The following is a 72,089-nucleotide window of genomic DNA, read 5'->3' as shown; positions in this document are numbered from 1 at the left end:
CTGGTGGGTGATTGTTATGGTAGATAGTGTATGAACAGTAGGTAACGTAGGAGATGCATTGAAAATCAAGTTGGTAGGAGGTGTAGAATTTGACACAACAGATGTTGGGACAGCAAGTGAAAAAGGAAGAGCAATTGGAATAGAGATAGTAGGCTAGAAATTATCTGACTTTTCAATAGTTGGTTGCAATTTATCCACCAAAATTTCAAACTCTTGTAGATGAACCAATACACCTCTATCAGACCCACTGATGTCAGATGTTGCAGGCAGAATATAAGGTCTTAACATGGATTCATCTACAACATTCTCAGAGACAAAGGTTTCAAATTTGTCCGGAACAGAGAATTTTCAAAAATCAAGTCAAACTCAAGATCTTCAATAATGAACAAATCCTTAGGCAGAGGGTAGGATCTAACGATAAGAAGTTTGGTAGCTTTAGTGTCCTCAATGATTTTCTTCTTTTTAAGTAACCTTTCAGGATTACTAATGATCTTTGGCGGATTAGGATCAGGATTTTGTCTGGTATGCCTCTTGGAAGCCAGATTTTCTCACACAAGTTTGCATGCAGTCGATCACAACACAGTTCAAGGTGACTTTCAAAGTTTCAGCCTATGAATGCCTAGCAACCTGTCACCCATAGGGCTAGGATGTAACTCTCAAAACAACACATCTTCCCAGGCAGAATATAACTCTCACTCCCCGACAACAACACTAGTATGTTAACACTTTGTAAATTTCTCCAGGCTGAGGAGAGTAATCCCATAGGTAACCACAAACCTCTTTTGGCTAGAAATGTGTCCTTTCTAATCGAAGGGGGATCCCTTACTAAAGTCTAGATATAAAGAACATTAAAGCTCACTCACTTGTGGAGATCATATCTGGAAAAGGATACTTGAAATTTAATGAAAATTGTTGGGAAGTTCTAGGAAAAGGAAAATCCATTGGGGTACGAAACCAGAAACATAGTTCAAATTGTTAACTCAACACATCAGTGCATATATTGGCCAGCTATAGAAACAGAGTCATGATAGGTACACCTTTCAAGTTGATATCAATTTTAGTATAGTGGAAAAAATAGAGAAACGCATAACTAAATCCATTTGAATCCAACATATCACATTAGAATTATGTTACACAATTTCTTGACTGAGTATTTAGAAGAATAATGATGATAGACAAATAAATAATTCCATCATACATGAAAAAGAATCCACAATCATCTAGAGCATTCAAGATGAATTCTAGAAAATTGTTTCAGTACACATTTAAAACAAGGTTGAAGTAAGATATTTAAGTTAATAATTGCACAGGAGAAAAACAATAGCTTGAAAGGAAATACCACAAGAATCGTTGAAACTAATGACAAAACCTTGCATTGAGTTTTTTATTATTCCAAAAAGATCACATACACCGGGCCTAGTTTTATTCCCAACCCCACCTATTCTTCATGGTTTCTCATGTACTTAAATACATTTACATATAATAATGTCACGTGACCAAATACAACGTATGATTCATCCATTCAGTGGATCAAAAAAAACTAAGATCATGAACATATTTTTTTTGAAACAAAAGTAAATAAAGCTAGGCATAAAAAAACTACAACATTTTCTTATTAAAAAAAGTATTAAGCACTATATTCTATCCAATTGACTCTATCTAGATAATGAACCTATCTAGATAATATCCTTATCCACTAATATCGTTCTCGATCATAATAATTTAGTTCCAGATCCAAGATAAAAGTAGAACAATAACAAGCTTGTGTTGCGTAGTGGTTGTGCAGCAGCTTCATGTTGGTACGCTCCCTTGTACGTTGGAGGACAGTTGGTTGATGACAGGGTGATGAGTAGGCATCTGATATGGAAATGAACCATTCCACACACTCTTTGACACTTTTCATCTTCAAAACACTCCATTTCACCTATGTGCATCACATGCACAGCAGTTGCGCAATGGATACGCAACAGTTGTGCAGCAGAAATTTAAAACTACGGTTGCACTATTCCTACCTAAATCAAACAAAATAGTTATAACCAAGTATTGGAAGCTTTGTTATATGCCAACAACCTCCAAAAAAAAAAAAACAAAGCAAAACTCCATACACCCTCCACAAAACCTTAAAATATCCCTGTTGTGCAATGATGAAAACTTTAGCAAAAATAAAAACTCCATAAGTTCATAGTCTAGAACATCACCTCCTTCTTCTCTTACTGGTTGAGGGTTTTCTAGATGATGCCTTGGTGTCCTTGCAGGAGGTTTCAACTTCTTTGACCAATGGTGGTTGGGGTTGTGGCTTTGATTATGGTTTAGACAGTGGTTTAGGAACACTTCCAGATCCAGACACTCCAGCTGCTTGCTTGTATTTTTCACCAACCTCCTAGATTTTGACAATTTATGTTTCATAAATCTGAGCCTCCCCCTTAAGATCAGGTTCCTGATGTAATATTGTTTCATATGTCTTCTTACAGGAAGGGAGCATTTGAGGAACTTTTTTTCTCTGTCAAGTGTCTTCACTATTAGGTGATTAACAAACCTCTTAAACTCTTCATTATCATCTGCCACCTGCATAACTTGTAGCTGACATGCTTCAAGCTCTTCCAGTAACCTTTGATATTCCTTCCACTGGTTGAATGTAGGTTTTTCTGGTAATTTAACTATCTTCTTCATCTATTCCATCCATCCTAGTTTAGGCTTTGTTTCCTTGGTCACAGGCCTCCTAGGTTTCATTCTAGTTTCCTCCACTTGCTCAACATCTATCACCTGTTTTCCTTTCTCTTGTGTAGTAGGTTTAGAAGGCTCGTTAGACCTCTCCATTTGTTGAGCTTCTTGTGAGGTTGTATGCCTAAGTTCATTGTTCTTCCTTTTCAAGAAAGCAATTTTAATATGTGCCTTGGTAAGCTCATCCTTCAATCTAGAAACCTCAGTATCTTCTTCTTCCATTTGGACAATTTGTCTTTCCTCTGTATCTCCCTCTTGTTTTTCTTCTAGAATAACAAAAACTTGCTAAGGAGTTGGCTTCTCAATGGCTTTCTCAATCCTCAACCTAGTTCTTGCTCTAATCATAAACTGTGTCTCTTCTTATGTTGTTGTCTTCACCACTAGCTCAGTTTTGGGCTCTTCCTTCTCTTCACAAGTATCCATAGGTGAGATGTATGCCTGAGGTAGCAGACCCACACCTGACAAGAAAATCTCCCACAACATTTTCCTCCTTTCAAGCTCATGCAACACTAACATTTTGATCAAGGAAAAATGAAACAAGTTGGGCATGTGATTGTCTTTCTTTTCTTGCACTTTCTCAACCATTCTACCCAGGATTTTGAACAAATAATAGGGCAGATTCAGAGTCTTTTTGGCAGTGAAGTGCATAAGGAGTCTAATGTGGTATTGGTAGACCTTGCTAAACCTGCACTCATAGGTAAAATGCCTCTAGATGACTTTGAGTAGCTGGTTGTAATAGCTCTGAAGGTAATTGTTGGGAAATGTTGTGTCAAAATTGTCTTTGAACTATGGTTTGAAAAACTCCTTGAAAAATGATACATCCTGCTCTTCTCCCTTAAACTATTTTTCTCCTTTTGAAGGGAAGGTTGTGTCATCAAAGGTAAATTGTTCCGAAATGACAAACTCCAAGTTTCCTAACTTAACCTTAGGGGATAATAATTTAAAACATATTTAATGACTCAAACTCGTGACCATCAGAAATTTAGACTGACACAACTTCATTTTGAATGGTTCTGATTGATGAATGACTGACACATAACCCATTTTTCCTTGACCGTATAAACATGTGTGACATCATGAATCCCACCTACTTGACAGTCTTTCATGCTTTGGATGAAATCTCTATGGAATAAATTCAAGGATGTCGGACAGTGATCTGGAAACTATGACAACAGCAGTAGTCATAGGCTCAACTACTTCAAAAATTGAAAATCAATACCTCAATGTATCTCAGGGGAGGATTTTACATTTGCACAAATCATTCCAGATTAGCACAATATATATAAATATATAATATAAATAGCATATCAACATCATGATTCATACATGATAATAATATAAAACTGTAACAGTAATTGAATGCATGATAACCATAACCCTATGCATGTACCCCGAGGTCCAATACTATAAACCTTGCTTTGATACAACTCTATAACATTGGTACCAAAGAAAGGTTTACAGGGAACGAAACTAATCTGAAACCACTCTGAAACACCCCACCCCAGATTTACCTATTTTTACAAGCTCACCAGGGTAAACATGAGTTGAGATTTACTGTACATGACTTGACATCCAAGTTCCAGTTATGGAAGTGGGGCCTACTAAACTAGCAACCTTCTACAACCTCCTAGGGACACCTGATCACCCGAATGTCAGACTCAAATTCACTGGTGATCTTTTCCCTTAGTTGGAACTACATTTTCAGTGACTTTATAGCCCACCCGCACTCATGCAGGCTTGTGTATGGATCCACTAGAAGGCTTCAGCTGCATGCACAAGCCTTCCTCCATGCATCCACAACCGCACTCACAAGCCATCTTCCCTGCGACCATGGACTTTTTCCTAGAAATTTAGGGCTATCCTCCAGGACAACTTCCCATAACTCTATCATCCAACTACAAGAGCCTCCAGAATCAATTTTCATACTCTAATCATGCCCAAACTTACAAAACACACAATATTAATTTATGCAAACAATTTGTAAACAAAGTACTTGTAACTCATGAATGACTATTTATTCACTGATTCATTAAATCATTTGAGGATCATTGAGAAGGCTCATTTCCCTCTCTTACTAGTTATAGAAATACATGTTAGATGATGCATTCAAATATATATAACCAAGATCTTGTCAAACCATGGAATAGAACCATAACAAGAGCAAATCACATAATGATAAATATACCATGCTTATAACCAGCATTTAACCATAAACAAACCTTGACAATCCAGTCATCTAATCATATACTAAACCAAAACTTCTATTCATTGATCTCATTAAATAATAACACATATTACCATATGAAAATGCAAACCAAGTCAAGTACTTCCATGTACCACTCGACGATATATTGGGGCTTAACCAAATATTTATTTCAGCCCAATCACCCTCGTTACATATTCCAATCATGAATGTGGGATCACATGGGATAAATCAAAACAAAATGACCAGGGTTTCAGAGGCTAAACTGCCTCAACCCTCAACCACAATTATTTCACCTAAATCGGTACAAAAATATCAAAAACAAAACAAGCTTGGATGCCTCATAATTTCTTCACCATACCCAGATGAATTTTCCTGTCTCAACCCACTTGTCAAGAGTTCCAAGAGAAACACCATCTACACTCTCGACCCTTGGGATTTTTCTTGAGACCACCTCAACAAGGATCTAAAATCTATTGGTCATCCATTGCTTAACCATAATAAGAAACTCTCTACATCATGGCTATCTAGGAAATTGAAAGGAAAAGTTGAAACCACTATCAATCTAGGAAAATACCATTCCAATGATAGCAAAGCAATCATGTAAACCAAATTCATGCACCATGCATTCAAATCCCAGGAGGGAAATCACACATGCAACCTATTACCTACAAAATATTCTTGTAGCTACTCTTGCAATCTTCTCCTTCTACTCTCTTTCTTTACTTTGTTTTTCCTTTTCTTTCTTGCTTGCTTGCTTGTACTCCCTCCTTTTGGAGTTCAATTTCTGAAATTGATCAAAAGTTGTCCCCCAAAAAATTTGCCAATTATTTCTCAGGTGCCTTTTTATCATTGATGTTTGATGTCTCTCCCCTTCCTTTTTCCTTTTTTCTTTCATTTTCCTTTATTTTCTCTCTAATTTCCCTTGCATGCATATTCTTGTCTCTTCATATTCCTTTTCTCGTAGTTTCCTTTATTTCTTATATTAAATTGTCATTTATTTCCTTTTGCCTTTGCCATTGCCAATGCCAATTTACATAGCTATTAATTAACCACAAGTGATACCCACTTTAATGTTCTTCCCTCCATTCAGCTTGGAATATGTGTCTCATGGCCTTGGTCATATTTTACCTTTATAATGTCCTTCCATTTACATAGAAAATCAACCTGGGGTTGTTACACAAACGCTAAGAGCATGAAATGCATGCTTGACCTAGTTGACTTATAAAATGGAGCATGAAACCCATGCTTAAAAATAATATTATTCTTTATTCTTTTTCTTGTAACATAAGATATACATAATGACAATTATGAAGACTGAAACTAGTTACATTTTCCAACACCCAATCCATCTAAAATTTAGAAGTACGGACCAACAACCAATAAGAAAGAGGGAAGTAATTCAAGGAAGAGGCATAGGAGTGCAAGAGAGGATATAGCTAGTGAGGATACTTCAGCAAACACCTCTGAGGGTGGAACTGGCAATTCTAATAAGTTGTTTAGTACAACAACTAAATCAGGGATGCACAAGAAAAAGAAGAAGAATGTTATAAGAAGATTATTACTGGAAGTATTCAATAAGGAAAATCCTCATATTCGATCAGGGTGTTAGAAAGAGTAAAGACGTTGAAACTTGGATTTTGAGCCTAAATAAGTATATCAAAGTGAATTACTCTGAGAATATGAAGGCATGGGTATCCATATTTCATCTGAGAGGAAAGGATGATATAAGGTGGGAATACCTCGAGAAGTTCAAAGGCAGGGAAGTTATTAAGGAATTTAGACTTCTGTGATCCATAACATTGTTAGATAATCTTCGGCAAAATCACATAACCAATCTTTTGTCGACGCGTTTCGAACCAACCAGTGTGGTTCATCGTCAGGACAAGTTGAAGAACAGATCCAGCTTAGCCTGTTTAAATAGCTAGAGCAGAGACACCAACCTTGCTCCTTGAGTCAACCTTTGGCCGGGTAACCGTTGGTGTCTCTGCTCTAGCTATTTAAACAGGCTAAGCTGGATCTGTTCTTCAACTTGTCCTGACGATGAACCACACTGGTTGGTTCGAAACGCGTCGACAAAAGATTGGTTATGTGATTTTGCCGAAGATTATCTAACAAAGTTCAAAGGCATTCAAGAAAAGAAGCTGACATGTAGTAAATTTGAGAAATACTTTAGGGATAAATATATGTTTGAGAATTATTATAACGGAAAATTTGAGTTCCATGAACATAAGTTGGGGCAACTCACTATAGAGGCATATGCAAATTGGTTTATAAAATTGTTGAGGTATGCACCTTACATCAAAGATGAAAAGGTGAAAATGCAAAGCATTCTCAATGGGTTGTCATGGTCTTATTAGGAAAAAATAGATTTTGATGGCCCAATGACACTTGAAGACACCATCAAAAAAGAAAAATGTTGATATGACCATTCAAAGCACAATATTGATCCCAAACCTAATGCAAAAGGAAGGGTCAAAATCCCCCTGTCATAGGCAACCTGAGAGGAGTGTTAAGTTTAGCATGCCCATCAAAAGTGAGTATCATCAAAATTATTCAACTCAAAGTGGGGATAGATCATCTAAATCGAAAAATTTAGGGGTGGAAACCAAATAAAAATTCATTCAAATGTTGGGTGTGGGAAATAAAACCTATTGATGGACTGCCCACATAGACAGCGAAGCATCCAAAGAGTGTACAACATATAAGAGGCTACAATTTTCAATGACATGGGCATAAGTATACCCTATATTTATGTAACTAAAAGAAATAGACAAGTATACCAACAAATTAAGTGGTGGAGATGGAAGGTATAATTTCCAAACAAGCTATTTCAATTTTAATTTACTCCAACTCTCACCTTAGTTATATTACACCACGAAGTCTCAAATCTTGTGTTTTACAGATAAAGAAACATGCAAAGTCATGGTTAGTTCAATTAGATATTAGAACCAAATGAAAATTAGCTGAGGTTGTTAAATCATGTTAGATTGAGATGGGTGTGATGCTTACATGTGCCACTTTAAACGATTTTCCTTTGGGGTTGCATGACTTATTGATTGGCAAGGATTGGTTGACAATACACGGGACCAAGTTGGACTACTATAATAAAAATTTGGAATGCAAATATGATGAAGGAAAACAAACGCTATTGTATGGAGTACAAAATATTGTGTCCATAAGATAGAGTTCATCTCTACAATCGAAGTGTTGCAGAAATGGATGTCCATTGTATTTCATACAAGTGACAAGTTTAGTTGAGGACAGTAAGCTAAAGGTATAATCTCATCCCATACTACAAGAATACATAGATGTATTTCCTAAAAAGATACCCATATTACCTCCTAAGATGGACATCGATTTCTCCATAGAACTCACTCCAGGGGTCGTGTTTATGTCTAGAGCATCATAAATAATGAGCATTCTCAAACTAGTAGAACTAAAAATTTAGTTGAAGGAAATGTTGCAAAAATGGTACATTAGACCCACTGTATCTCATTAGGGAGCTCTATTGCTATTTGTCAAGAAGGAGGACAACACCCTCAGGCTACGTATAAATTACAGACATCTTAATAGCATGACTATTAAACACAAGTATATGTTGCCGAGGATTAATTATATGTTTCATTAGCTAAGAGGAGCCATGGTGCTCTTAAAAACAGATTTGAGATCTAGATATCGCCAAGTCTGAATCAAGGATGAGAATATCTACATTATTGTGTTCAAAACTTGGTATGGGAACTATGAGTTCATTTTGGTTCCATTTGGGCTCACAAATGCACCATCCACTTTTATGTGCCTAATGAATAACATTCTTAGCAAGTATTTGAATAAATTTGTGCTATTTTTTATTAAAGGTATTTTAGTGTACTCAAAGACCAAGGAGGAGAATGAAGAGCACCTCAAGATTATGTTGCAAATATTGAAGGAGAACAAATTGTATGCTAAAATAAACAAATGTGACTTCTTCCAATCCCACCTACATGTTTTGGGTCATGTTATTTCAAAACAAGGAGTGGCAGTTGACCTTGAAAAGGTCAAGTAAATTATGGAATGGCTTGTTCCTGGAAATGTAGCATAAATAAGGTCATGTATGGGACTGGTAGGGTATTACATAAGGTTTATTCAAGGATCTAATCAAAGCACTTTAAAAGAAATGAGTAAAGTTTAATGGGACATTAGAGTGAGTAGTGAGCTTTAAATAGTTGAAACATCTCCAAACCAATGCCCCATATTGAAGATTCCAAACCTAGATAAAGATTTTTTGGTGTGTACATATGCTTGCAAGGAGGGGCTCAATGGAGTCCTCATGCAAGAGAGGCATGTAATTAGATATGAATCCAAGAATCTAAATTAGAATGAATAGAATTATGTAATGCATGATTTAGAGATAGAATCCATGATCGTGCATGCTTTAAAAATATGGAGACGCTACTTGCTTGGAAGGAAATTCATGTTGATGATATATTGTAGTGCTCTAAAATACTTGTTTGACTAGCCCAGATTGAATGCTAGGAAATCTAGATGGATGGTCCTTATTAGTGAGTTTGATTTTTAAATTAAGCACAATAAAGGTAAATAAAATTGAATGGAAATTGTGCTCAGCTAGAGCACACGAATGATACACATGGCAACCATCAGTGCATGTGAGATAAACCTAAAATAAATAATTACAATAGTGATGCAAGGTAATGAAATTTTCCATCATGTAAGTTGTTGCTTGAAGCATGAGCCCAAGGGGCTAAAGGGAGAAGGATATCAACTAATAAAAGATAACTTATTGATGTGCCAGGGAATAACATACATACCAAATTTGGAAAATTTGAAGAGGATAATAATGGATGAACTCCATAGGAGACATTATTCCAGTCACACAAGTTACCAAAAGATGATAACAATTGTTAGAAAAATGTATTATTGGTTGGGGATGGAGAGGGAAATAGTTGAAAATATTGCTAAATGTTTTGAATTCCAACAAATTAAGGTGAAAAAAAAACACCCGGCAAGGTTATTACATCCAAAACTTAGAAAGGAAGTGAGAAGTTGTTGACGGTGTTGGACCCGCCAACGTCAGGGAATCTCCCCAGTATGAAGTCCCAACTAGACCTCACACTATATGGTGTGGGAGTCCCATCCGGTATGATGGCTTGGTTGCGATTATCTTAAATGTTTGCCTTAGCTCTTGCTTGTCAACACAGGAGAGTGGTCTGCTTTGTCTTTGAGTAGTGAGGTTTTTGTGCCTATGGATTTCTAGTGTTACTTATGTCAATGGTTCTTTCACCACAGAGGGAGAGGATGAGAGTGAGTCCCAAGTTAGATGGGAGGAAGCCCCAACTCTGTTAGGAACACGCAACACAATAGGATGTGCACAGCTTCTGGAGCAGCAGCCCACACGGATGCGGAAGTCACAACACATAAGGAAAGATAACACGTACAACACACAACGGAGGAGTCCTCGCGAGTGTGACAGTCGTTATAGCAAGTTTACGTGAAAGGTTTGTCTAATGTCCAGGGAGGTAACCAACATGGGAAGGACAGCGTTAACAGCTCATACAACACATTTTCATTATTATATATGTATTACAACAATTGAATGAGTTAAAGTGTTAAACATAGGTTAAAGAAACATGTATTACAAGTGTTCAAGATTAGTCTTACAACAATTACAACACATGTGAAAACGTGATGGCCTATTAGCAAGCTTCTGAATTAAGCAAAAATTCCAAGACACGTCGTTACACCATACATCACTAACCCCTGTGGGTGGTGCGTTGGACCCGTTACTTACTCCTCAAAGAAAATATTATAGACTCTCAAGGCTATGTGGGGGGAGCCGAGGTGAATATTCATTTGCATGTACAAATGAGGGGGTATTTATAGCCAAGGGTGAAACTGACCCTTGTGGTTGTTCAACTTCCCTCGTGACTATTTGACTTCCATGACCTTTCAACCTTACATGACTCTTCATATGACAAGTGGGTCTCTTGTACTTCCACATTACATTACATTGATTAACAATATGGCCCACAGTGGAGATGTGGATAACACGACTCATGACAAGACTCAACATGACAATGCTAGTACATTCATGTTGTTGTTGGTGTGCATGTCGAGCTGCAGTGTTTCTGGGTGATGGATTTCCTCATGGTGTGTCACAACTTCACCTCCGCATGGCAAAGTGCGTGGAATATTTGATGGTTGTTGGGTTCGCTTGATTTTTCATTCGCACATTGCTCCTTGCTTGTATGTTGGCATGCTTTACAGGTTCGTCCGTTCGCAAAAAGTGCATGTTCGTATGTCCGTCTGTGTACGAACACATCCTCGCATGTTCTCTCATTTTTCCATCCGCGAACACATCTTTTCAAGATAGTCCGTTCACGAGCACATCTCTCTACATGCATCGTTTGTTCGCCCATTGGTGAAAATGTCCTTCTGCATGTACTCCCTTTGTTCATCCCATCCATCGTCACGCCATGTTTATTTGTATACCTATATCTGCATTCATTCATGACGAGACAACATCAAATCCATAAACCTCCTAGTCTACCATGATGCATGATCATTTCGGATGCAGGTGACCAGGATAGAACACAAGGTTATGAGCTTCGAGTTGGGATGGAGGCTTCGGGAACTACTGGTGAAAACTGTGTAGAAGTCACTGGCAGATGGTGACGGGCAATCCGGGTCGATAGTGACTTTCTGCAAGGTTTGGCTCAGCGGGAGGACAAAACTAGGCAATTATTGGCAGGAGTAGTACAGGCTGTGGGAAGGCTGTGCAGACAAAATATATGCAATTTTTGGAAGGAGAAGGCAGCGGGAACCTAGCAGCCAAAATTATGCAATTCCTGGAGGGAATTTACAGTTGTCTACTATGACCTTGGCAGCAAAAACTGTGTAATTCCTCAAGGGAACCGGCAATCGGTTGTTGGGAGCTTGATAGCCAAAACTACGCAATTCCTAGAGGGAACTAGCAACGGGCTGCTGGGAGTTGTTGGCCGGAAAAATTAGATTGATGTTGGGAGGCTAGCTTGTTGATCACCTCTACGCAGTTTCTAAGCTGAGCACGCTGCTATGCAGCAGAGGGCTTTCTAATGAAATTTGCGCAGATTTCCAAGTGAGTAGTTGGTTGGATTACTGGTGGGTTGGTTGGAAAAGTTGTGCAATTTTCTAAGGGAGACAAGGACAGGCACTGGTGTCTGTCTGGCCTGTCTACGCAATTTTCTCAGTCAGCGTAGCGGGAAAGGTCTGCAACCTCTGCACAATTTTTTAGGGGAGTCATTCCCCGGGTGACTATCGGGTCAAATTCTCTAATTGACCAACAGGAAGGTTGATTAATTAGCCTGCAGGTAGCACAACTTGAAATGGCCTTCTTAGTGCTTTTGCATAGTTCTGGGTGACATTCGATCGAGTCGACAGTGGGGCGAAGGTCCAACTGTCAAAAGGAAATTTGGTCGTCATAACTTCAGCAAAATGACTAAGTGTGTGAGTGAGTGAAAAGGTGCATACGTGATCTTGCAAACACACACTTACATGACTTGACGACGAGACGACTCAAACCATCCAGACATACATGATCAACATGACTGACCAACGGTGCGAGTCGACAAGCACAATGCTTGTGATTGATCGTTGGACAACCGCGACGACGCTTGTGTGACAATGCATACGACTTCATGTGTGAGCACAACGGATGCTTTCATAGTGAACATAACATGTACACATGAAGCAAAGACCTTGTGCACGACCAGAACATGGTCACAAGCATGACATAGCAATCAACATGCAGAAGATGATAGTTGGTCGAACAAGTGAAAAAGAAGCACAACATGTAGAAGCAACACATAAAGTGACTTTTCACGTTTGCGCACATGCATGTTACTAAGGACAGGATGATATGATAATGACAAGCAGTCCTGCAAACTCAACTAAGAGGTGTACTTCGAAAGATGTTCCATACATTCCATACCTACCCTCAAGATGATCATGCATACAACGGAGTTTGCATGTGGTCCTGATCTTTTCCATTACTTGGTTCCTTGGCCCTTCTCCTTGACTCCTTGGAAGTGATTTCAGCGTGTCACCTTTTCGTGTAGCCACTGAGAGGTAGGTTTGCGCAATTTCAGCGGATAGTGGTCGCTGCCGGGATGAGGCCCTGGGAGGTCCATCTGTGAAATTTCTGCATGCAAGGCTGACAAGACAACTTGGAAAACACCATGTATTTTTGAGGCTCAAAGCACTGTTGAGAGACAGGGGTCCCGAGAGGACACCTCTACGCAATTTCTGAGTGCAATGTTGTTGGATTTCTCTGCACATTTCTGAAGAGCAGTGTTGGTTGGGGCTTCTACGCACTGTGAGGTTTCAACAGGCAAGGGAGGAAGCTTGATGGTTGCAAAAACAAAGTTTATAGTTCCAGGAAGCTGGAGGAGGCTAGGTTACTTGGGAAAATGGCTAAGTGTGAGATCAGTGAAACATATGCAAATATTTATAGGACTCGACTGTGATCGCACACGGACACATAGACCATCCAGAATACATAATACATACTTTGCTTGATACAAAAACCTTTGTGACGTGAGTGTGTGAGGTGAGTGTGAAACATATCTATGTGATGACAACCACTCATACACACACAATTCCCTTGAAGCAAGACAACATTCCCTTTGCATGACAGAAAACAACCATTATGACCGAAAATGACATATGCTACAAAAAGATGAGAACGCGAACAACTCTTTAGGATCAAGGAGGGGAGCTTGAAATCATTAGCTTACCAACAAACGACCAAGGATGATCAATCACAAGATCCAAAGTAAGCTCCGAAATTTGCATGAAAACCAAAATTTTGGAGGGTAGTTGTAGTTGCTACAACACTTGGAGACACATTGGTAGAACTCCAACTTCTCTGTTTTGGTTCATTGACAGCACAGGACCTTGGTATTTTAGGTAGTATCGAATCGTTGTGCGGGTTACTTCGGCTTCCCCACTTACCCCATGGATAGACAGGATTCACCTTTTTCCAACTCATTCAAAACACAACAAAATTTCATCTTGATCACAGTGTTTTGAAATTGGGAAGGGTAGTTTGGCTCACAAGTTGAATATTTTCATAGTATAATTTTTCATCTCTGGTGTTGCTCCACTGCCAATAAGCTTGGACATTACCTCGGCGGAGTCACGCAAGAACACGTGCATTGCTCCACTGCCAACGAGCCTGGTCAGTACCCCGATGGAGTTGCATGCTTCACCTCCCTACAAAGGAAGCCTTTCTCTTCTTTCGCCTTTGTATTTTTTTTAAGAGGACTGTGCATTGGAACTTATTTGTTTTTGGGGCGGAATAGGGATCCTGACTTATTGAGAGCATAAGAGGTTATTCCTTCATAGAATCATGTAATATCTTTGACATAGGTTTTCTCATTTAGATTTTCCCTTTCTCCGTTTATACTAGTTGGATGAGCTTGAACACACAGAGCAAAAGGCTGAGTACAGGCATGGGGTTTCCCATTGTGCACACAAGTTCATGGTTGGACCAAAGTTCCCCTTACAGATGGATCTTATTTTCTGTCGAGACTTCATCGGCTAAAGGTTACAACCAAGCGCAGAGAAGACAAATGCAAGACTAGCCAAGTGTTGCAGTGTCACAAGTCTCGTAGATTTCAACCACATACTCATTCAAAAGCCAGAACTCAGTAGATGGTAGCACTTATTTCCGAAAAATAAAAATAGCAATGTATCAATCAAACAAAATAAAACGAAAAAAAAAAAAAAAAATAGTAAGCAAAGTCAACATAACAAAATCAAGCAAATAAATTAAACCAAGTCAGCAAGCAAACAAACATGCAAACCAGAAATCAAAGACAAGTGAGAAAGAAAACACTACTCCTACTCCTACACTAAACGGTCGGGGTTACATGAAATGAAATTTTGAGTGAAGCCACCATAGGTGTACCCGACCTGCAATCACGAATATACAAGCGATTAAAACAAATAAAAAACAGTGTGAAACAAAAAATGCAAAAACTTGACAAACTTGCACACGAGAGAGAAGGTCTCACCTGTGCGTAGAAGAATGTGTCACAACCACCCAACACACATGCTTACCTCTTCCATGACTACCGTTTTTCAACAAACCTCGAAGGCCTCTTGTGAGTGTGTGTTTTTCTGCACCAATTTTATTAGCAAGTGCAAGGAAGGATTGAAGCTTATTACCTGCAAAACGACTCGCCAAGTAAGATTGTTCCAGCCATTCAGCGATTGGATCATAAAATTTGTGATGGTTGTTTTTAAAGATTCGTGATCTTTTAGAATATGAATTCCTAATTTGAGAGAGGGGGATCACGATGGGAATCTGATATGGATAGATAGATCTGATCATTCTCAACAGTCATTTCAAGATAGTGAGGACCTGCCATAGCCATCAGTGCAGGTTGAATTGCCTCACTTGCTTGACATAAACCTAAGAATAAAGATGTTACACGGTGAAGATCGTAGTGTGTGAAGCAACTGGCATTGGATGTAATGTTGGGAAAATGATAAACTGCATTACAGCCACCCAAGATAGAAGAAAAATCATACCAGTCGGTCGAGATGGCAGATTCCCAGTTTAACATGAACAAAGAAAAAATTTGAACAATCGTGCGAACACTCTGAATGAGGGAATCAAGTTTGTTGTGCGCTAGACATGATAGAACACCCACCTGCAACTAGTGAAAAATTGCGCAGGAATCATGGTCATCGCAGAAATTTAGAAAGGATACCAGCTCTATGAATGTGTGAAACTAGTTGGGGGTGGTGAAATGAGAGTAACTTGATTAGCGCGATAGGTTGTGCGCTCTCCATCGCACAAGGAGATTGCTAGTGTGATGAGTGGGCAGATTTGACATGCAAAATTTGCAAAAAGACCAAGGAACTGATTACGAGAGAGAACATCCGACAAGTATGATTCCGGATAAAGATATTCTTTGATATGATCAACTTCGTTGTCCCATGATTGCATGAGGGACATACACTCCCAACCTAAATTGGTTGTAAGAGAGGTGCATTAAGATGGACATGTTGTAATGGACTCGTGGATTCGATCATTAGTGAAAATATGAAATTTTGAAATTTCACACCCAGAATAGTAGATATTCTTTACACGGGGATCAACGTCGTGTGCAACCATACAAATAGATGGATTGTGCATGAGAAATTAGATTTGATTTGGTTTGATGGGATTACTAGAGTTGCGAGGCCCTGACATAACCATTAACAAACGTTGAAGTGCCTCGACTCCATGGCACATCTCGAAACTTTCCAGAATTGAAAATTTTCATTTTGAGATCTGAACCAGATCATGCATGGCTTGAGGATGGTTGTTGTTACTGATTTCAAAACTACTCTTGGGATGACAGCCATCTCTGTCACAAGGTTCATCAAAAATTTTAGCAAGCTGACTTGATAAGATGTCTTCATGCAACACACAAAATGACGACAAGTGGGAAGAGTCCTGTGCATTGAGACTATTTTCATCATGGACAACCTCATTGCCTTAGGTCAATCGAGGAGATAGCTCATAAGATGAAGAAGCAAGATAACGTGGAGTATCTTCGAATCATGTTGATGTGATGTGAATGATAGAACACACGGGCAAGTGAGGTGCAAAGGAAGATTTGATATGGACGTCTATTTTGACTGGTGCGCATTCCATATCTGAGTTAGAGTGTGCATCAGATGATAGTAGATCATATAATGTTCTTGGGCGTTCATCACAAAATACGGAAGCGTGGGAGTGATGACACCCCGAGACTGGAGGTTGATCAAAAGAATTGATTGTGCATGATGTTTGACCAAGATTCGCGGATCGAGAATCGATCAAGAATGGAAGCTCAATGTTTGGAGAGGAATTCATCATGTCTTCGCCATCTTGCTCCTCCACTTGTATGATGAGACTACATTGCACATGACCTCAACTTTAGCTAGCAGCTTGAGAATCAAGAGAGTGTGTGCAGCTAGCTTGTGAAGTAGATTGCTCAAACGAGTCATGGTTCGAGGAGTCATGGCTTGCAGATGATGGAGGATGGCAGAGATGCAGATTAGATTTGAGACTTGGGTTATGAACGGTGATGTCCTCTTGCAGAATGGAGAGATGATTTTTTTCCATAAGCTTTCTTAACCATTCTGGAATTTCCTTCGTTGGGGTTGGAGACAGCCGAGGAGATGGATTGGGAGCGTGCTGCACATATTTCTCAACTTTACATTCACTGCGAGGAGGTACCTGCTACGCAGATTTCTTAGTTTTGTGGTCGCTGCGAGGGGCACCCTCTTCGAGACATGGGGTGTCTCATGATCCGCAAGAGTTGAGGAAGGAGGGAAATCAGGAGGTTCACCGTTTTAGGAGACATGAACCAAGCGTTTCAGCTCTTGGCTCATGAAGTCAAGGTCCACAAACCGCTTAAGAATTTCATGACAGAGGTGAAGGAAGTGGGTAGAAAATTCCTCAACTGATTCACTAGGATTCATTCATAAATGAGAGATTCTTTCATAGACATCTTGGTGGTCACACTCATCGAAGGCTTGATGGAGATCCTTAAGGAAAGTGAGAAGGGAATGGATGAAGCATGTGGGAGGGTATGACACCACCGATTAGCATGACCTTCAAGGGTGAGGAAGAAGAGTCCGCAAACAAGCTCATCACTATCGATTTCATGAGATTCACATAAATGTGCTCGGTTACGGACGTTCTATCCTCACTGTCATACTTTAACAAGGACAAGTGATTGAGAATCTCATCGGGGATTAATAGTTGATTAAGGGAGAAATGAGAGAAATACCCCGAGAACATGAATTGTGTATGATTCATTGGGTAAGAGATTCAACCCAGATGTATGGGCTCAGCTTGTCATTTGGCCCTCCTAGCGCCAAAATTTTGATGGTGCTAGACCCGCCAACATCAGGGGATCTCCCCGGTATGAAGTTCCAACTAGACCTCACACCGTTTGGTGTAGGAGTCCCATCCAGTACGATGGCCCAGTTACCATTATTTTAAATGTTTGCCTCAGCTCTTCCTTGTTAGCATAGGAGAGTGGTATGCTTTGTCTTCGAGTAGTGAGGTTCATGTGCTTGGTGATTGCTAGTGTTACTTGTATCAATTGTTCTTTCACCGCAAAGGGAGAGGGTGAGAGTGAGTCCCAAGTTGATGGGAGGAAGCCCCAACTCTATTAGGAACACACAAAACAATAGGACGTGCACAACTTCCAGAGGAGAAGTCCACACAGATGTGGCAGTCACAATAAACAAGGAAAGATAACACGTACAACACACAACAGAGGATTCTGAGTAAGTGCGACGGTTGTTATAGCAAGTTTACATGAAAGGTACGTCTGATGTTCGAGGCGGTAACCAACACGGGAAAGACAGCGTTAACAACTCATACAACACATTTTCATTAATATATATGTATTACAACAATTGAATGAGTTGAAGTGTTAAACACAGGTTAAAACAACATGTATTACAAGTGTTCAATATTAGTCTTAAAAAAACTACAACACGTGTGAAAATGTGATGGCCTGTTAGCAGGCTTCTAAATTAAGCGAAAGTTCTAAGACACATTGTTACACCATACATCACTAACCCTGTGGGTGGGGTGTTGGAGCCACTACTTACTCCTCAAAGAGAAGATTACAGGCTCTCAAGGCTATGTCAGAGGAGCCGATGTGAAAATTCCTTTACATGTACAATTGAGGGGGTATTTATAGCCAAGGGTGAAACTGACCCTTGTGGTTGTTCGACTTCCCTCGTGAATGTTTGACTTCCATGACCTTTCAACTTTACATGACTCTTCATATGACAAATGGGTCTCTTGGACTTCCAAGTTAGATTAGTTTGATTCACAATATGGCCCGTAGTGGAAATGTGGATGACAAGACTCAACATGACAGTGCTCGTACATTCGTGTTGTTGTTGGTGTGCATGTCGAGCTGCAATGTTGTTGGGTGATGGATGTCCTCATGGTGTGTCACAGCTTCACCTCTGCATGGAAAAGTGGGCAGAATCTTCGATGGTCGTTGGGTTCACTTGATGTTTCATTTGCACGTTGCTCCTTGCTTGTATGTTGGCATGATTGTCAGGTTCGTCCATTCACAAAAAATTCATGTTCGTCCGTCCATCCTTGCATGTTCTCTCATCTTTCCGTCCGTGAACACATCTTTACATGATCGTCCATTCGCGAGCACATCTCTTTGCATGCATCGTTGGTTCTTCCATTGGTGAACATGTCCTTCTACATGTACTCCCTTTGTTCATCCCATCCGTTGTCACACCATGTTTGTTTGTGTACTTGTATCTCCCTTCACTAATGATGAAACGACATCAAGTCCATAAACCTCCTAGTCTACCATGATGCATGATCGTTTCGGATGCAGGTGACCGGGATAGAAGACAAGGTTTCCAGCTTCAAGATGGGATGGAGGCTCCAGGTACTACTGGTGAAAATTGTGCAGAACTCACTTGGATATGGTGACCGGCAATCTAGATTGACAGTGATTGTCCGTGGGCTCTCGCTCAGCTGGAGGAAAAAACTGCGCAATTTTTGGGAGGAGAAATCTGGGTTGTGGGAAGGCTAGGAAGACAAAATCTGCGCAATTTTTGGAAGGAGCAGGCAGTGGGATCCTGGGAGCCAAAACAGCATAATTCCTGGAGGGAATTGGCAGCTAGATGCTAGGACGTTTGCAGCAAAAATTGTGCAATTCCTCGAGGGAGCCGGCAGTCTGTTGTTGGGAGCTTGATAGCCAAAACTGCACAATTCCTAGAGGGAACTGGTAGCAGGCTGCTGGGAGCTGCTGGCAGGAAAAACTGCACTGATGATGGGAGGTTGGCCTATTGATCACCTCTACGTAGTTTCTAAGTTAAGCGGACTATTGGGCAGCAAAGGGCTTTCTCATGAAATATGCACAGTTTTCCTAGTGAGCAGTTAGTCGGATGAATGGTAGGTTGACTGGAAAAACTGCGTAATTTTCTGAGGGAGACAGGGATGGGCACTGGTGTCTGTCTGGAATGTCTATGCAATTTTCTCAGTCAGCAGAGCGAGCAAGTTCTATAACCTTTGCACAATTTTTGAGGGGAGTCAGTCCTAGGGTGACTGTCGGGTCAAATGCTCCGGTTGACCAGCCCGAAGGTTGATTGTTCAGCCTGCAGGAAGCGTAGCTTGAAATGGCTTGCTTGGTGCTTTTGCATAGTTCTAGGCGAGAGTCGATCGAGTCGATGGAGGGGTGAAGGTCCGACTATTAGAGGGAGATCTGGTCGTCAGAAATTCAGCAAAACGACTAAGTGTGTGAGCAAGTGAAGAGGTGCATATGTGATCTTTCAAACACACACTTACATGACTTGACGACGAGACAACTCAAACCATCTAGACATACATGATCAACATCACTGACCAACGGTGCGAGTTGATAAGTGCGACACTTGTGATTGATCATTGGACGATCGCGACGACGCTTGCGCGATAGTGCATATGACTTCGTGTGTGAGCGCAACTGATGCTTTCATAGCGAACACAACATGTACACATGAAGCGAAGACCTTGTGCACGACCAGAACATGGTCACAAGCATGACATAGCAATAAACATGCAGAAGATGAAACTTGGTCGAACAAGTGAAAAAGAAGCACGACATGTAGAAGCAACACATAAAGTGTGTTTTCATGTTTACACACATGCATGTTACTAAGGACAGGATGATATGATAATGACAAGCAGTCCTGCAAACTCAACTAAGAGGTGTACTTCGAAAGGTGTTCCATACTTACCATACTTACCTTCATGATGATCATGCATCTAACGGAGTTTGCATGTGGTCCTGATCTTTTCCATTACTTGGTTCCTTGGTCCTTCTCCTCAACTCCTTGGAAGTTATTTCAGCATGTCACCTTTTCGTGTAGCCATTGAGAGGTAGTTCTGTGCAATTTCAGCGGACAGTGATTGTTGCCGAGATGAGCCCTTGGGAGGTTTGTCTGTGCAATTTCTACATGCAAGGCCGACTAGACAACTTGGACAAAACTGCACGGTTTTGAGGCTCAAAGAATTGTTGCGGGATAGGGGTCTCGGGAGGATACCTCTACATAATTTTTGAGTGCAGTGCTGCTGGACTGCTCTGTGCATTTCCGGAGAGCAGTGTTGGATGGGGCCTTTACGCACTGCGAGGTTTCAGCAGGCAAGGGAGGAAGCTTGATGGTTGCAAAAACAAAGCACATAGTTCCGAGAAGATGGATGAGGCTAGGTTGCTTGGTAAAATGGCTACGTGTGAGATCAGTGAAACATATGCAAACATTGATAGGACTTGAATGTGATCGCACACGGACATGTAGACCATCCAGAATACGTAATACATACTTTGCTTGAAGCAAACACCTTCGTGACGTGAGTGCATGAGGTGAGTGTGAAACATGGCTATGTGATGACAACCACTCGTACGCACACAATTCTCTTGAAGCAAGACAATTGTTGAGTCTTGAAAATGTCATTCATTTCCATTACACTTTCACTATTATGTCCATTATATCACCTCCATTTCACCTCCATTTCACTACTATGTCACCACATTCATCCCACTTTCATTATCATTGGGCCACATTTATGTTTTTCCAATCTTTATTAATTCTAAGCCTTTTAAGTGAATTTGTGGTTAAAAATTAGAAAATAATGTGCATATGCTTATACCTAACAAATGGGTTGAGATTGTTGACATGTGTAGGTTGAAAGGAGACTTCTAGAAGACCCTTATGTGGCACTCTAAGGCCAAACTCGAATTTGAGTGGAAAGAAACATGGGATCATGAGGATATGTGTCACATCTCCTAATTGTATTGTAACTCTAGGAAGACATGTGTCTTATCAGTTCCTATTTTGATTAGGACTCTAGAGGTAGAGGGAGAGATTCATGGACTCTCATTAATGAGATGGCTTCTCATCTTTTTGTATAAATAGGAGATCTCTCTCCTTCATTTGTTAGCTTAGAGCTTAGAGCTTAGAGTTTGGAGTTCTTAAGTCTTTTTAGCTTGTGAGTTTGTAGTTCTTCCTTGATGACTTTTGAAAGCTTTGGAGAGCTTTGTTGTACTTTGTAATTTTGAAGAATTTGAATAAAGCTTTGATGTTCTCAACATGGAAGGAGATGTGAAGTAGATGTCATGGAGCATATTAGAATGTAAGGTAGAGTAGATTTCATTTTGTAAATTTTGCTTTGATTTCATTATGTCATTTGATTGCTTTCAAGTTTGATAGATTAGATTTTTCATTCATGCAATTTTAATTCATGCAAGTGTGTTCAACCGGTTGATTGTAGGTTAGTAATGCACATAGCTTTTTAATGACTAATGAATCTTGTCCTTTTGCTGATTTATTTTCTGAGTTCTAATTCCAGCATTGTTATTTCTTTCAGCTTTGTTTTGCTCATTTACTTTCATGCAAATTTAGATATCATATTACTCCATTTGTTTATGATTACCCTCCTATAGACAGATTGAGTCAAAAGGTGAGGGGTCAGAATATGGGTTGATGTAATATGATTTAGATTACTTTTCTGCAAGTTAGTGATTAGATTACTCATGTCATTTTCGGTTACCTCCTATAGACAGAGTGATTCGAAAGGTAAGGGATTGAAGTATCAATGCGTAGTTTGATCTTAGTTTCCTTTTATGCAATTTAATTTCCTGCAATTTAGATATCATATTACTCAGCTTGTTTATGATTACTTCCTATAGACATATTGAGTTGAAAGGTGAAGGATCAGAACGGGGGTTGAAGTAGTGTGATTTAGTTGCTTTGCTTTCAGTCTTTGAGTTGCTTTAAGTTCAGTTTTTACTTTCTTCAGTTTTATTTTTATACAACAGCAAGGATACTGGGTTTCATAGTCACTAGCTCATTGATTGGTTGTTGCATTCTATTTTGATTGAAGTAGCTGCATATTTACACTTTTGTTTAAGTACTAATTCCATCAATAACATGTTTTAAGATCTTTTGAAGTGCTAAGTTTTGGAAGTTACCATTAGGGACATAGGCATTGTCTTGAAATCTCTATCCATACTTGTCCTTTAAAAGTATTCTTAAGACCTTAGAATAAGATTTCCATTTTCATTAGACACTTTAGGAAACCAACAAGAACAAAACCCCCAAAACAACATAAAATGTAAAACAACGAAGTAAGAAAAAGGTTAACTAAGCACATATGGTGCACCACACTTCATCAGTTTATGATACCCGGATTGATAATTTATGTAGAGAAATTTAAGACATTAAATTGACTAGACAACAACATTCCCTTTGCATGACAGACAACAACTGTTATGCCCGAAAATGACATATGCTACAAAAAGATGAAAACGTGGACAACTCTTTAGGATCAAGGAGGGGAGTTTGAAATCATCAACTTACCAACAAATAAACAAGGATGATCGATCATAGGATCCAAAGTAGGCTCTGAAATTCGCATGCGAGCCAAACTTTTGGAGGGTGGTTTTAGCCGCTACAATAGAAGTCAAATCTATGGAGTTCATCACTAGTTTACCAAGAACTCTTAAATAGCATAATGTAGTCATGTTGATGGTAGATAGTTTTAGCAAGGTATCTCATCTTATTCTTGCTAAGTCCACCCATAAAACAATTGACATTGCCCATATTTTTATGCAAGAAATTCCAAGTTACATGGCATTCCCAGGAAGGTTATATCTAATGGGATGCCAAGTTTACTTCAAAATCTTGGAAGGATTTATTTGCATATTTTTGGATGGAATTGGAATTTATTACAAGTTCCTATTACCCACAAACACATGGACAAATAGAACGAGTAACGTGATATTTGGAAGACATGTTAAGAATGTATGTCATGCACCATCCCAAAAGGTGGGAAGACTATTTACCTCTAGTGGATTTTTCTTACAACAATGGCTATCAAGAGTCACTAAATATAATCTGGGATAATCCAGTCGATAGAATCACACTTGATCCATACATGTTAAAATAAATGGAGTAGGATTCCACCAAAATAAAACAAAAATGTCTCAAAATAGATAGAAGAATTATGTAGACTAAAGAAAAAAAAAATGAGTTTTAAATAGGAATGCATGAGTACCTTTGGATCAAACCCAAGACAATTTCCTTGAAAGTGGGATCATGCATGAAGTTAGTACTTTATTGTGGACCCTTTGAGATCTTAGAGAGAGTGGGGCCAGTAGCATACAGGTTTTCCCTTTCTTCTACCATAAAAGAAAATGATGTATTTCATATATCCTTGCTTAAGAAGTATATACAACTTAACCATATCATTGATTGGGCTTTCATATAGATGGAACCAGAAGATTGAGTCTAGATAGAACCCTAATGCATACTTGACAAGAGGGAGAGTATTCTACGGAATCGAGCCATCATGCAGGTCAAGGTGTGATGGAAGCACTTAGGAGAAAATGAAGTGACATATGAGCTTCAAGATGCCATGAAAGGGAGTTCCATTTTCATTTATATGCATAACTAAATTCTACAAATAGTGGAACACCAAGGAAGATGTTCCTTTGAGGGGAATTGTAATGTCCCTTCTAATTACACATATTTTGTAAATGTAATTGAGACTACTATTGTTGGATAGTCAACAAACATACCAAACCAGACATTATCATGACGTAAATATTCTTTTAAATGTATATATTGTACTAGGGGAGAGGACAACCTGCATAGATTGTGGTGCTTGGGAGAGAAGTCTCTAAGTGAAAGTTGTGAGGGAATTGGGAAATTTCCTATCTCCCTGAAATTAATTTTCTTGTTTTTCTTGATTTGGTAGTTGGGCTACTAACTAATAGAAATGATGAGAGAATTGCGGGGCAGGGGTGTGGTACCAAGACAAAGTATGGGCTACGTACCCTTACATAAGCTTCCAAGATTTGGCCATGCAACCTAAGGAAAGCCCCAAGCTGTCCCACTGGCAAAATTGTTCACGGGGGTAAGTAGACAGAGAGGAAAATGGAAGAGAAGAGACATAATCTAGGGGATATTGCACATAGATTGCTTCTCCCTTCATCAATTCCCAACAAGACACTATGAATTAGATAAGTATATAAAATAAAATAAAAAATCATTAATAAAATTATGTTGATGTCCAGTGTTTTATAATTAGTGCTATGTAGGACTTTTATATTAGGTGTAAATGGTTGAATGTTGCCTATGGAAATGGTTACATGTAAATATATGAGTGCACTTATTATTTTTAATGTGGGTAATGCGTGGAATGTCCATGTTTTATAGTGAAAACTCTATTGGAAAAGTCTATAAAACATATTATAAATCAACAAAATAAAATAAAAAAATCATTGAAAAATTCATGAAGCTTGTAGGTCTGTTGTAAATTTAAAATGGGGCCTTTAGAGTCTTTGAAACTAGTATTTAGTGAGTATTTGTTGGTACAGCCATGAGGCATATTGCATGTTTAAAGTGGAGAGCTTAAAGAGCCTTTGAGTATCACAAAGTTTAAAAGTCCTTTTTAGACTGTTATAAACCTGAAAAATTATCTTTTGTGTAGGTACAAGATGTAACATGATGCTTGAATATCTCTTGAAATTCTAGTTGGTGTAACATGTACTCTCTTTCCCCAAGTAGAATCCTAAAATTTGTTGGGTTGAATGTCTTAAGGCCTTTCTAAGATATTGGGAGAAGTTAAGGCATAATATGGCTTGTGCTAAGAAATTAATAATTATCTTGGCTATATGATTTTCTTTAGTTTTAATTCCTTTGTAGGTAATATGGGAATAAATAGAGCTACTTATATGTATGCAAGACAAATATCAAGCTTAAAGTATATAATGAGGCTTAAATTCACATCAATTATCAAATTGGAAGAATTTATCAAATTTAATATTGGAAATCTTTTATATGGTAATTATGCCACTTTTAAGCATAAAAATATGATTTAGACCTTCTTCACATTTGGCGGAAAAATTGTTCTCTCTTTTATTTTTGGTGGGAAAGAGTTATCCACTACATAAAAGAAGGGAGTATGTCGAGATGTATTTTTCTTGTTTTACCCGTAAGAATTTGTGTGGATTTACACTTATGAAGTAAATTTCTAATTTTCTCTTTTTATAAGAATAATGTTGACTTATTTTGTGATGGAAAAATTATTCATATTATTGTTTTAATACTATGTTATTTATTGGATGATCCGTTCCAAGCTAAGCCTTTGCAGGGGAGGTTTCCATACCCACAACCCTCGTAGTAAGAAAATACTCTAAGCATAGGCGGTGCATTTTGCACGACGTGGAAATCATGGCCTTTGCAAGGGAGTTTTGCCTTGGCATTTTGCACGTGGAAATGAGGGTGCAAAATGGTTGATGCTAAAATGCAGTTACGGGTTACATGAAGTCTTTTAAAGTTTCCCTGTTGCATGCACAAGCCCATATCATTGAAAAATTGCTAATTGGCTAAGTTTAAATCATGCGGGTGAAAAGTGTTGAAAAGAGCCCTCCACACTAGCATAAGGGAGATACTATAATAGTTTGGAAGTGAGGACAAAAAAGAGTATTAAAATAATAATTGTTTGGAAAATTCAGTTATGTGTTTTGACTTAGATGTAAATAGTAAACGATAAAGTTTAGGGTGAATAAAGCGAAGAATATTGTAGTCTAACTAGGCTGTGGAATTGTCTGGAAAGTTATGGAAATTCCGGTCATATTTAGAGAAAATCCGGCAAGGATTTTTGTAAATCCAAGTTATAGTTGTTAAACTTCGAAATTTTAGGTGTCTTAGACATTTTTGATGGTGTTGAATCCATTTCCACCATTAAAAACACGATTCAAACACTGCCTCTACAAGATTTTTTGAAAAAAATTTGCTCGGATTCCGCCCACTTTTGACCGTCCGGGCAATTACGTCGCCTCGGTAGACGAGTCCATGAAGAAGTAGGTAATAAATTAATATTTATCCTCTTTATAATTTGGCTTGATTATTTAAAGTGGACATGAATTAATAAAACAATAGTTATGGGAAAAGCCCTCCAAATAAATAAATAAACAAACAGAAAGTAATTCATGAGGAAGATAAGGAATGACAAGGTATAGCCAGTTGACCCTCATGCCAACAAGGCACACCCTCAAGGTTACACATGGAATTAGTATCCATGTCATCTACCATGTGTCAAATGTATGGACATTCTAACATGGCTCTAGAACAAAATGTTTCTAAGGGTCATATCTTGGTGTCCTTGACTCGGAATGGGACAAATTGTATATCATCATAAAGCTCTTGATTAACTAAAGATGAAAATTCGGTACCCCACATCCTTAATTAGATATTAAGGGACCAGGCATGCTACAATTTTGTTCATGGATCTATAATAAATACACAATCTGGTATATCCCATCCTTCTTTTGAACCAACATAAATAGGCTCCTACAAGGTGAGGAGTTAGGTCAAGTGTTTCCTTTTTGTGTTAATTCTTGAATCTATCATTTGATCACTTCATTCTCTAGAAGAGAGTGTCTATATATCAAATCATTATGTAGAGGGAAACAATTTTCAAATCAATTTCTTATTTTACTGGATAGTGCAAAGATACCCACCATAGGTGAGATGAAGATATCTATGTATTCTTCCAATATCTTGTCCACTTACATTTTTTATCATGTAAGGATACCCCTTATAGAGGCCTTAGAAATGGAAATTATCTCTTAATCATTTTTTATCTAAACCGTGAAAAGGGCAAACCTCCCAATATAAGATATTACATACTTACATTGCTAAGCTATATAATCAAAGAGACTACGATAGTCAAATCAACCTCTACTATCCTACAAAGCTAGACTCTCAAAGTAACTATAAAATTGAGGCATAGCCTCATAAATAGCATGACGCTTCCACATATATGATTGTCCTAAATTAACATCACAAAATTCAAGTAAGACAACATCATACATTGCCTCATGTTCAAAGGGATGGATTTCATAGTGTAAGTGGCATTGTTGAGTAATGTGAATGTCTTATCCATGGCTTCACCAATTGATAATGTATGGTTGGATCTATGGCATCATTTTCAAATTTAACTTCTTGACAACCTTGAATGAGATCTAATACAACCTCAAATAAGATCAATTTCTTCTAGTTATCACTATCAACAGTGAAATGTAGTGGTCTTAATTTGCAAGTGGAAAATGTTCTCATATTCTTAAAGCTCCTTTGGTTGGACCTTTGCAATAGAAACAATAACATTGGATTCTGCATTGATGATCTATTTTTCTCTATATTACTCATAATCTAAGTTCAATCCAAAATCAGATTCTAAGACTCTTAACTATTGATTTGTGTAGCTTGGGAGGTACTCCAAGCCCTAGGGTTCAGGGTTTGGGGGACAAAGTGCCACAAGGGTAGCTTGTGGGCTTGGAACCCTTGGATATTTGGGAAAATGTTATGGATTTATGACATGTGATGGATGAGGATGATAGTACTTGGAAAGATGATTCCAATGCAATGAAAATCGTCTGAATCTGAGTTTTCATTAGAGAGATATGAATTTTTGAAGTTGACCAGTAATTATTGGTTGTCAAGTAGGCCGACTTGAAGAGCCAATGGATGTGTCACTTCAAATGTGACGTTGAGCCCTTCTTTATGGTATATATAGAAGGTGATATGAGGGTGATAAAAGCATCCAACAAGTGCAATACATGACTAAAAGACAACTCGTTGAGCTCTGAAATAAGACGCAGCTTGGAGGTCCAATTAGCAAGTAGGAACATATATGTTTTAGGGTCCAAAATCTTCAGCAAGAGGCCAAGTTTGTTGTGCATGGGTGTGGTTTGTTTTGGGTGAAAAACAGAGCCTAAAAGGTTGTTTGGAGAATCCACCACCCTGTTTGAAGAAGTCGTAGCCCTAAAGGGAGCAACGAAGGGAGTTGGAGCCGTTGTGAGGGTGGAGAGTCCTCCCAAGAAGTTGTTGCAGCCCTAGATTGGACTGGAAAGGAGTGTCGCAATCCTCTTAGGGAGTCTATCCCTAGTTTGGGGTTGAATCTACCCTAGGAGAGTAGCACAAACAAGCAGCAAACTTGGAGGAGTCGCAGCAAGAGAAGGTAATTTCTGGGTGTATTTGTGGGTGGTTGGGGACTGTGGTGTATGCCCTAACCAATCCCATAAATTGCAGAATTGCATGAGACACAACAGCAGTATTTGGTATGTATTGGGTCACAGTTTGGTGACCATAATTGGATCAGACTTGTTGTACCCTGTTGGAGTCAACTATATGACATTCTAAGATGAGGTAAAGTCATATTAGGTGCATATCTAGTAGTGACGAGATTGGATGCCATAGGATTGTTGGAGGGCAGCGTGTTGGCTACCTAAAGTAGCCCTAGATGAGCTATCTTGAAGGAGGAAGAGCATTTGAAGGTTGGGTGAAGGATGGTACTAAAGTGCAACACTCTGATGGACAAGATTTGTTGCTAGCCTGGCATATTAGAGCTTGGGAATCGGCCAACCCAGAGAGCAGTTGATGAGCTTGTGTTCATTGTAGCAGACATGACTTGCAGCAGTGATAGGAGGCATCCCTCTTGAAGTCTCGATGTGTATATGCCTTGATGGACTAAGGCACTACTAGTGAGCAGTACGAAAGCGAAGGGCTAGCAGAACAAGATATGACATAAAAGTTGCAGCGAAGATTGTCATTGTATCTTGTAAACCATTGACTGTTGTATTACTCAGTTTGTTTAATATAACGAAGATTGGGATTTTACATATTGTACACTTTTGTTTAAAACTGTGTATATTGTGCGTATGTGATTTACTGCTTTATATCTCCATTGTGAAAAGTAGTTTATGGTTTAGATTCTTGGTTTGGTAGCATCAGTGATTTTAAGACTCTAACCTAGACCCAAGGTCGTGGAAATTCAACATTAACTTGACCAACAATTATTATTTGGAACAATATTTGTTAGCATTGTGTGAAAGGTTTTTGTGGATCTCACAAATGTCCTTCAAATTCCAATCACTCTTTTTTACAAGCATCTTATACTAGTTGTCCCAAGATTGGTTATCCTTTATCTACCCTTTATTTTACTAGTTATGGTACGTTTTTTTGTCCTACTTCTATGGCACATTTGCAAACACAAATTATTTATTACCCTTCTATCAAACTTTTTCTCAATCTTGACAACATACCAATAAGTAACTCCCAATGAAGTGATGTCCAAAATTGCATTTATGTTTGGATGTGTGTAGGCAAAAATTGTCTTTTAGAACCAAGTGTCACTCTAAGTCCTTGGTACAAATTTTAAGCGTAGGCTACGAAAGATAGTGTACTCCAACACCACTGGTCTTTCGCTTGGTGCAACAATATCTATTCCATGTACTAGTCATTGTAGTTTCCAACTTAGTAGAATTCGTCCTTTAGGGCATCAACAAAAACCACGCAAGTGGACTTTTTCCCAAATGATTGAAATACATTTTTAGCATGTTGTGCATCATAAGTGTCCCATAAACATGGCATGGGGAATGCATTTAGGAGTACAAATTTGATCTCACTATTAGAATTTTTTTGCGTAACATAAACCTTCCAACAAACTTAACTATCTCTCCATAGAATACATCTCTATCATGCCTTCAAAAAAAGGAATGTCAAAGTTAATTTGTAGCTTGAAGGTAATCACATCTCTAGTAACTACTTGTCAAGTTTTTTTCATCAACATTGAGAGTTGTTAAAAGATTTGGGCAAAATTATCCATCATCTAATTCCTCTTTCACCTGAGAGCTTTCTCAAGCTACATCTAGATATGATCTACTACTTGGTCATCCTTCTTTTCCTCTGTAATGGGAAATCACTTGACCCAAGTCTTCATAAAGCTCAATTAGTTCAAGAACAAATTCCCCATACCTTAACTTTGTAAAGGACATGCATGAAAAAACAACAAATGACAAACTACGTTAATACTACTAATTCAAATTATCTTGAGAATGAAATGAAGATAACAATAACATGGGAAAACATCTAAATAATTTGCAAAAACATAATAATAGAATAAACCCAAATTCTATTAATAAATGAAGTTTTGAAAAAACTACAATATGTGAGATAATACAAACTAGCTAATTTCTCTAAAAGAAGCATCAACAATGTTCATTTGCAAAAAGCCCATAACAAAATGCTAAAAGTGCTTTTTAACAAAAGTATAAGACCTCAAGAGACAAATCCTTGAGATCCAAAACCCCACCCTTGGGGTATGAGGGGGGAAAAGGAATGCAAACCCCAAGAACCTAGTTGATACATCATGTCAATCTTCAGAAAAGCACGGGAAGTGCCTAAAATGTGTGCAAAGATCAATACAAAGCATTTTCCAACAAAATCTTCACATCTCTTGAACATTTCCCCTTAAACCTCTATGTTTGTTTCTTATTCATTCTTTTTATGCAGCTTACAAGTCATAGAATCCATATAAAATGTAAATTGGGGTTATCTCGGGTGGTTAGGAGGAATGCCTATTATCTTCCCCACCTAGGTTCGAATCTCTGCTAGTGACATCATGAGCTATAATGCCTTGATAATTATTGTTGTAATGGCTTCATGCTTGTTAATATTGTTGTATTGGCTTCAAGCCTTATGCCTTTTGAACTCTTAAGTGAGTATATATGTGGGCCGGTGGAAAATATGACCATTAAATTTTACTATAAAAAATACACTAAACTAGCAATATAGGTTAGGTTATAGCACTATACATATGGAAACTAAATATAATTTAAGTGTTCATCCATTTTTCAAAAACATACCCTACACAAAAATTAAACTTAATTGATCATATCATCCTAAATGAGGTGCTATGAAAAAAAAATTAACTGAAACGGGTATTTTTATTTATGGGTGGCCGAAGCCAGATCAAGCATTACAATTCATTGTTTCAAACAATACATTTCTCTGCTTTTACAAGAACGCCTTGCCCTTTTAGGGAATAGTTGCCATATTCGGTGCTCCTGCATTTATGTTGATCATGTTCTTTTCGAGAGTACATCATGTGTTTGCCAGTATGTCTACTTCTGTGTTTAATTCTCTGAGGATATGGAAGATTTGAACTGAGGAAAAGTCCTTCAGGAGTCTGTTCACTCTTGTAAGTTGTTTGTTTAGTGCTGGATCCTTGAGCCCTTTCTTGTTTATTAGAGATTTTATCAGCAATTCTGAGTCTCCAAAGACTATGATTTCCCTTGGGTTTCCTTTTTTGGCCAGTTGACAAGCTTTTAAAAGACTGAGAACTTCTGCCTGATTGTTGGTTTTAAGCCCAAGTCCCCAGCTGAAGTCCTCTTTTCTCCCATTCGGGAGGTAGATGACCCCCCCTGCTCCTGACCTGCCTGGATTGCCTTTCGAGGCTCCGTCAAAGAAGATAGTGCATTTTCCTTGTGATTTCCACCACTTCTGGAAACTATCCAAGGTGTCTCGAATCTGCCAATTTTCCTTATGAATTGGGCGAATGATTGTTGAAGGTCTCGGCATGGGGGAGAAGCCATCCAGCCATGCCCTTTCTTCATTTCGAAGGGAGCTATCTTTGACATTGGATTGTCTCAGAGTTTCTATTAGGAGTTTCTTGGCCTGCTCCGCTGCATTATCTGCAGTGATTTCTTTTTGGTTGAAGACAATTTCGTTCCGGGAAAGCCACAACTTCCAGCAAACATATTTTGGAGCTGCAATCCACACCTTATGCCAAAGAGATTTATCAATGATGTTGTAGGGGTATCGAGCTTTCCAAGACGAGAACATGTCTGTGATCGAACAATGTGCTGGGGGTCTCACATTCAGACCTGTCAAGAAGCTAGTCCAGGCCTTCTGTGCATACTCACATTCGATGAACATGTGAACTGAGGTTTCCAATGCATTTTTGCAGAACGCACATCGATGAGGACCAGCTATGTTTCTTCTGCACAGATTATCTCCAGTCAGGATTTTGTTGTGGAATAAAGTCCAAAAGAAGAAGTTGATCTTGGGGATGCTGAAGTTTTCCCAGATCTGATTCCACACTGTTTCCGGGTGTGGGGAATCCTTTTTACCTTGCATCTGTAAGTATCCTTGTTTGGCTGTGTACACCCCTGTTTTTCCCCATCCCCATGAATCTTCCTCATCCTTATGCACTGGTGTAAAGTCTGTAATTGCATCTGTGAAAGTATTTAACTGATTTTTTAAATGCGCTGGAATGTTAGGCAATGTCCAGCACTGCCAATTGCCTTTGTTATCCCACTCTACTATATCCTCGATTTTCCGGATTCCTTTTGAACTTAACCAAGCTCTTAAATCTGCAATTTCATTAATGGCTGAAAGTGGAGGGTGACCCATGATTCGATCTCTCCACAGCAATATATTTTTGTCGTTCCCTGGAATTTTATACAGATGAGTTCTAAAGAATTCGATCCCTTTACAGCAGAGCCTCCAAGCCTGCGTTCCTCTAGGAGAAAGCGCTGGATTGAAGGAGGTGATCGACTGATTTTTGAGGTACTTGAGTTTTAAGAGCTGGCTGATAGGGTGTGTAGGCTCGGTTAATAACTGCCACAGAAGTTTACAACCCAAGGCTAGATTTGCTTGCTGGGGGTCACGAATTTGGAGTCCGCCTTCGGCAATGGGACGCTTCACTGTTTCCCAGTTAATTAGATGAAATCGGTTGTTGTTTCCCTTCCCACCGTTCCACAGAAAATTCCGCATTAGACAGGAGATTTGATCTGCGATTTGTCTTGGAGCCATCAGCAGAGAGGCTTGGAATGTAGGCAAGGCTGAAAGCACAGAACGAATTAGAGTGAGCTTGCCGCCTGTGGTGAGCCAAACGCCACCCCACGCTGCAATCTTTTTTTTGAACTTTGAAATCACCTCCTCCCACAAGTGATTGCAGTTGGATCCCATCGTCAGAGGGAGACCGAGATACTTTATTTTATCCCACGCTGCATAGCCTTTGAACCCCAATTCGCTGGCAATCCTTTCAATTGTTTGTTGATCTGTATTCCATCCATAAACAGCACTTTTCCTCTCACTGACTAACGCTCCGGAGATGCTGCAATACTTTTGGAGAATGGTTTTGAAGGAGTTAGCAATTCTCATGGAAGCACCCCCAAGTAGGAGTGAATCATCAGCAAAGAGCACGTGATTCACTAGGGCTATGCCTTGCACAATTCTTATCCCAAGTATGGAACCGATTTGTTTCTCCTGTGTCAGATTTCTGCTTAGTGAATCAGCCATCAGAATGTAGAGAAAGGGAGAAAGAGGGCAGCCCTGCCTCAGTCCCCTGGTGGCTAAAAAGAACTCTGCTGGTCTACCATTCACTATTGGGGCGATCCAGATGTTTTCAGTGCAAGCTTTGATGAGGTTTATGAATTCCTGGTTGAATCCAAAGGCTGCAAGAACCCTGAACAGGAAAGAACAATTAACTCGATCAAAAGCATTACACATATCCAATTTGATAATCATACCTTGTTCTTTCCGTGTTTGACTGGAGTGGAGGGCTTCTTGGATCTGAATGACATTGTCCAGGATTTGTCTGCCTTTCACAAATCCTCCTTGGGCCGAAGAGATGAGCTTTTGGAGAAGGGGCTTAATTCTGTTAGCCAGCAGTTTGGCCACGATCTTGTAGGATGAATTGCAGAGTGAGATCGGCCTGTATCTGTCGAAGGAGCCTGGGTTTGTTTCCTTGGGGATTAAAGCGAGGAAGGTGGAGTTTATTCCTCCACCCACTTTTGCCTTCCTCAGGATTCCTCTTATCATTCTGAAGAGATCAGTTTTGATTATCTCCCAACAAATTCTATAAAAATGAACTGAGAATCCGTCAGGTCCTGGAGCTTTGTCTGGTTCCATGGACCAGACTATATTAGTTATCTCTTCTTCCGTGACTGGGCTCAACAGAGAATCATTATCTTCCACGCTGACTAGTTTTGGAATGGTTGTGAGAAACTCTTCTGCATCCTCCTCATTCCCATTTCTTTCCGCACTAAGGAGGTTCTGAAAATGGTTTACAGCTGCTTCTTTGATTTGAGAAAATCCTTTATACACCTGACCGCTAGTGCTGGTAATTTCTGCTATATGATTGCGTGAGAGGCGAGCCCTGCACTGTCTATGGAAGTATGTGGTATTTCTGTCCCCAGATTTGAGCCACAGGCTTCGAGACTTTAAGCGCCAATGTTCTTCTTCAATTCTAAAAGAACAGTATGCATTCCTTTGGGCAGATTTTTCATTGGCTAAGTCTGTGGGAGAGGGATCTTTCTCCTCCATTTCGAATTGTATTCTTTCCAACTGAAGAACTGCCTCCTTCCTCTGCCTAGTGGGGGTTTGCATAGATTTCTTTATCCAATCTTTAAGAGCTTTTTTTGTGTTTTTCATTTTTTGTTCCCACACAAAGCTTGGGGATCCGAATACATCTATCCTCCATGCTGTTTGGACTGTTTCAAAGAACCCTTCTTTACCTGCCCAGAGAGGGCTGAAACGAAATGGGAGGGGGCCAAGATCTTCTTCTTCTTTTAGGCATAAAAGGATTGGCTTATGGTCCGATGTGAGCTTTGGGAGAATCTTGGAAAAAACTATTATGTTGTCCATCATTAATGAGTTGTTGATGAGAAATCTATCCAACCTAGCAGAGATTTGATTTTCACCTGTTTTATTGTTAGTCCAGGTGTATTTGCCTTTCACGGGTTTGAAGTCAACTAGGTCCCACTGCAGTATCAAATTTCCCACTATATTGATGAAAGGATCCCTAGAGTAAATCCCTCCTCTTTTTTCTTTGGGATCTAGAATTATATTCAGATCACCGCCTATGACTATATTTGTGCGGTTGATCTGCTCTATATAATCCAAGAGTGTCCTCCAGCACTCTCTCTTTTCTTCATAATGAACAGGGACGTACAAGTTAAACAGAGCAAGGGGGAGATTGCTTATAGTGTGGCGCAGTTTTGTGAAGATCCAATGTTGGGTCTCAGAGAATCGTTATAATGAGAAGGAGTTTTTTGACCAAAATGTGCCTATTCCTCCGGTCGAGCCCCTTGCACTGACAGCCTTTCGTGAATCATATTTCCATTTCATAATGCTAGTGTTTAGAAGGGTTTCCCCTTCTATTTTAGTCTCTTGGAGCATAAGGATGTCCGCGGTTTCCATCTTCAATAAGTCTTTGATAGCCTCTGCCTTATTGGGATTACCCAGTCCCCTACAGTTCCAAGAGACCAGCTGCATCATTTACCACTTGATGGGGTGGGGCCTCCTCCCTTGGACGCCCTTGGTCTTGTATTTCTCCCGATGGTCATTTCAATGGTAGTTTGACTGCCTAGGGTTTTCTGCCGTTCTGATTCTTCTTCCCTAGTTTCCTTGTTTGTTCTTCTTCCCACTTTTTTTGATGGCCTTTCAAAGGTTTCCTCATCAGATGAGCCCGTGTTTTCTAGGTTCTTCTTCTTTTGTTTTATGATGTCAGCATAAGAAGGAGAAGGGGTATTGCTAGAATTCGGATTTGGGATGTTACCTGGCTCTTGGTTGTCTGCATTGTTCATCTGTGGTGGATCTTCCTGCTCAACCTCTGGAGGATCTGCCGGTGGTGTAAGAGATTCAAAGGGGTTTTTATCTCCTTCAATGATGTTAGCTTCTCTGCTTCCACTGTTTTGATTACTTGCGTCTTCTTGCCCTGTTTTGTTCCCTGTCTCTTTTGCTATGTTTTTGTTGTTCTGCCTGCTGCTTGTTGTTCTCTTTGCTTGCTTCCACTGCTCGCCTTTTTCTTTTTCTGCTATTTCCTCATTTTTTTTTACAATATCTTGCAAAATGCCCATATTCATGGCAATGTCGACATTTAAATGGCAGTTGTTCGTAATCTAGCTCTTGAATATGCGACCAATCTGCCACTGAAAGTTTGATGGCTTCAGGAAGCCCGACCTCCAGATCAACTTCCACACAGATGCGTGCGCAGGAGAACTGTTCCTTCCTCGGGGCCTGATCAATATACCTACCTAGGGCATTGCCAATGGATTGCAGCGAGCTCTGACTCCAGCAGTGGAGAGGGAGGTGCGGGAGGCACACCCAAACAGGGACGGTTGTGGGCACATCTTGAGCAGGGTCAAAATCTGGAGACCATTTGTTTAGATATAACCCTCGAGGGCCCATGAAATAAGGTCCACTTCTGAAGATCAAGCTTCGGTATTCCCCACTGTCAAACACGAAGACGAAGAACCCTTTGCCTACAAAATGACTTTTTATTCCTTCCTTAACCAGTGGGATCCAGTTTCGTTTGACCCAATCATCTACTGCCTTCAGGGATGGCCATAGCCCTGTGAACTGGCCGATGAGGCCCCTTTCGGCACGGTTTAGCGCTGATCTACAAGCATCATCTACCAGTAGAGACACCGTAGGGATGTTGTCCAACTTTTTAACGAACTTTTGTTGCGAGACCGAGATCGGTCGCTTATTAGCTGCAGCAACAAGGGAACGGAATGCATCTAGATCTGAAGGCGGAAGGGAATCACCTACATTCGCCATGGTCGGGGATTGATTGGCGGGGGTCAAAGCAGGGACCCCATGCACTAGCTCAGATCGACCCCCAGAGCTATCGAAACACGGTTGCAACACGAAAGCCTGAACCTCTTCAATCCAAAACACCCCACACACCGAAGGCCTCTCCAAAGACGCAGAGCTCCACGCCCAGATCGGGCAGGGCAAAGCCGAACCCAAGGGATGCAGAGCGAACGCGAAAATTTTCCGTTGCAGAGCCGCGCAATGAGATATGAGGTGCTATGAAAATTTTAAAGCAACATTACTATTACTATTCAATAAGTATAAATACTTAAAATATTTTTCAAATTATTTGAAATATATATAACAATCGTGAAATATCATTCTTTAAAAATAAAAAATAGTAAATTAGTCATTTTTAAATAATATTTTGAAAATTACCTTTATACATAAGTAACTGAGATATAAAATTTTAAAATAATAGTATAATAATAATAAATCTAAAAATTAATTAATTAATATCAATACTTACTTGAAAAATAAAATAATCAAATCAAATAAGTAATATTAATTTATATTTCAAAATATCCTTGATAGAGTGTTATCTCAAAGAGATGTTTTTGGGGAGCGAGCCCACCAACCCATAGTGGAGATCTCAATAAATATTGAGGGTGTTGTCGTTGCCCCCTTGCATGCAAACCTTAATATAGCCTAGTAATATGGGGCACATCACAAGGGAAATTTTGAATTGCCGCGTTTGTCAACTATGGTGGGGAGAGAAGAAAAAGCCAAGTCCCCTGTCGCATGAGGACCATCTAGGGGAAAGTTTTTTCATTGAGGAGTCGAGGAGTCTAACATTATCCTTTCACTGCTAATTCGGTTCATAACCATGGAACTCCAGTAGATACTCTAGGGTAAACTATATCATTTTAGTTATGCATCTCATTTGTGGGGTGGATTGCACCGTGTCAAAGCATAAAACTCATGGTCCCTAAACAGTGACCATGAGGAAGGTGGTGTTAGCATTGTCATTGGCTGCAATTTTTTAGGCACCATTCAACCTGTCAACTCGTCAAACTCTTAAGCCTCCCTTTGGCTTGTGCTTTTGGCGTTTAAAGTGTTTCACGGTCTCTGGGTAATTCTTCACTCTATTTTCACCACTATCAATTTCCCTCTTGCATGATTGTCTCATTTCTGGTGTGGGGTGATAAGAGTAGAAGTTTGGATTGCATGGTATCGCTACTATTTTAATTTTAAAAGTGCTTTGGCCTCCCTCTAACATGGAGTGCCATTTGTGTCGAGACCCCCTATCGACATTTCAAGACGCTTTCTTCCTACCTTTAGTCAAATTCCCTGAGCCCTATGGGATATTGTGACCCTCTTATTGTCAATATCATGATATAGTTTAGGCTAAGACTATGCAGTGCAAGTATTGCTAGGCCTTTGTCACTAATTACACATGTTCAGATTGTGGGTGGAACATCCTTTTGTTAGATATGTAGCAACAACGAATGAGTAGTAGACAGGGGAGGGACGGAAGGTCGTGATCCCCAAGGTCATAACCAAGCCTAGTAGCAGGCCCATGAGGCTATTGATAACTATCACTCAATCATCGCCCTTGAAACTCGAAATGGGATTAGTCAATTGGAAGCCACTGCAACAAGAGACAGGCAAGCCTTTCCAGATTCTTAAATTCTAGAGGAGATTTCCACATGGATTCCTGACCCTAGACACACTAGGGGAAGGAAGCAATACTTCCAAGCCCTATCTTTGTATGGGCAGATGAAAACCCTGCTTGGTAGGGTGCTAAAGGACAAACAAGAGGAAAGACATAACATTTTTTCCAGTCTAGAAGATGTCAAATGAGTTCAACAAAATCAGCAAGTATGTATTGAAAAAACGAGCACGCAATTGGCCCATATCAAATATCATCTTCAATGTGAACCTGCTCCTCCAAGATCGAGTGCTAAAGACTCAGCCCCGATCGCTTCCTGTGGATATTAATTTTTAGTATGATAGTTTACAGCTTTTTGCTTTTGTTTTACAATACAATAAATAATGCTTTAATTATGTTAGGACTCTTATGTTACAATTGTGGACAAATTACTCAATAGATAGGTCGCCAAAAATATATGGTTTCCCACTGGACAAATTGAGACTCCACCTACATAGTGTCATGGTTAAGCAGAGTGATAAACTAATGTATCTTATTTGCATGTTTTTTTTAGGAAATACAACATTATCTTATTTGCATGCTTTTTTGAAGAAATATAACATTATCTCACACACATATATAGCCTTCAAAATCAATTGAGTTGGCAATTACTTTATTAATTATAAAATCCCAAATTATAATAATAGTAGTAAAAATCAACCTAGAAAATTGATCTAATTATCAATTCCTCTAAGTTATATATATATATATATATATATAGATAGATATATATATATATATATATCATTTAAAATATTCATTATCAAAAAAAATCAAGTTCTATTTTAAAAATAATAATAATAATAATAAATTAATTTATCATAATAAAAATTGATTTTTTTTATAAAGTTTAATATGAAAACATCTCAATCCAAAGTTCTTCCCAAACAACACAAGAAACTTATAAAAACATATTTCCTAATTTTAATAAAACATTTAACATAAAATAAATTTATAATTTCATCCCATTATAAACTTAAAAATATTTCAATCCAATTTTCTTCCATACATAAAATATATTTGTAAAATCTTAAAAATAATTAAGATAAAATAAGTTTATCAAAACTATTCAATTTATAAACTTATCAAAAACATAATAAAAAAATGTTTCGACCCAAATTTCCTTACAAAATATCAAATTCTTCGAATCTAATAAAACATTTAATATAAAAAATTAATTGTTACGCAATTTTTCTTAGAAAATCATTTTTTTCAGAGAGAAAGAAGCTGCATAGTATTATATAGAGTAAATATAACAAGTCCAGATGGTTACATAAAGATTTTCTCAGAAAATCATATCTATTAACTCATGGAAACATTTCAAAATTATTTTATTTTAATTTAACGAAGGAAAATATTAATTTAACTTATCAATGAGGATGATATAGTAACTTATGAAATTTTTAAAAATGTGTTATTAAATCAAATAAAATTTAGTAAGTCTAGTGACTTATATGAATTTAATAAATTTAGTTAAATTATATATATAGAGCCCAATAATGATGTTTCAAAATTATTTTATTTTAATTTATTGAATAATAAAAAATATAAAAGTAAAAATAATAACAATGTAAAAGTGTATAAGTTGTTTCATCCTTTTTTAAAATTAAAATGAGTAGGTTGCTAACTTGGTTCCAGTTTTAATGCTAATATCATCTTCTATGTAGAGTAAGATGAATAAGTTATCAGCTTAGTAGTGCATCCATCAACATCATTTTCCCTTCTTCCCTATAAACTAAGAGGAGTAGCTAACTTGGTTCTAGTTTTGATGTCAATATCATCTTCTTTGTAGAAGTAAGATGAATATTTGGAAGTTCATAGATGTAGAAGTCGCCTATGCAACTGAGATCAATATAGCCAACAAACAGAAGAGAAATACAAAGTAAGGTGATAAAAATATATTATTAAAACACTCATATGGAAAAGAAATAGGAAGGTAATAAAAATATATTATCAAAACACTCATATGGAAAAGAAATAGGAAGGTAATAAAAATATATTGTTAACACTCTAATGTAAAAGTAAGGTTCGCCTCAAGGGGGCAATTCAATTGGTGATCAAAGTAATGTGAGAGATCCAAGGTTCAAATCCCCTAGTTGTGACCCAATTTACAAAGAAGATGAACAACCAGTTTACAAAGAAGATGAAAAGTCATAGGCTACCAGATGTTTATTAGTAATTACACCTAAAATGAGCAGTTGGATTCCTCAGAAGAGTAAAAAAAATAAAGAAAGTAAAAGTTCAAAACCCATAAATCTAACTGACAAAAAAACAATAACAGAGACCAATAAAATAACATATAAAAACCCAAAAAACCTAACATAAACATATAGAAACCCAAAAAAAACTAACTTAAACCAATAAAATAATGGTCTCTTTTACCAATATTTGGTCTTTATTCAAAACATCCAACCATAAGAGTGTTTGAATCATTTTTTGGGAATTTGGTCTTTTTTCAAAACATCCAACCATAAGAGTGTTTTAATCATTCTTTGAGAGCACCAACTATAACCTAGATTTCCAAAATTTTAACCAATTTTTTTACAAAATTTCCATTATTTTTCTAGGAAAAACAAAAACACAAAATAACCGGTACCCAAAGGTGACCGTTCAAGACCTACCATGACAGAAAGACAAGCATTCGGTGATGGCAACTTATCATCTACTAGTGCAAACTAGGTAGAGAATTATGAGGTATGCGTGATTCGTGAGGTGCAGGAAATCGAGTTGCGTGGTGACTCGTGAGGTGCAGGAATGGATGATTAAGTTTCGTATAATATTTAAGCCAATATTGCAAGTCTGGACATTTTCTTATTCTAGATAGATGAGCATCCTCCTCCGGAAGATTTCTTTTTCCAGATCCATGAACATTTTGCATAGGTGGTTGGATTTTTCCATTTCCAAAGCTAATGTCCCAAGTTTCTCTTCCTATGGCAATTTGACCCTCTTTCAGTCATTTAATCTAACGTCCAAGCTTTCAAAACAAGACCTTCATATGGCAATTTGACGCTCTCTTTCAATCATTCAGTCCAAGGTCCAAGCCTTCAAAACAAGACCTTCATATGGCAATTTGACACCTTCAGTGATTCAGTCGATGTCTCATAACAAGATGAGTGTTTTCCAAAGATAAGTGTTTTTCTTAGTATGAGTTGGATGTCTCTACTTCCAACGCTAAGGTCCAATTATCCTTTAAAAAAACAAACCTTTATATGGCAAGTTGTGGAATTGAAATGTATCTATCCCCAAACATGCCTTGGACACAATCCACCATTCAGTCTGGCTTAAGATTAGGTTTATCAAAACCTGCTCTACCTCAACGTTCAACTAAACTAATACATTACTAACTGCTAGTCTACTCACTTATACCAACCTAAAACTAGCTAACTTTGACTTCGTCTATTTGATTAAAATGTTGATATGTTAATAAAACAGAAAATTTGTTATCTACTCACTTATACCAACGTTAAATTGGCTGACTTTCACTTCGTCTACGTGACATAAACCTAAGCTGGCTTAAGATTAGGTTTATCAAAACCTGCTCTACCTCAACGTTCAACTAAACTTAATACATTACTAACTGCTAGTCAAATCACTTATACCAACCTAAAACTAGCTGACTTTGACTTCGTCTATTTGATTAAAATGTTGATATGTTAACAAAACAATAAATTTGTTGTCTACTCACTTATACCAACATAAAATTGGCTGACTTTGTTATCTACTCACTTATACCAACCTTAAATTGGCTGACTTTTACTTCGTCTATGTCGTAGCGGCGTTGATATGTTAACAAACAATTAACTTTGTTATCTACTCAACCTTAAATTGGCTGACTTTTACTTCGTCTATGTCGTAGCGGCGTTGATATGTTAACAAACAATTAACTTTGTTATCTACTCATTTAGACCAACCTAAACTAGCTGACTTTGAAGTAATTTGATTATCAGTTTTATGTGTTTGGAAAACTCATTGGCTTTCTTTCCCGCGTAAGACTTTGAATAGAACTTTATATTAAACCTCATGGCTTTCCCCAGATAGGCCATTTGAATGCAATTTATTGTGCACCAAACCTGCCTTCCACCAAAATTCATCTCACCATAGTTTTAGTTCATAATATCTTTGAATCTTTCATTAAATTGAAACAGTTCAAACACAATGTTTTTACACCTTTCAAGTGTCTACAGACCCATCATTCCACCGAATCGTACAACAAAAGTATGGTGATTCATAACATTTTAATGGTATTAAACATACCACCGCGCATGAATGTGGCCGTGACGCACGTACACACCAGTATAACTTAATGCAGAGTCAAACAGACAAATAACACAATAAATATGGAGTTGTCTATAATGCGATTTTTTGGAGATTTCGATGACGGAATCCGGCGGAAGAAATTGAGGTTAAATCTTGATTTGTTGCAGTTAAAATGGTTTTTTAACTGCATATTTAGATTCAGCACCCTGAAAAACCCCTGGGAGGCTTTCATTGTGCAGAAACTAGCTATCAAACTTGCGATTCCAATAAATTCCTGCCGGATTTCGACCAGAAAAACACGCCAGAAAAGCTTTCAAAAAGTCGCATTATAGACAACTGCGATAAATATTAACTTCTAACAAAAATTATCCTATACCAGAACACTGAACGATAAACTTTTAAGAATGAGAATGGCAATTAAAAAGAATGGAGTTGTCTATGAAATCTGGGCAAAAATTTTCAAAAATCATATAGTAACAGTGTTTAATTATGTTTTTGATGGTGGAAATGGATTCAGTACTATTAAAAACCTCTAGAGCACCCAAAATATTGAAGATTAACCACTATGCCTACAATTTAAAAAAATCATGCCAGATTTTATCAAAATATGGCCAGAATTTCCATCATTTCCAGGGAAAAAAGCAGTCTGGTTAAACCAAAAAAAAAATTATCCGCACAGGTACTCAATCTGAACTTTCAAATTGACCACATGGCAATAAATTTTAAACTTTTAAAATGAGAATTTTTTAACACGTCATATTTCAACACTGGACACAATTTAAAAAGAGAGCATACCATAATTCCCATATTTCCTGTCATCTATCAACCTATATGTGAAATCACAAGAATGAGACATTCAACTGCAAATCACTGGAAAATAAAATCTGAACCATCCGTAAGACCATAATTTATTATTTCTTGGCATGCATTGTTAAAACTTATGAAACATTCCTGCTTGGTATATCTGATCGAAAAAAGTAAATCTCATTCCTCATTCTAAAAAAGAAAAGAATACCTTTGTGTCGAATAAAATTCAGTCGAGTCCTCTTCAATGAAAAAACTCGACTGTTTATCTAGCACCAACTTAACTGTAAAACCTGGCTTTCATTTACCAAAAAGAATTTAGTCCCAATTAACAAGTCATGAAATGGCGATACCTTTGTGTCGAATAAAATTCAGTCGAGTCCTCTTCAATGAAAAAACTCGACTGTTTATCTAGCACCAACTTAACTGTAAAACCTGGCTTTCATTTACCAAAAAGAATTTCGTCCCAATTAACAAGTCATGAAATGGCGATACCTTTATGTGTTCGACAGACAACATACCCACAAGAATACCCAGGCAGGCTTGATAGCCACAGTTATCAACAATGTAAACCAATTTCAAAGTTAAAATAAATCCTCAGACATAGCTAGAATTTTCAGAGACAGTTTTAACAAGTCATAATATATTATGAGCAACAATCATCGCAACTAGCATTTACCCCAACAGTACACAACGAAAGGCACTTGAGCATTCTTGAAATATTTGAAGAGTACAAAAAGCAACTAGCATTTGCCCCAACAGTACACAACGAAAGGCACTTGAGCATTCTTGAAATATTTGAAGAGTACAAAAAGCAACTAGCATTTGCCCCAACAGTACACAACGAAAGGCACTTGAGCATTCTTGAAATATTTGAAGAGTACAAAAAGTTCTTGTGCAAAATGTGCAAGAGTATATAACGGAAAAAACTGTCTTAGCATATAAAAATAGCTCTGTAATGGAGTTGAACTGAGATAGCTTAGCCAACTCCACCATTGAAAACATCTGCACAGTACCCAAATCACATATAGAGATGCGATAATGCTATTCTAAGCCCCAAATACAAATCAGAATTAAATGTCGGAACTCAAGAGCAAACTCCAATGATACAAAACTAATTGAATCCGCCAATCCCTAAACATGCAAAAGCATCTTAGCAAAGCTATTCAAAAGCATCATCATCGTCATCTGGAAGAGGTTGGGCCGCAGCTGCTACAAGTTCTGCCTCGTACCTGACAACATAAAAGATTGTGTAAGCCAAAGTTTCAATCTTTTAGAAATGGAACAAATTATTTCAATAAAAGATAACAAAAAATAATAAGAAAATAGCATTCTACTTACTGCTGCTGGGTTGCAAGGTCTATCTGAACCTCAGGAGGAGCAAGAGCAGGTGACTCCACAAAATGAAGGTTTGGATCCCTATAAAAATAACCCATTATAGAATCAATGCAATTTTTTTAATATAACATTCATATTAGGGAGCATCAGAAACTAGATTAAAGGCTCACCCTGAGAGCTTCCGTGCCAAGTACAGGAATGGCTTCTCAAAGTTGTAGTTACTTTTTGCAGATATCTCATAGTACTGAAGATTCTTCTTTCTATGAAAAGTAACTTGCTTAGCTTTCACTTGCCTATTCTTCACATCAACCTTGTTTCCACAAAGAACAATAGGAATGTTCTCACACACCCTGAAATTCACAAAGATATTTAGCTCATCGGTTCAGGCAGTTGTACCACCACACAATTAAGGAACCTTCATTTCTACTTAGAGATCCAACCCCTCTGCAAAAGAGATACCTGCAGAGATCTCTGTGCCACGTCGGGACATTCTTGTAAGTCAAGCGTGCAGTAACATCAAACATGATAACTGCACATTGCCCATGAATACTGCAACAAACAAAATCCCAATCAGTAAATAAGAAGGAAACAAATAAATATAAGTGGAAAAATACGGAACCCTCACCAATTCAATAAGGAAAATGCCAACAGAAACAGGAAAAGCAAACCAGTATTGATCAAAACAACCAATAACACAGTCTGTTTATAAATTCAAAATTAAACTAAATTCAAATTCAAATAAATATAAGTGGAAAAATACAGAACCCTCATCAATTCAATGAGGAAAATGCCAACAGAAACAGAAAAAGCAAACCAGTATTGATCAAAACAACCAATAATACAGTCGGTCTATAAATTCAAAATTAAATTAAAATTCAAAATAAAGAGACATAAACGAGTAAAACAGAGCGCTGATAAAAAGGAACCAAAAAAGGGCTCATAGTTGCTCCATTGTCATTGATATTGAGGTTAAAAAGTGTTGCTACTGAGCCCACACTACATACATATCAACACGGGAAAATAGAATTGATAAGTCAAAAATTCTCTTGGTAAAGATCCAAGTTTAAATCCATGTAGGGCCTTTTTAAGCAAAACGTTGACAGGCACCCCAAAAGCTCAAATGTACAGTGCTCCAATCAACACGTGTCTACTACACTTGCAGAGGACAAGAGACCGCTCCTCTACCAAAGGATCCAACAAAAGAGAATTATATGACAAGGCATGATTAAGATTCTTCATATCAAGGAAAAGATTCAGTTACTAGAATCCCAAAAAATAAGTCCATGCAATTAATGGTGGTTGAATCTCCTAGAGTGATTTAATCAGAAAACTGATTGTAAGAAGGAAAGGAGAGAAAGGGGAAATGGCAAGATTTTCCTTAAGGCTTAAGGCATTAAATTATCTTTCTAATTTACACAACCCAAGATCTGCCTGCTGATGAAGAAAATCATATTTTAAGTTTTGTCCATGGGCATATTTATGGTAAAGACTGTAGATCAAACTGCAGAACCACTAAAAATAGGATCTACATACTTTCTTTTATTTACAAAAAGGTGATAGATAAATAAGATACGTGTTTTCTTTTATTTACAAAGAGACTATAGATAAATAAGTACAATTACTATTATTGTAAACTAGCAACCGAATATTTCAATAGCAAGCATCGAAATTAAAAACCAAGCTGTAGGCTAGCTACAAAATGCTCAACAGTTGAAAATAAATAGAAATGAATGTATTCAGTTTACCTGAAACACCAAATCACCACAATAAGATAACAATAAACCTACAGTAATCAAATAAATTAAACATATACGAGATCAAGTTTTGGGCAGTAAAACTTACTAGTAACCATCTCTGAGGCCACCAAACTTCTCTTGCCCAGCAGTGTCCCAACAATAAAAACGGATTTTCCCACAGTTTGTGAAAAAATCAAGAGGATGGACTTCAACACCAATGGTGGCTGCACGGGAAAAAGAGCATTAGTATCCCATGCAAACCTCAAGAATTCCTTCCCAAAACTTCTTGATAGAGCTTCATTTGGGCCAGCATTTATGCACGATCAATCCAATCTGCAGGTTATTATCAAATCCTACCAATGGCAATAGAAACTTTTTAGTTAAGTGAGACCCTATTTAACAGCTTGAGACACAACCAACTTATCGCAAATTCTGCACTTAGAAGCACTGAGACTTGATCATTAGCTACAGGGTGAAAGGTTGCCCATAAGATATAAATCGAATCCCTTCGAGATCTTAAGGATTTCCATGATTTGGATTCAACACTTTGTACAAGAAATCACATATAGGGATCGATGTCAGGGCCGCAAACTGGAAAACACAACCCAGTAAACCCTGAAACGAGGAGGGACATGACTGAAAACCTTTACAACACCGATCCATGGGGCGACCTAGTGACACTGTTTATATCAAATCTAAAAGCCAACCACATCAATATAAATTGTGATGGGGATTCAAATGTGTCCAGGAACAATAAAAAATGGAAAAAAAACCTCCAAACATAATACCATTTATTGCAGAAGACAGCGCATACAGAAGCTTTGTAATTATGAAAACAAAACATATTGTACTCACGCTCATATTTCTTCTCAAACTCCCCGGTAAGATGACGCTTCACGAAGGTTGTCTTCCCTGATTCACAAAATATATTACAGTCAATCTAACCGATTTAAACAGAAAACAGAAAAAACTGAACATAAACCCTATTTATAGCGCACCAGTTCCTCCATCGCCAACAATAACGAGCTTAAAGCTAGGGCAATCAGCGTGCTGACCGGGTAGAGCCTAAATATAAGAGAAAGCCAAACAAATAAGCACAAAATAAACATACCAATGTTATCAGAATCCAACCCAACAAATAAAGGGTTTAAAAACAAGCACGATGAACCATGAAGATCTGTGGCATACCATTTAACAAGATTAAGAGCACTCCAGACACCCAATTAGAGGACGAGACCACTGAAGGTGAGGCCCTGACGATATGAGGAAAACAAAAGTTGCACGCGAAGAATGCAGAGCGCCCACGGACAGGAAGCGAGAACAAATATATGAAAACGAAAGGCAGGAACCCTTAAAATGGCCAAAAGAGAATCCGCTTTTTAAGTTGGAGCAAGACACCTTCTTATTTACACTATAATCGTCTCTAAAATTGGCAAAAGATGATAACATGCCGACCGTATTAGGTTATCTTAGCTTAATTGGAACGCGAGAACTGGACATTTCACTATAATCGTCTCTAAAATTGGCGGAAAATGATAAAATGACGAATTTATTAGGTTATCTTAGCTTAATTGGAACGCGAGAATCTGGACCGTCTGATATCCTCCGGATGCGCTGTACTTTCGACAGGTGGGGCCTCTCATAAATGGATAGTGGAATTTTGAAAGATGTAAAGGCGGTAGAATTTAGGGAAATTGAAAAGATACTCTTATTAATGGGATCGGAGGGAATTTTGAACATTTGAATATATATATATATATATGGAAGGGTAGGTAAAATTATTCTTGGTATCTTTTAAGGGTGGGAGTTTTATTATTATTCAATATTTTTGATGTTTAAGTTTTTTTAGAGGTTGTTTTTTATTTTCATTGAAGAGTGGTTTTCAAAATATTTTTGAAAGTGTGGAAAGGGGTTGTATTCATTTTAGTGAATTTTATCATATTACTTTGTTTTTGTCTTTAGGTTTTGATGAGGGAACAAATAATTGATAAAGTTTATAGTTGGAGTAACATTTTGTCCAATAACGATTGAGTATGGTGAGGTTTTTCAAGTTCATGGTAATTTAAAGTTGAATAAAATGGTTTAATGGTGAGTTTTAATTTTAAAATGCAACGTTTTAATAAATTAGGGAATAGATGGTATATACAAATACTAAATTTCAATTGAAGTTGAATAAATTTGTTTAATGATGAGTTTTAACTTTAAAATGTAGTTTTTTAATGAATTGTGGAATAGATGGTATATATAAATAGAGGTTAAATAAATTAGTTTAATGGCGAATTTTAATTTAAAATGTAGTAATAAATGGTATATACAAATACTAAATTATGATGGATTCCATTTATTCGTATTCACAAATAATATAATGATAATATTGATTTTTTATCAAAATTTAAGTAACTTTTGGAGGCTATAGTGATTTTTATTTAACAAGTTTAAGGAGATACTTTTTATTTTCACTTTCTATAATTATTCTTCAATGTATCATTTGGCAATATCATTATCTAGCTTTGAATTTATTGGCAATTTTCTTGTTGATGGGAACTAACATAGAGTTGGGTTTTGCGAGAGTTTTGACTTTTGATTGTATGTCTTTAGTGGTTATTTTAGTAATGTATCTCGAGTAAAATTCCTAGTTCTTATGGGGGCTATTTGTATAATGTATAATTGCTAAAATTCTTAGTGTTTATGGGGTAGATTGTGAGGCACTATACCAAGGATATAAATATTAAATGTAATTTAAACTTTCTTCTTTAGATAAATACATTACGGGGTTGTTTTTTAGGAAAATGAAAGGATTTGTTTAACAATTAAATTTATCTAAATCCTTTATAAATTGATGAAAGTTTTAGATCAATTAAAATTCAAATTTTTAATGTCGATAATTTTGAGAATGCAAGGAAAACTCGCTAAACAATTAGATGAATTCACTAATATAAGTTAAGAAAAATATTTATAAGTGTGAAAGGACATTAACCTCATTCTTTTTCTAATATTAAGGAAATTAGAAGGCCATCGTTGAACCCTAGTGAATGGTTCGGACGGTGGATCTTCAGCTGACAATGCACGACGACAGGATTGGAGAGGCTCCTCCCCCTCCTCCCAACAACGAATTCGCACGCTTTGAAGCCCTTGTGGCAGGGCTCCAAAATAAGTTTCCTTCAAAAGGTCAACAGTCAAAATTTGTGAAATGGGCAGAGAATATCCCATCGATCTTGTTGTCATTTGTATGATGCATACCTACTTTGTCCTACTCGGATTGGGCCTTGATCAACAAGTTTACCAAATTGTGGTCATCCCCGAAATTGATGGAGCAATGGATCGACAAGGACTGGAAACCTAAGATGAAAGGAAACATTGCTCTCTTCGTTGTTGGAAATGGATTCTTCACTTTACTGTTTGAACTCAAGAGGATAGAGATGTCGTATTAAAAAATGGTTCGTATTTTTTTGGAAATCAAGGGATGTATCTGAACTCTTGGTCCCTGGATTTTGATCCAGACAAAATCATTCCTACGGCAGTTCTAGTTTGGGTTAAGCTCCCCAGACTAACTCTCTCTTGCTGGAATAATGATTGCCTTAAGGCTATCGGGAATGGATTGGGGAAGTATCTAGATCGCATCAAGCCTAAGGGTCATCAGTTTGCTTGTTCCAAAATTTATGTTGAGGTCGATTTGGAAAAAGGGTTGTCATCATAAACAAATCTGACCCAAGGGCAATGGATCCATCGACAAACCCTGGATTATGAGCAACTCCCTTTCAAATGTCAATCTATCATGAATATGGTCATTTTATGAGAGATTGCAAAAAAATCAATCTGGAATAGGGGAAAAGGCAACATTGACGCAAGAAGAACATTGGAAAACTCAGAGAAAAGAGGGGTCTAAAGGCAAAGGAGCTACAAATCTGAACCTTCACGATCAAATCAATAACACAGCTACAACTTCATCAAATCCCTTCGAACCTCTACAAAACCTGGAAGATTAGGAAGCCCCACTGCAGGAAGCAGCGCCACCTCAAGCAAACGAAGTAATTTCTATAGTATCTTAATCAAAACATCCAATCATTAATTTGGAAGCAAATCTCATTCCTAAAGACAAGGAGCACCCCTCGGCCTAAAACAATCAAAATTCTTCAGTTTTAGAACAAGTTGGAAATTATGTAGGGACTAATGGGTAGAATATGAGTAGTACATCCACAATTCCAAAGGAACCAAAGGCAAGCACTAGAAATTTTTGACTAGACAAGCAAAGAAAAATATGAATGTGAGAGATGACAAAAGCACCCAAGAAACGAGAAGCTCCAAAAGAGGATCGGGAAGATATTAAAACAAGGAAGTTATAGAGGCAGAAGTAGAATTGAACAAAAAGCTTGAAAGTCAACCTCAAATCTGTTAGGGTCCCACCCTAACCCCCTTATTTATGTAATGGGATCACGTCATAGTCAAGAGTCAATAAAGCCCATATTAATAATTGTAAGTGGTTAATCCGCAATTAATGACGGGACCACAGTTAGTTGCAAATGGGTCGTAGTATTAGATAGATGGTATTAATAAAACCCACGGTATTGGCCCGTGGTATTGCATGCATGAGTCATATATAAAGGATAGAGACTCCCTGCGAGGAGCATCGTGTCTTATTTTGTAATCGAGCTCTACTCTATTGGAGGTTGCCCCCTCGAAGAGGCAAGTGAACATTACTCTCTGAATAATAAAATCATTGCTATTCTGTGTTATGGGTATCTTTTCTTCGCATATTCTGTATTTGGGTATCATTTTGCAGGTTAAGAGCATAACAAGTGGTATCAGAGCACTTTCCAGGGCCGGTGGGATCTCCATTTCTTAGCAAAAAAAAATTTGGCTAGAGACAGTTCTGGTGTCTTTAAACCACGGGATCTGTCGTTGAGCGCATAAACCTGCGGATTTGGGGAGGCATGCACGCAGGAAATACAAGAGGTGGTCACGTCTGTTGGACTCCCTTGTAACCCCTGTGGGTACCCCTTCGAGTAGTAGCGCATTAGACAGAACCGCGCACGGACTGTCTTCCACGTACCCTCTGGGTATATCGGAAGCCCCCTAGGCTCCCTTGAAACCTCGCCATAGATAAACCATCGGTCGTCTTGCGGCTACAGTACACCGAGAACAGCACTCGGAGAGATTACTCGCCCGTACGATAGGGTAGTCGGGTTGTACGGCTAAGGGTACGGTCGATCCTCCTTAGTTAGAGCCCTGAAACATTGGGCCGAGTACTACTGCCAGACCCTTATGTATATTGCGATCTGTAGCACCTGACACTCCTCAAGACCATAGTTCCCTTTTCTATCGGGGGATCACACATCATCTCTTCCAGATCCGCTTGTGCAAAGGGGTGCAACAGCAGCAGACATCAGTCCCGTCGTCTCAAGTTCGCAGATCAGCTATTCTGATCTATTAGATCCATAAGATCCGCAGAAGCAGTCTGTTCCACCGCCCAGAGCTATCAGATCTGCCATTCAGATCTCTCAGCTCCACTAGATCGGAGTCGTTCCTATACCGGGGTATAATTTTCGCAGGACTTTTGGCCGCATTGACATTTTGAGGATTTGGCAACTGCAATATTGATAAGGAAGGAGTAAAACTTTATTACGAGTTTTCAAAAAAAAAAAAAAAAACAGAAGTGATCTAGCCCATCAGAATCAGGACGACGAGCTAAGCACGATGGTACCATTCACTTCTTAGTGAAAAAAATTTTTAGGCGGTCCCAATTTAAAAAAAAAAAATCAGGTTGGTGTATGGTAGAAACTAGAGCTCAACCGATGGCCAATGACAGGATGGACAAACTTGAAGAATCAGTGCAAAAACCTCCACATTCAGCTTACCGGACTATGTAGCATCGTCGAGAAAATAGTCCTGAAGGGCAAGGAGCAAGCCCACGAGGAGGAGTATAATGGCAATGAACACAACGAGGGTGAGTCTAGCCACTCTTCTCACGTCTGGCACACCCACCCACCACCTAGTCAGCGACCTCCCAAGTTGGATATGCATAAGTTTGACGGTTCTCACCCATCAGCATGGATAGCACAAATGGAGCAGTATTTCAAACTGAATCACATCTTCGATGATGCGACTCAGCTTATGTTGGGGAGCATGTACTTGGACAATGAAAGGTGGCAATGGTGGGAATGGCATCAACGTTGCACTGGACCTTTTAGGACTTGGACCAAATTCACCAAAGCTCTTCAAGACCGCTTTGACCAGGAATCATCTTTTTTGGGTCGTCTTACTAAGCTCCAACAGACTGGTACAGTGGATGAATATATTACAGCTTTTGAAGCCTTAGCCTTTCGCACTTGGGGTCTCTCAGATGTGTTCTACACGGAATGTTTTATCAGCGGTCTTAAAGAAGCTATCAAAGCCCAAGTCCTACTGCACCACCCTCCCACATGGACGGAGGCTTGCAAGGTAGCTCGTAACGTGGAATGTGCATTAGCAGCCCAATACAGTCGCCTAGATTTCTCAACTAAAGGTCGCCCCCCACAGGCTCACAACACAACTCAAACACTTAAGGTCCAAAAGGTGTCACCTGCGGAAATGGCCGAAAGAAGAAAGCAAGGCCTATGTTACTACTGTGATGAAAAATACTCCCCAGGCCATAAATGCAAGGAGCCCAAATTTTTTCAAATTGATGCCACTGACTACAGCTCAACAGAGGAAGATCCACCACTTGAGGAACATGAGCTGCTAGAAGAAGACAACCAAAAGGACAATGTCTCTGACGAACCAGTTATTTCGTTGCATGCTTTGGCAGGGATTTCTTCCCCTCAAACTCTCAAAATCCGAGGTTTTATTAAACATCGCCCAGTAGTAGTCTTGATTGATAGTGGAAGTACACATAATTTCATCCATCAAAAAGTCACAGAAGCAGTGCATTGTTTTGTACGAGCAGTTTCTAACTTCCAAGTTCAAATTGCGGATGGAGGCACAATGAAATGTGAAGGCCGCTGTGAAAATGTCAAACTTCAAATGGGGGATTATCAGTTGAAAACCCACATGTTTTCCATACACATGGGGGGTTGCGACATTGTCCTCGGCGCTGAATGGCTCCGCACTCTTGGGCCAATCACAATGGATTTCCAGGAGTTATATATGATTTTTAAGCAGAACAACTACACACATACCCTCCGTGGACTCCAGGCGGGAGCCCCCTCTATCATCAGCTCGCATAGGATGGAAAAATTGTTAAAAAAAGGCAATCATGGAGTTGTAGCTCAATTTAATGCCATCCAGGCAGTCGAAACCAAGCCTCTACCAATTCATCCTGAGATGCAACAGATTTTAAATAACCATCTGCCGGTCTTTGACAAGCCTCATGAGCTTCCACCCTCGCGAGGGGAACATGATCATAGCATCACATTGGTTCCAGGGGCCCAACCCCCAAATGTGCGCCCATACAGATATCCGTTCACCCAAAAGAATGAAATAGAAAAAATAATCAAGGAACTTTTGGAAGCAGGTGTCATTCGTCCCAGCATTAGTCCTTATTCATCCCCAGTGGTCATGGTGCTCAAGAAAGACGGGGAGTGGCGGATGTGTCCCGACTTCAGGGCCCTCAATAAGTTGACAGTCAAAGATAAATTTCCCATCTCGGTGGTTGATGATTTGCTGGATGAACTCAATGGGGCTCAATTCTTCACTAAGCTGGATCTTCGCTCAGGCTACCACCAAATTCGCATGAAGGAAGTTGACATTCCCAAGACTGCTTTCAGAACTCGTGAAGGCCATTATGAATTCCTGGTCATGCCATTTGGTCTTTGTAATGCCCCCTCTACTTTTCAGAGCCTTATGAACCACATTCTCAAACTATATCTCAGGAAATTTGTCCGTGTCTTCTTCGATGACATCCTCATCTATAGTTGCACTTCGGCCGCACATCTTCAGCATGTAGATCTACTCTTGCAACTGCTCCGCAAGCATAAATTATTTGTCAAGATGTCCAAGTGTTCGTTTGGCATGGCAGAAGTAGAATATTTGGGCCACATTGTGGGGCGTGAAGGTGTCAAGGTGGACCCCAAAAAGATCCAGGCAATGCAGGAATGGCCTCAACCTAAGACCTTGAAGAGCTTGAGAGGATTTTTGGGTCTCACAGGCTATTATCGTAAATTTGTCCGCAACTATGGTCGCATAGCGAAGCCCCTCACCCAACTCCTAAAGAAAAATTCATTCTTCTGGAATGAGGAAGCACAACAGGCCTTTACAGCTCTAAAAAATGCCATGTGTTCCACTCCAGTCTTAGCACTACCTGACTTCACCAAATCTTTTGTCATTGAATGTGATGCTTCAGGTACAGGTATTGGGGCGGTCTTAATGTAGGAAGGGCAACCTTTGGCCTTCACAAGCCAACAACTAAGTGGGAGGAATCTGGGCCAATCTACCTACGAGAAGGAAATGATGGCCATCTTACATGCAGTTGAGACCTGGCGACCTTACTTATTGGGGCGACGTTTTCAAATCCGCACAGATCATCACAGTCTTAAATATTTTTTGGAGCAATGCCTATCCTCCCCACAACAAAATAAATGGCTCGCCAAAATGCTGGGATATGATTATGAGATCATTTACAAGAAAGGGAAAGACAATAGTGTAGCAGATGCATTATCTCGCCAATTTGAGGAGGAAAGTACTCTGCTAGCAATTTCCCTCCCCATTCCAGAATGGATTGAAGAGGCTCGCAGGGAATGGTTTTCACACCCCAGGCTCTCCCAACTCATTTCTCAATTGTAGGTAGATCCAAATTCCACCAAGGGCTACTCGTGGCAGGATGATATTCTTCGCTACAAGGACAGAGTCGTAATATCACCAACATCCACCCTCAAAAGTCGCATTTTGGCAGAATTCCACTCATCTCCCATTGCAAGACATTCGGGCTTTCAGAAGACGTATGCTCGCACTAGAAGATCATTTTTTTGGACAGGCATGAAAAAGGACATCCTTACTTTCGTAGCAGAATGCGATGTCTGTCAACGCCACAAAGGGGAAACCGTCAACACACCAGGCACATTACAACCATTGCCCATTCCGGCATCAATTTGGACGGAGGTTTCTATGGATTTCATTACAGGTCTTCCAAAGTCAGGGAACAAGTCAGTCATCATGGTGGTTGTGGACCGACTGTCGAAGTATGCTCATTTCTGCACCCTACCACACCCGTTTACACCAACTTTGGTCGCTCAATCTTTCATGGATCAGATCTTCAAATTGCATGGCATGCCCACTTCTATTGTGTCCGATCGCGACCCAATCTTCACCAGTAATTTTTGGCAGGAACTCTTCAGGATACAAGGCACTAAACTAAAACTCAGTACTTCCTATCATCCGCAAACAGATGGTCAAACCGAAGCCATTAACAAATGTCTAGAAACCTACCTTAGGTGTTTCACTTCAGAAAAGTAACACCTTTGGGTACAGTGGTTACCTCGGGCTGAATGGTGGTATAACACCAAATATCATGCCACCACCAAAATGACTCCCTATGAAGCAGTATATGGTCAACTCCCGCCTTCACCTACTTCGTATCTCAAGGGGTGCTCAAAAGTCCAAGCAGTGGATCAACTCCTACAACACCGCGCAACCATGCTCGCCCATCTTCGAGAGAATCTTCATCAAGCTCAGAATCGCATGAAGCAACAGGTAGATCAGCATCGCTCAAAGCGCCAATTTCAAGAAGGGGATCAGGTCTTTTTACGGCTACAACCATATAAGCAAACATCACTCAAAGACAAGGGGTGTCAGGAACTATCTCCCAAATTTTACGGACCATATCAAGTACTTCAGCGCATTAGAGAAGTGGCTTACAAGTTGGCCTTGCCACCTACTACAAAAATCCATCCAGTTTTCCATGTCTCATGCCTCAAGAAAGTGATTGGGAACAATTGCAGAATTCAGACCAGTTTACCTGAATTAGACAAAGAAGGGTCCTTCTGGCTTCAACCCGAACAGGTCCTAGACACACGAGACAAGCAACTGCGCGACCGCATGATTAAGGAAGTCCTCGTCAAATGGAAAGACACCTCTCCGGAAGATGCAACTTGGGAACCAGCCACTATTCTTCAGCAGTTTCCGTAGCTTCAGCCTTGAGGACAAGGCTTGTCTTAAGGGGGAGGGCATGTTAGGGTCCCACCCTAACCCCCTTATTTATGTAATGGGATCACGTCATAGTCAAGAGTCAATAAAGCCCATATTAATAATTGTAAGTGGTTAATCCGCAATTAATGACGGGACCACAGTTAGTTGCAAATGGGCCGTAGTATTAGATAGATGGTATTAATAAAACCCACGGTATTGGCCCGTGGTATTGCATGTATGAGTCTTATATAAAGGATAGAGACTCCCTGCGAGGAGCATCGTGTCTTATTTTGTAATCGAGCTCTGCTCTATTGGAGGTTGCCCCCTCGAAGAGGCAAGTGAACATTACTCTCTGAATAATAAAATCATTGCTATTCTGTGTTCTGGGTATCTTTTCTTCGCATATTTTGTATTTGGGTATCATTTTGCAGGTTAAGAGCATAACAAAATCTCTGAGGCCTTCAAGTTAGCTCTCGGTAATTCTTTTAAATTAGTAAATATTCTTAGATGAAATGTAAATGCATATGGATTTTGGGTGTCTGGAGAATTTATAGTTGGAATGGGGACTCATAATTTGGAAATATGGGATAATTGCTTGAAAGATTGGATTGAGCCTTCATACTTAATATCAATCCAGCAAGAAACATTGATTTTTTTTTATTTTTTTTGTAACAGTACTAGGTCGAATCCTAATCTTTCCTTTTTTAATAAAATTTCATAACCATTTCTCTTTATATATATATATATAAATTAAGATCATTTAATTCAATAAATTGATGAGAAATTATTGTAAGTAATTTAGTTTTGATTTTTTATACATTTTTCGATAATCACATAAAAATTGTTAAAACAATACGTTTAAGATGTTTCAATATAATATTTGTTAAAATGTGGATGAAATGTATTAAAAAATTATGTTGTGCTTTTCATTAAGGGTTTGATACCAAATCACTTCAATAGTTAACATTTATTTAATAATATATAACTCTTTGAATATGTCAAGGGTGAATTGATGAATTTTTACGCCGTAAGGCGTTTCCCTCTAAAATAAACTCTCCAAACTGCTGTCGTGTCAAAATATGTGCCATTCGATTTGGTTGTTAGACGATCGAGTAATCCTTAACCGTTGATTTCAATTGCGCAATGCCAGGCGCCAGGCTCCATACGAACCGTCAACCGTCTTTCAACAAGATAGGTTGCGGTGAGCACAGACGAGAAGGAGGCGCCTGGGGAGGCCAGACATCGTGGTGGTGTGGAGGGAGAGACATTAGTATTCGCAGAACCACAAAATCGATGGCCACGCACAGCCAAATAATCAAGCAAGACCGTCATCCCGTCTGGCTTGCCGATGCGCTGATTCTTTCAGCCGTTGCATACAGCGACAATCCTCGGCAGGAACTTGAAACACTGAACCGTAAAATTTACCCTATCATCGCCGAGTCCAAAACTACTTACTTGGTCTTTGTATGTTTTTTAGAGCAGGTAGCCATGGCAGCCATCGGGAACCCAATTGCTGGATTAGTGCCTGATCCTGAACCTGAACGCGAGACAGGTATGTTGGACCTGCCAGAGAGTTGTATACTGGTCATTTTCTCCTTGACTATGCCGTGCGACATTGGCAGATTGTCAGTTGTCTCCAAGCTCTTCAATTCTGTGGCCTATTCGGGCGATCTGTGGAACAAATCCCTTCTTAAAATATGCCACCAGATCGTATCCAGGGCTGACCCCCCTGTCCCAGCTTCAATGGTAAAACTGTGCGCTCGCCTCGTCGATCCAATTCTCATAGATGGGGGCACAAAGGTATTTATATATCACTTATTCTCAGGGTTTTGGTTGTCATATTTGGGAAAACGCCGTTCATCAACTCATTAATAATTCATATTCATATGTTTTTGTTCTGCTGGAACAACAATAGATGGCCTGGCTGGAAGGATCCCCAGCGAAATTGGGTTACATGTGACTCCAGGTTTGATTATCAATCTTCTTCTTTTTATTTTTCAATTTGTTTGTTTAAGGGTCTCCTTCTCTTGTTGGTTTTGAGGTCACGGTATTCTGTGATGGCTTCTCATGGAGTTATCTGGTTCAAAAATCATATGCAGGCAGCTATTGGCTTTAGAGCATGACGATGATTTGGAGTTCTTTGGGGCTAATTTTTTGGTCGACCCCATATTGTATTTTCCGAAAACGAGGCTCAGGAATGCCTACATTGCTCTACAGGTATGGAGGATTGCGTGTGTTCAAAGCGATCCTTCTAATGTAAGTGGAAGCTGGGTGGGAGTCAATTTTTGCACAGTTGTGTCTTTCGCCTTTGGACCAATGTTGTGGTTGGGGTTTATCTGAATCATGCTGAGATTACTGGATATGCCTTTGGATCAATGTTGTGGTTGGGGTTTATCTGAATCACGATTCATGCGGAGATCACTGGATATTTCCCTGGGGAGCTTAGGTTTGGGCTATGATCTATCAAAGGTCAGATGCCCAGGCGGTAAGAGACTCTGAGAAAGCCAAATGAACGCCTAATGAGTACCTTCCTCTTGATGTATTGAATACCCTCTTCGCTTTGGGTCTTCCTGTTGATTGCACTTGCAGGGAAGTTGCACACATTTTGTCTTTGCTTAGCCTTCTGTGGCAGGTTGAAGATTTTATGTAGACTTTTATAGGTCACTTGATTCTTTTTAGAATTTGGTCCTACTTTATTCATTTAGAGTTTTGGTCATACTTTCGGTTAGCAGTTTTTAGTCTTTACAGGACTCTGGTGTTTGTATTCGTTTGAAGTCTTTGTTGTGCAAACAAAACAATGACACGTGGGAAAAACAAGGTATAATATAAGTTTCTTTGCGTTCGAAATTCCACCATAAATTCGTGTGTCGTTTGTGGCATATTGCGGTGAAGGAGAATTATAAATATTGATTTACCATTATATGTCCATGGTAAACTTCCCTAACCTATGGTTGATCTTGTTTCACAACTGTTAGATAAGGATGTGAGAGCAATATCGTCTCCATGCTGTACAAAGAGATTGGTCAACACAGGCTTCTTTAGTTATCTGGATGTATGTTTCAATTGCCTCGTAAGGAACGAAGGAACCGTCTCTGAGTGTTGGGGTTGCTTCTCGAAGTAGTGAGGGGCTGAACCGTGCTTTCCTTTGGTCTGTGTCTCAGTCAAAAATACTTTGTAAGTGATTTTGAAACTTTTGTAACGACATCTTACAATATTCCCGTAGCTAAAATTCATTTGATTGAGCTGAAAATTGCGCATGACTTAGCATCATCCCAATGCATAAAATTTAGTTGAGATCGAGAAAATAACCGGTGGCTTCGTAACGCAAATTGGCAGAGGAGGATTTGAGCGTCTACGCCATGCATGTCTCTATGCCATCTAAGTACTGTCAAAAACATCGAAACAAGGAGAGCAGGAACCCTCAACAGAGGCATATATTATTGCTTGAGAGGTATATATAATTGCTTGATTGATTAAGGTCTCATGTTTTCATATATAAAAAACAAAAAATTGTCATTAAAAATAAAATGTCAAAAAAAAATTTGTCGTAAAAATTAAATGGTTTGATCTCTCTTTGGGCAGTTTTGGAAAAATGTGTGAAAACAAAACAGTGACACGTGGGAAAAACAAGGTATAATATAAGTTTCTTTGCGTTCGAAATTCCACCATAAATTCGTGTGTCGTTTGTGGCATATTGCGGTGAAGGAGAATTATAAATATTGATTTACCATTATATGTCCATGGTAAACTTCCCTGTGATGCTCTATTATGTCCAACCTTGTGTTTGATAGGAAAAAACAATTTCTAAATCACTATATGTCCACTCGTTTTAACTAACAATCTTGTTATTGAACAGGACCAAATGTTTTATAGAAGTGACCGACTCAAAAACAAGACTCAACATTCCATTGAATGCAAACCATGAATTAGAGTATCTATAATAACTGGGAGAGAACTGGTGGATACAAATGTCTCTGAGCTGAGGAAAAATAGTCATATCCTCTCGTATGTAAGCTTTGTTCATGTAAATATATTCATATTTGTGGGTATGAAGATATTGGAGAACTAGAAATGTAATGGTGTTTTGGATTTTGAATTTTATCTCTCGGGGAGATAAATGATTTTGTTAGTAAATATTGAAATCTTTTGGGATGAATAAGTGGTAAAATAGGTCAATATGAGCACAGTGTGGAAACTAGCGGAGTTGGCCATGCTGGGAATAAAAATCCAACACAATGAAAAACAAGCAACGAATGAAGTTATAAGTGAATTGAAAAACAACAACCGAATGAAATACAAACAACGAATGAAGTTGTAAGTGAATTGAAGAAAAGACATTTGATTTATTAGGGAAACTAATTCACTGGATCACAAATCTGTCCATGATCAAATCTTTTATGTGGCTCTAGCATCATACTAGACTAACAACTCATCTCCAAAGTATCTATATTCTCAAACTTATATCACCTACTTACATAGGTTGGGTTTCTATGGTCATAAAATATTCACTCTTTATCCTGAGAATATAAGATTTGTGAGAATCTCACAACAACCTTTAACTAACACAGTTTCATCCCGTATGACATCACTGGAGGCCGAAAGCAATTGAGCCTTTTTATCCCATCAATGCAACTTTTTAAATCCCCAAATACCTGAATATCTTTGATGTTGAGCCACTGAAACAAGTATAAAAAACCCGAGATGCAATAATTTTTGCCCAGTTATTAGTACCCTACCACCTTAAAAACATGTTTATGTTGTATATATGGCCGTAGTACCAGCTGAGATATGTCAAAATAATAATATGGTATAAGAACTCTTATAAAGGTTCATAGTTGTGTGTATGAAAGATATATAATTTATCAGTTCTGTTGAACATATAAAAACCAGTCACAAAGTTTATAATATAGAGAAAATAAGATTGTCCTCCTGATAATCTGCAATCAAAGAAAAAGCATGTAAATTGCTTTGAAGAAAAACTGACTTTATTACATTCTTTGAAGAAAAACTGATTTTATTACATTGTTCCGAGAATTGTTGATCCTTTTGTTTAAATAGCCTTGCTTTGCCTTTGTCCATTTGAATTGGATGCGGAGGAATTGTTTGGATGGCCAAAAGTGGTAGGAATCTGGGCAAAATAATTTCAAAAAATCTTGTAGATGCAGTGTTTGAATTTTATTTTTGATAGTAGAAATAGATTCAGCACCATCAGTAGAAATAGATTCAGCACCATCAAAAACATCTAGGACACTTAAAATTTTGAAATTTAACAACTATAACTTGGATTTACAAAAATCTTTACCACATATTTTCTAAATATAACCTAAATTTCCATAACAATCCAGACAATTCCTCAGCTAGTTAAACTATGGCATTTAGATTTGTTCTTACACAATTCATGGATCCTTTGATTCTATGCATGTGATGAAAACTGATAGGAGAGGCATGAGATTTGAAATCATATTTTGATATATTGATAACAAGGTGTAGTTTCTTATTTCAAATGTTCCACTAATCAATCTATAATAAGTTTGGAATTTCTAGGTGATATTTTTTTCCTTTGCCATTAGGATATTTAGAGAAAATAATTGTGGATAATTGTTTCACACTGTGTCTATATTTACACAGAATAAAAATTGGAGTATGAATTGTTTATAAAAATTTAGCCTCCCATCCATCCTTTTGATGTGTCTCGTCACGCGGCTCTATTTTCTGTTTTACTTTACATATTTATTGCCTAGCATATTTATTTCTTTACATATTTACGTCGTAAGGCGTTTCCCTCTGAAATGAACTCTCCAAACTGTTGTCGTGTCAAAATATGTGCCATTCGATTTGGTTGTTAGATGATCGGGTAATCATTAACCATTGATTTGAATTGAGCAATGCCAGGCGCGACGGTCCATACGAACCGTCAACCGTCTTTCACATGCTGCAGGCAACGATAGCAAAACTCGCCGTATTCTGTGCCTGCCAGGAGAAAAAGAGAGGCTCAGACTCTTCAAATCCGACCTCCGCCAAGAGGGAAGCTTCCATGCTGCCGTTGAGGGTTGTGAGTACATTTGTCATTTGGAAACTATAATGGATTTCGCCATTGAAGCACAGGTATTTTTTAACAACCACCCGAATGCACAACTTCCGGAAACAACGAATTTATTACTGGATTTTGACCCCTTTTTTGGATATAAATTTTCCCTTTTAATGTACTTTTTCTTCAAACACAGATGAATGTTATCGAAGCTGAGGTGAATGGTACTCTTGATATTTTGAGGACTTGCAGTCAGGCAAAGTCTGTGAGGCGTGTAATTTACACATCATCCATAACTGCAGCCTCGCCACTTAATGATGATGGCGAATTCAGGGACTGCCTCGATGAATCTTGCTGGACCCCAATCGATATCATGAGACGTGAAAAGCCTATTTTCTGGGTAAGTTCGTTGTTACTACTCACTTCAAAGATTTGTATTAAAAGATCTGTAAGTTTATCTTAACTTCAAATATAATCAATCTAGATTTATTAGGGTTAGGGTCCAGAAGATCAAATTTATGAGTTGTAAAGTTGCATGCTCATAATAGATTTAGAATTAGATAAATCTAATCAATCTGGATTTATTAGGGTTAGGTTGTAGAGGATCAAATTTATGAGTTGTAAAATTGTATGCTCATAATAGATTTAGAATTAGATAAATGTAGACCGGTTTTAAAAAGTGATGAAATCCCAAATAATTTTCATATTCCACTATAAAATGAGCTTCTTAACACAATCTCTTACCCAACACAATCATTATTTTGACTCGACTGTAAAATGAGCTTCTCAACCATTATTTTGAAATTAATTTGAAATGCAAATCTCTTGATATTTAGAAAAATGTAATTTACATTTTTATCTTGTCACACGTATGGTATGCGTTCATTAGATATTTGATCTTATTTTTGTAAATTTTCATGGCTTGGTGTTTCTCTTATGGATTGTTTTATTTCATTGAGTTTAGGTTGATTATGGATTCTCTGTATCTCATGGGTATAAGCATAGTTTTGTTACATATCAATAAGATACATGAAATCTGAAATCAATATATAAATGTTCATTTCATCTAATCTTATATTAAAGTCGCATCTCTGTATCAATGTTGAACATTTTGATTCTCAGTATCCAATGGGTAAGAGCATAATTTTCAGATCTGCCATTAACAGAAAAATGCCCATTTTTCCTGTTCTTATATTAATGTTCACATCTCTCAGGCAACGCTGAACATTTTGAATGGTTAAGGGAGCTTCATGATATCATGGGTTCCATTTTATTAGTCCACACTGAGGATGCTTGTAATGCTCACATATTCTTGATGGAGCATCCCTCTGCGAGAGGTCGATATATATATGTTCAACAGTCCGTGCTACCAGCATTTTTCCAAGGAAAATAACCTTGCAAATTGAAACCCAACGACACCCTCTATGAAGAAACCAAAAACACCAGAAACCCTTGTCTTCTCGTCAAATCTACCAAAATATTCATATAACCGTAAGTAATTTCAATACTCTTCCACAAGAATCCTCAGCAAACATATCAGTCTTCAACAGTCCAAAGGTGAGAAATCTCTTCAAAGATGACTTATTGCTTTGGCTCACTGTTTCCAATAATCCATCTTTCACAATCTTAGAAATGAACTGTGTATGCAAATAGCCACGCTTACAAAGATAGAATTAGGTAGAAATGAGGGTGATGAATATGCAATATACAACCAATCAATAGGATGCTCATTGCTATCATTGTTACAGTCACACATAAGTCAATGTCATGCAACCAGTGTTACTCTTACAGCATCAACAAATCGTCAAGGATTTGTCACACAAGGTTTCTGTCCTGTGTCAAGGTCTTTAGCTATTAGTGATACTGGTGAAGCTTCAGACCTAGGATCACAACTTGAAGAGAAGAAACAGGTAGAGCCTCCTAATATGAACATAAATATCACAGATACCCAAAGAAAAGCTCGGTCTTCTCAAGTAATGGTGCTTCTGAGTTTGCTACTGAGGCATGACAACACAAAGTTGTACATTGCTTCCTTTCTATTTTTTGAGGGGAAATGTACACTATGAGTAGCCACTTGTGATATTAAAACAGTGAGCTCTGAGGTCAATATAATGCTCAGACTTATTGAGAAACAAGAGCTGGAGATATTCAATAGAAAAAGATGGAGATGGGTGTTTCAATGGACAATCTGCTTCAAACAATTTCAGATCACGGAATCAGGAATCGATTTCAATTATTATGCCTCTATATAATTCATTCTCTGATGAAGGATTCATGGTGGAAGGAACTTGAAAAAAACTCGTTCCTCAGATTTTGGCAAAGATGATTAGATTTCAGAAATGACAAATCAAACATCCATAACCATCAGTGTTGTTAGATTTATCACCAGCAAAATCTAACACTGAAAATTCAAATTCACCAAAGAGTATTTCAGAGGAAAATCATCGTGATGATTGAGTAATATGGAGAACAACTACAGATCCATGCTACGAGCATTTTTCCAGGGAAAATAATCTTGCAAATTGAAACCCAACGACACCCTTTATGAAGAAACCAAAAATACTAGAAACCCTTGTCTTCTCGTCTTCCACAGTCCAAAGGTGAGAAATCTCTTCAGAGATGACTTATTGCTTTGGCTCATTGTTTCCAATAATCCATCTTCTACAATCTTAGAAATGAACTGTGTATGCAAATAGCCACGCTTACAAAGATAGAATTAGATAGAAATGATGGTGATGAATATGCAAAGATGTGGTTGATACAGAGATTGCAAACTCAGAGGTTTGCTTTATTTCTGGATGAAGTTTGGAGAGATGGTTCCCAGTTGATGGAAGAAATTTGGTTTCTTGCTGCTAACCCACCACTCCAACTCGAGACTCGTTGTAAGTTCAAGGAATCGCAAAGTCCTGTTAGAAATTGGAGTTGCGGAGACATCTATAATAAGAATGGGGCATTTGGTAGAAGAGGAAAACTGGCAGCTATTTTTTATTCATCCTTTTCGAATTCCATGATTCAGTTGGGGCTTACTCACGAGGTTCTTCTTCGGTTGTCCACACTCAGAGAAAGTGTTCAACCTTCATCCAGTTCTTTGTTCTTGATTGGCATATCTGATTACAAGTTATTTTCTCAGTGATATAGTGATAAAGTAAATTCAAATTAACTCACATGTACAATTTATAGTGTTCTTCCTACCTCTCCTCTCCTTTGGCTATAGCTTTCCCATTGAGCAACTTGGTAGCTTCATAGTCATGAACAACAATTTATATGCAATATTAATTCAATAATTAATAAAAAACAGTGTAAGGCACCCTAAATCAATTTCATTTCTACTACATCTCTACATTTCATTTAGATTTGCCCATTCCATGTCCTGATTGTTCCTCAATTTATGCCTTACGGCGTTTCCTTTGCAACATTTGGTGCAAATGCTAGTTATTATTCACATATTTTTAAAGAGAAATATTATTTGAAACGTATATTAGAATAAACAATACAAAGTTATAAGTGTGTATTCAAACTACGCTAAGTCTATGCCAAGACTAGTCCCAATGTTGGATAGAAATGTGGTCTGCCCACCAATGATTTGCTATTACAAAAATTGTGTGAAACTCACCTCTTAAAATAATTTAATTCCCAAAAAATTAATTATGAATGATCAATTTTTTCTAATAAAAATAAAGTAATTATACGAATAATAATTACTAAATTATATAATTAATATATATATATATCTATATATATATATATATATATATATATATATATATATATATATATATATATATATATATATATATATATATATATATGTGAATAAGAATAAGAAGAGGGAGAAATAGAATTGATCTCTAAGTTAAGAGTAGCTGATAAGGATAAGATCGGGAGAGCTCTGAAACCCTAGAATGAGGGATCCGAATAATGGCAGTCATGACAATCAGATCCAGCTCTGCAACAGCCCACATTGGTTGCAGGAAGTCTTTTTTCGTCCCTAGCCCATCGTCTCCAGCTCGATCTGAGTTAGTTGAATTAAGGCGCTTGGATTCCACGTTTAACAAGGGCACCAGACATTACTTATACGCCCAAAGGAATGCACAAGCCGTTGGCAATGGCTGTCGTGGAGTTGCCACTATGACGGGCACAAGGAAGTGCTTGGTGATAGCATTGCGGAGGAGATCTAGTTTTGAGAATGCGCTCTGTGGCCTCACGTCTCCTCACCAGCGGCAGAGGCATGGCGAAAACTGCCAGGGGCATCAAAAACCCAGATCCAGAGCGAAAAACCATAGATGATTCCTTGGGTGAGACTGATTTTCCCAAATCAGAGATCCTCGTTGCAGATCTGCACTTGAGGAGGTCATTACCGACTAATGACCCATGCTTTTGGGGGTTTCCTCTGTCTAAAGGCGGGGGTTTTCCACAACAGGCAAAATGGGGTGCCATGAAGAAGATTCACGGAGCAATGGTAGTCGCAAGCCATGGGAGGAGGCCAGAGCAGCATACAAGGCCTGATGCTAAGGATTACCTTGGACCAGTACATGGCGATCATCGGTGGGTAACGCTGGTCCATAAACGAAACAACCCAGATCAACAGAGAGCTACAACGATTGCGCAGGAACACCACGAAGTGGCAAACACCCCAACATTGGATCTTGAAGCATCTGCTCTTGAAATGCTCGAAGGTAAACAAAGTACCCTCTTTATCAGATCTATGGAAGGGAACATAGTATGCATCAAGATAGGGAGTTGGGAGGAGATAAAAACACTCAAACAGAGGATACAAGAAAGGATAGGTATCCCACCTTGCAAACAACTCCTGATCTACACAGGAAAAGTATTGCAGGAGGAGCACAAACTAAAAGAATACGACATAGGCAACGACTCAACTATCTACCTTAACACAAGACTCCTCCGGCACAAGCTCAAAAGGACCTGTTTCCTTCAAAGACGCAGTAAAAGGGAAGATGGAACCTCAAGCGCAAATAGAACAACAAGCTACGACCCCTGGTGCCTACATCGTCGAGCAGACAACTCAGAACCCTGCATTAACAATTGTTATACCTGAGGTAAATGAAATACATGATGATTATTTATCTAAAGCAGTGATATGCAGGTTTAATGGGTTTTGGCCCAAACCAGAAGCCCTTCGTCAATGGATTTACTCCATATGGATAGAAAACTGTGATATCCACCTCTGTTCAAAAGGATTTTTTATTGTCAAATTCGACACAGTAAATGACAAGGAATATGCATTGAACGAGGGACCATGGTTCTGGGGTAATGCTGGCCTTTTTATGACATCTTGGTTCCCAGAATTTGACCAAACAACATGGTGGTTTCCAAAATTCCCATGTGGGTAAAGTTATACAACCTACCTCTGCACTTTTGGCACATCAAAGTATTAGCAGGCATTGGCAACGCTTTGGGGAAATTCTTAAAAGTCGACAGTGAGCACCTTTCCAAGGATATCTATACATTTTCCAAGATCTGTGTGGAGGTTGATCTCAGTCAAGGATTACCAAACCACATCCTCTTACTCTACAACGAAAAGCCATGGGCCCAACCACTTGATTATGAAAACACTGCCTTCATATGCCGCATTTGTCGTCAAACTGGTCATCTACAAAGCGCGTGCCCACAAAATAAAAAAACACAGGAAAAGAAGACAACCACCAAAGCTGAAAGGATGGCAGTTTTTAGCCACATTGGCAGATGACATAGAAGAGGAAGAAAACACAAAAACTACCGCAAACAACATATTCCAAGAAGCAGAATATCCAGGAAATAATCCAAAACCCAACGGAAAAAGAACCCTACACAGCCCACAAAATGATGAAAACCAGATTTGGTCTGCAATAGTTCCAAAGACAACCAATCCACAGCAGCAAAGTGAGCAACTCATCCCAGGGCAAGAAATTGGTGGCAGCAAGCGAGCACACTCTACAGAAAGCTCAGATTCTGAAAAAGAAACCCCAGCTGCCACAAATGAAGCACAAATGTCTATTGTAACAGCCACACCCAACAATGAAGGTTGGCGAAAAGTGGAAAAAAAAGAAAGGTGGGAAAGCATAGATAGACAGTAAATTATTTTTTTAGATCCTGTTCGATTAGGACAAGTTTTGATAAAGCATATGCTATTTAAGCATCTACAACATGTAATTTTACTCAATATGAATAAAATTATGATTTTTCCATTGGAAAAATATATATATAGATATATACATATATATACCATGATTCCCTAGAATATTGGTATTTAAAACAACTTTTTCAATGGTGGATATAAAAGAAAACGCAAATCTCTAAATAATGATAGTTGCATACAAAGCTCAATAAAAGAATGGAGAGATAGATATGAATCTTGGACATTTGTTTTTTTATAAATTAATATATATATATTTTTTTCTGAATATGACTACTTCTATTATCTTTACAAAACAAATATACAAAAAAGATTACAGAGGGCAAGGTTTAAGTGGATTTTCTCAGGCTCCTTGGCCTTGCCCATATTGCAGCACCCAACTTGAGAGAGTTCAAAATTGGGTGGTTCGCTGTACTCCTGCTGACTCTATTACATAACACTGATAGACTGTCCATTGCTGGACTGAACATATGATGCACATAAACATATTTGACACGGACAAAGACATAGAACACTGGACGTATACACTGGACACTTGGACATTTACAAGCGACATTTGGACTGTAAAGCCAACATATGGAAAATGTAACTGAATTGCCCCGGAAAATCCCAAACAAAACATAAATTACCATGACAACATCATTCTTCGTCCATAGACTGGGGCTGCTCTGCAATTCTGCATCCGAAGTGGAGCGTGTTCTCCGAATCCGAGAGCTGAATGATTTTATGAGGACTGTCATTTCTGGCAAGTTCCCTCGGACCGGGCCAAGGAGCAGCACGCACCAAGGTATCAGCTACCGGATCCAGATTGAGGTCGGAGTCTTCCATTTTCTGCTTGCCCTTACACGAACCAGGCGGATGAGTGATTGCTCGTGCCGAGGGGCCAGCGTTTGGATTCGGATTGAGGCCAGGGCGTTCCAATTTCCTCCCTCCCGTGGGACCCGGAACTGACCATCCCATCCCAGGAATGAGCTCGGGCTGAGCCCCACCCCCTTCTTCACCCACGGGAAGGCCGGCAACAGGGGAGTCATCCCCACTGGGATGCTGCCTATGCTGTTGAGGCTCAATGCCATGCTCCACTGCAATTGTCACGATCAGAGAGGAATTGACATGCGGACAGGGGAGGCGATACCTGAGCATGGGAAGCTCTCTGTGACTGTCACCTTCACTTGGGCTGCTCTCCTTATGCCCTCCCACTTCGTCATTGCTATCCTGGAACCAACAAGGCTGAGAGGTGACTTCTATTGAAGAAGAAGGGGAGTGATGGTCATCTCTCGGCGGAGCGCGACCTTGAATTCCTCCCCTCCGGCTACCCATTCGTAACCTGTCTCGCGGCATACTTAAATGCCTTTCAAAGTCTATGCTGTGAACAGTCACCAGAATTAACGCTACTCCCAGTAGCAATAGCGAATTCCACCACCACTCTCGATCTCTGGCCTCAGGAGTCCAATACCTTAATGTGCCCGAGCTCCAGGAATTAGCGTCAAGGACCAGATAGCGATTAGCTTCCAGAACCAGGCTTGAGGGCCTGCACCACGAGCAGGCTTCCAGAGCCCACTTCCAAAACCTACCCCCAATTCCTGAATCCGCCTCTCGAGCCTTATGACAGAGCAAATTCGCCTTACGAACCCATTGACCGAGCAAATTCACCTCTCGAACTGCAAGAATTATCAATAAGACATTCAGCATATAACTCACAGTCTTCCTCCCACAATGTGTCGCAATCTCACATTCTCCCGTTTCCCCCCTCGGCTCTGCATTCACCTTGCGGCTAGCACAGAGGAGGGTCTCTCCACCAGACGCTCCATACTTCCGCAAACCAGCCATACTCCCCCGCTTAAACCTCTCCATCGCTCGACTGCTCACCTGCCTCCCTCGAGCCGAGAGGACAGGCATTAATGTCGTCTCATCTCCGGCCTTCACCACATTAAAACGCCTTAATGCCTTCACCCCATGGTACCACCTTTGCATGTGGTCTTGACACTCGGCCACGTGATGGCCCGTGTCATTCTTTCCGTTTTTAATCACCCGCATCCGGGGAATTAATATATATTAATATTCTAAGGATTATATATATATATATGAACTTTTTCAATGGTGGATATAAAAGAAAACACAAATCTCTAAATAATGGTAGTTGCATATGAAGCTCAATAAAAGGAATAAAAAAAATGAAGAGATAAATATGAATCTTTGACATTTGTTTTTTTTTTTATATAAATTAATATATATTAATACTTTAAGGATTATATATATATATATATATATATAATAAAGAAATTAAGTATAATTTAGTTTTCAAAGTAATATTAAGGATAGTTATTTCTCGCAGTTATTTGTGAATACAAATTAATTCATTATTGTTATTGAAAGAAAATCACGCTACCTGGAATAACTCGTTAGTGATTCATAAGGGGTCAAGCTTTCACTCCTGCCATATACTTCGGGATCTTAAATTATTAACCTATTTCCTTCTATCTAAAAAACAACTTTTTAACCAAAACAAAACATTTTAAAATATTTTGAAAATATTCTTATAATTTATAAAAAATGTCAAATATAATAGCGTATAAATTTGTTATTAGAAATAACATCCCACCTTCCCCATATCGGCT

At 38.6% G+C, this 72,089-nt stretch overlaps 2 protein-coding genes across 2 annotated transcripts; one reads left to right on the top strand and one right to left on the bottom strand.

Moving 5' to 3' along the window:
- Nucleotides 1-44,900: 44,900 nt before the first annotated feature.
- On the bottom strand, nt 44,901-48,357 carry LOC149264330 (GTP-binding nuclear protein Ran1B-like). The gene is made up of 7 exons (XM_089427950.1): nt 48,211-48,357; nt 48,068-48,124; nt 47,319-47,436; nt 45,936-46,025; nt 45,647-45,826; nt 45,480-45,557; nt 44,901-45,370 (listed from the first exon to the last, which is right to left on the bottom strand). Exons 4-7 carry the CDS (start codon nt 45,998-46,000, stop codon nt 45,301-45,303), a joined length of 393 nt encoding a protein of 130 aa, XP_089284076.1. The 5' UTR covers nt 46,001-46,025; nt 47,319-47,436; nt 48,068-48,124; nt 48,211-48,357; the 3' UTR covers nt 44,901-45,300.
- Nucleotides 48,358-58,505: 10,148 nt separating this feature from the next.
- Nucleotides 58,506-59,713, top strand: LOC149264329 (F-box protein PP2-B15-like). The gene is made up of 3 exons (XM_089389518.1): nt 58,506-59,110; nt 59,226-59,276; nt 59,410-59,713. Exons 1-2 carry the CDS (start codon nt 58,604-58,606, stop codon nt 59,268-59,270), a joined length of 552 nt encoding a protein of 183 aa, XP_089245644.1. The 5' UTR covers nt 58,506-58,603; the 3' UTR covers nt 59,271-59,276; nt 59,410-59,713.
- Nucleotides 59,714-72,089: the final 12,376 nt, after the last annotated feature.

Source organism: Pinus tabuliformis, chromosome 6, assembly GCF_031772625.1.
Source record: "Pinus tabuliformis cultivar Carrire ecotype Pingquan chromosome 6, CPIR1, whole genome shotgun sequence".
NCBI classification, from domain to species: Eukaryota; Viridiplantae; Streptophyta; class Pinopsida; order Pinales; family Pinaceae; genus Pinus; species Pinus tabuliformis.
The sequence above is the reverse complement of the archived record's forward strand: the minus strand, read 5'-3'. Positions and strand labels throughout refer to the sequence as shown.

Bases quoted from the DNA above. Each gene is read 5' to 3' on its own strand.
- LOC149264330 (XM_089427950.1), bottom strand. From the start codon at position 46,000: ATGTTTGATGTTACTGCACGCTTGACTTACAAGAATGTCCCGACGTGG. The intron at 45,827-45,935 runs GTATCTCTTTTG...TGTGAATTTCAG, and splicing joins TGGCACAGAGATCTCTGCAG to GGTGTGTGAGAACATTCCTA. The intron at 45,558-45,646 runs GTGAGCCTTTAA...TTATTTTTATAG, and splicing joins TTGGCACGGAAGCTCTCAGG to GGATCCAAACCTTCATTTTG.
- LOC149264329 (XM_089389518.1), top strand. From the start codon at position 58,604: ATGGCCACGCACAGCCAAATAATCAAGCAAGACCGTCATCCCGTCTGG. The intron at 59,111-59,225 runs GTATTTATATAT...GAACAACAATAG, and splicing joins TCATAGATGGGGGCACAAAG to ATGGCCTGGCTGGAAGGATC.